At 46.7% G+C, this 71,227-nt stretch overlaps 1 protein-coding gene across 1 annotated transcript; it reads left to right on the top strand.

Annotated features, from left to right (window-relative positions):
- The first annotated feature begins 2,893 nt into the window (after positions 1-2,893).
- On the top strand, positions 2,894-42,935 carry DISP3 (dispatched RND transporter family member 3). The gene is made up of 21 exons (XM_041419435.1): positions 2,894-3,040; positions 22,553-23,483; positions 25,308-25,527; positions 27,570-27,706; positions 28,126-28,260; positions 28,490-28,650; positions 29,721-29,860; positions 30,540-30,685; positions 32,135-32,296; positions 32,679-32,840; positions 33,279-33,401; positions 33,995-34,131; positions 34,639-34,820; positions 35,266-35,396; positions 35,484-35,659; positions 36,807-36,933; positions 37,757-37,902; positions 38,252-38,411; positions 38,790-38,903; positions 39,931-40,097; positions 41,535-42,935. Exons 2-21 carry the CDS (start codon positions 22,562-22,564, stop codon positions 41,895-41,897), a joined length of 4,011 nt encoding a protein of 1,336 aa, XP_041275369.1. The 5' UTR covers positions 2,894-3,040; positions 22,553-22,561; the 3' UTR covers positions 41,898-42,935.
- Positions 42,936-71,227: the final 28,292 nt, after the last annotated feature.

The following is a 71,227-nucleotide window of genomic DNA, read 5'->3' on the forward strand; positions in this document are numbered from 1 at the left end:
ATTTGTGCAGTGTGAAAAATGCATATTTTATTGTTGGCTTTTCACAAATATTGAAGTGAATATTATATGTGTTATGTTAGAAAGTTATGCTGTATTCATTTTCTTAACTAGTGTGTTAAATATAGTTTTAGGTTATAACAATGTTAAAATAGAAACTATGTATGTGGGATATTTTTTAAAGAAAGGAATGAGGTGCTCGTATCAGATAGCAGCCACAGGACACCTAAATCTTTCAGAGAAAGAGAATTTATTGCTCCCTTATCAAAACAAACTAACTTCTTCCTACCTCCCTCAGCCATGAAGATGCCATCAGGATTCAGAGGAAGAAGCTGACACTGACCAGACAGAATCTTTTATTTGAATGGATTTATGCATCATGGATGAGCTGTATGAATATGCAACAGGCTGTTGCTTTTAAGGGTTAATCCTCTGTTAACGTGGGTCCTTTTTCGGGCTTATTTTGCCCACAAAGAGGTACCTGGACTGTCCCTAACTCTTTGTTTTTATTAGCTCATATTGTCCTAAATCCTAATTGTCCAAATTTTTATTACTCTAATTATATTACTATTTTTATAACCATTTCGTTACTAATAAGCTTTTAAAATTTTAAAAACAAGTGGTTGGCATTTTTCACACTGAGTGCTCAGAAGCAGTGCTGGCTGATAACTCCTGCAGCCTGCTGGGCTCTGCTGAGTGATGGATTGACCACTGTCCCTCACATCAGTGTGGGCTGTGCTTGCAACACCAGCAAAGTTAGAAAAAACAAATTTTCCCTTTATTGTACACTTGCAGTTTTCAACAAAATTGCTAACCCCACACTGTAACCTTCTCTGCAGACATCTTTATCACTGGCAGAAGTGTACAAAGCTGGTGGATTGCATTTTTACTTCAGAAGCCTCATTAAATTTGCATTCCTTGGAGCCTCACAAGGAAGATGATGGTCTGGGTTTATCTGCCTCACTTCCTGTTCACTTTGGGTGATGCACCAGAAAGAGCTTTTGACACAGCCTGCTTGGAGACAGACTCAAGTGATGGGTTTGTTTTATTGTGCTGCTTTCTATTTCTTATTGACTTAACAAATCTGTCTGAAAATAGATATTTTCCCTAAGCACCATCAACACTCAAATAAGTGAGAATATAGGGCAAAACAAGCTTAGGCTACATGACAGTGGTAATGGTTAAGGGCCATTACTCTTGGGTAGTTGTTGAGCAATTTACTAACATAATCCTGCTCTTGCAGGACTCCACATTACAGTAACAGGTCACTCTGGTAAACAGGCCAAGGATGGGGGGACTACTGTTCTCTCTGCCTCCAAAGCCAGAAGAGCACAAAATAAATAAATGCAAAACCACTGTGTCCAGCACAGTAGTTAGAGACCGTCCATCAACACTACACAGAGCCCCTGTACTCAAAGATGGCTTTATCATAGATGGTGTGAGAAATAGTTACTCACTTTTTATAGTTTTAGAAAGGTTTATTAAACCTTATCAAAAATACAACAGAAGACTGAATAGAGAAAAGGTAACGAACAGGGAGCAAAGGATTTTCCCCACCATGGGCTCACCCACACAATCGAGGTTTTGCCTTTTAACCCTTTAACCCCTCCCAAAGTTCTGTCCATCAACTCCTTCTTTGCTGACCAGTGGTGGAGATCTCTTCCTCAAATCCTGGTTGGAGGTCAGATGTTGCTATAGTGACAAGCCAGCCTTCCTTCCCAGATGTCCCAACCCCAGCATAACTATAAATCTATAAAACTTTTCTTAATTTATATACATGATATTTGTCTGTTAATTATGAAAGTTAATCATTGCATTACTCATCTATCACAATGGAGTCCATCTCCTGAAAGCCAAGGCAAGGGCAGAGCAAGCTAGATGACCAGCTGTGCAGAATGCCTGGCTCCATGAGAGTATGATTGTATAAAAGATTTTCTCTACCACCTTAATGAATAAGTCTTGCTGGCTCACATTTAATGACTTCTCCTTAATTCGGGGATTGTTGCTGCTTATTTCTGCCACTTAATGCAGATAGCTACCTCCTGTATAGAGCATTTATCTAGCAGTGAGGCACCAGCGAGTACTCATGACGAGTCCTTCCCCAAGCCCTGGCTCTAAGACGGGCTGGACCTGCAGCACCGGCCAGGTGCTGCAAAAGTTTCTGGTCGTTTCCATCCCAAGACGGGCCCAGTCTCGGGGTGGTGGCAGTGCCAGAGACTGAGCCGGACAGAGCCGGACTCCCATCCCCAGTCCGCAATCAGTCACAGGAGGCATTGGCATCCCTCTCCAAAGGGCAGCCTGTAAACCAAGGGCTCTGTGCGGGCGGGCAGGGCGGTCCCGCATGCCGGAGGGGACACAGGAACCCGCAGCTCCTCACTTCGGGCATCGCTCCATTCCTGCGCTCTCCGCCGCGGAGTTACGCGGGGCGGGCTCTCACGGGGGGACGTTCCTGAGCGCCGTGTGCGCGTCCGTGTCCGTGCCCGTGTCCGTGTCCGTGCCCGTGTCCGTGTCCGTGTCCGTGTCCGTGTCCGTGCCCGCGCCGCCCTCCCGGCGGTGCCGGCCCTGCGCTGATGCTGCCTTCCTGCCGGGGCTGCCTGTCCGGCTCCACGGCAGCGGGGCGGGGGCGGCGCACGGGGCACGGGTCCATGGTTTATATCCGCGCTTTGTAGCGCGGCCACAGCGCCGCCCGCAGCCCGGCGGGGCGCGGCAGCCCCGCAGCTCCGCACTCAGCTCCGCTCCGCTCCGATCCGCTCCGCACGGCACGGCACGGCACGGCTCCGCTCCGCACTGCACTGCACTGCACTGCACTGTACCGCACCGCACCGCACCGCACCGCTCCGCTCCGCACAACTCCGCGGCACAGCGGCGGGTGCTGCCGCCCGCCCGCCCTTCCGCCCACGGCGGCCGCGGCGCTCGGCGGAGCGGCATCGAAAGGCGGCGGCGGGGCCGGGGCAGGGCTGCGGGACCGGCACGGCCGCCACCGCCGCAGCGATCGTCGGTGGAGCGGGAGCCGGCGCTGCCGCTGCCGCCCGGCGCGGCGGAGGTGAGGGATGCGCTCCGCGGGGTCTGGGCAGTCTGAGCGCAGCCGTCTGTCGTGGTGCTCTTTCCTCCCCCGGCGGCCCGCAGCGTTCGGTTCTGCCCGGGGGTGGCCTGGGGTGTCGGTCGGGCTCCCGGGTCCCGCAATGCTTAGAGACAACCGCTTGCAATAATGTCCTTTTTGCCTTTTTCCTTTTTTTCCCCCTCTTTTTATTTTTTTTTTTACTCCCCCTCCCCTTCCCCTTTCTCTTTTTTCTTCCCCCTGGGAATCTAGCAGCTAAACCCCTCAGTTGTGTGTTTAGCCAACTCTCCCTGGAAGCTCTGGATAGTTCATGAATATGCACAGGGAGATCGTTTCCCGGGAGGCTGCCTCTATAATGAGCTGATTGAGCTGCGCCTGCAGCAAGGCTGCTCTCCTGGGGGAAAAGTTGGGTGCCAGAACTGAGGAGCTTTGTGTCCCTGGCTCCACGGAGGCTTGGCCGGTCTCCCTGAGGAGGAGCAGAGTCGGGGGGTATTGGCCGTACTCGGTGGTGTTAGCAGGTCCAGCCAGGCAGGATCCTCATCTGCTGTGTGTCCAAAAGATATAAAGAGCATCGTGTAACTCGTACATGTAAGGTAACCTTCCTGTTTTATGCCAGCTCATGCAGAAATGGACTTTTCCTGTCTAAAAACACTGCACCACTTAATAAGGACATTTCATTGCTTAGCAACAGTCCCAACTTAGCTTGGTCCTTATGGCTCTTGCCATTCAGGTGGTCTCCAAAGATGTGCCAGTAAAACAGCCACTGTCCTGCAGGAAATAATCTCTTCTGTTTTTTCCTTGGCGATGTGATGACCAAGCCAAACGAGCTTGCTGCTGCCCAAGTATTTAAGAGCACTTGAGAGACTGGGAGCTGAATGGAACTGATAAATTCCAGGCCAGACAGAGGAAGCTGGAAGTGGCTGGTCCCTCAGGCATGTTGGGACCTTGCAGCTGCCTTGTTGGTGCATCCTGTGTCACTTGCACCTTTGTTTTGTGCACAGGCATAGCAGCATGCTGATTAACAGCCTTCACTTATGCAATTATTAGAATAGTATTTTGACAGCTGTCAGAGTCTGCTGTCTGCTGTTTGTGTAATACACAAACGAATAAGTTCCTTTAAAACGAGGCTGATGCATGTCCTCGTTAAGTGGGGTGAGGACTTGTGCTTTGGAAGAGCAATTCAAATGACAAATCAACACACAGACCTTTTGCTCACAAAGCCACATCCTGATGCACATAAAAATTGCTACCTTAGAAACTCAGGCTTTGAAGAAAAATTTCCCCATGAAAATTTGTGTAAGATTTTGGAACTAGCTGTCTGTTCTCATCAGAACAACTTTGCTTGGGGACACTATTTTTCCTTCTTTCTCACCAGTAACCTTGTGAAGTGTTGATAAAGATAGAATCCACAGCACCGGCTTCCTTTAATTGCTCTTTTAGACTGTGTATCTAGATGGAAACCTAGCAACACAACAACTGTATTGAAGGAAGATGTTTCACTTCTTTTATCACCCTGGATGCATCTTTAGAGGTTAGACTCATCAAGCTAGTATCTTTATCCCTTGGAGCCTTATATCTTGATTCTCTAAGCCTGGAATAAAACAGAACTGAGCTAGTGAAAAAGACAACAGAGATGGAATGGAAATGCTTAATATGATAAAAGATCCATTCTTCCTTTCTTCCTGCTGCCCCTGTGAATACCTGCAGTATTCCCGTGGGGAAGATACTCCTCTGCAGAGAGAGAATGCTTGTTTAATAGGAAAGTGATTTAAGGTGAAACTACCCATCAGTGTTTGTGTCCCTTTCACTAGAGGCACAAGGGGAAAGCTGAGGGACCAATGGACAGAGCAGTGTGTAACAGTGTAATGTGTGAGAACTGGACTGGCATCTGGGGAGAAGCATCAGCATCATCCAACCTCCAATTGCCCACAGTGGTGATGACTGTGATTCAGTTTCTGCAATGTGCAGGGCAAATTCATGCTCAGGGGTAGAAAAAAACCTCAAACCACAACCCTGAACATGAGCTGAAGTCACTTTTACTCTATCCAGATTTCCCTCACTGGCTGTAGTGTAGTGTTTTTAGCTATACTGACAAGCACCCTTGTTGTGCATGCTGTTCCTTAGCACAGAATAGGCCATTTACAGGGAGTCAAGGTGGCCATATCTGACTGGCTCTTTGTAATTTGGGGGCACATAAATGAGGGATTTCACACTGTTGAAATCACTGTTAGTTTTTAGATGTCTGGGGGAAATGTGTTTGCTAGGTGCTAAAAATTCTTTCAATATCTAGCGTGTCCTTGGCTGTGCCTCCCAAGATCTTGTATTTTTTCAGCATTAATGAATTAAACATCACAAATGCTTTTGTCACACCGACAGAAGAATCAGTTAAGTTACAGGGAAACTCTGACCCCTTCTGTATCTGTAATTTCTGAACTGCAAATGAAGTGTTGTTGACAAGCTGTATTTTCAGGAGTTTATGGGGTGGCTGTGATGTGTGTATGTAATCAAATCACATGAGAGTGATAGGATGGGTGCATTTCAGTGTGGCACAGGGAGTGGGTATGCACATTTTGCATCCAAAAACGCCACAGCACATCTGTAATCCTCTTGTGATGCCAGTGCTTCAAGATAAGTGCTGCTTATACAAAGACTTGCCTGTTGGGTATGAGTACTTAATAAATAAGCTTGAGTGAAACTGGAGTGGGATAGAAGTTCATACCCGGGTGCATACTGAAAATCTGGATAAGCTGTGATTTTTATTTCTGAAGTTTGAACAGGTCCTCCTGTGAGTCCCAGGGTCTCTGGGTAATGCTGCTGTGGTTTCTGTGCATGCCAACGTGCAGTAAATCCTGGCAGAAACTCTCTTCAGCACAAAGTATTTAGCATACAATTGGTTTAATCCTCTAATCTTATCAAGCACTAACATAAATGAGAACTGAACAAATTCATTCATTCTAAAAAATCAAATCCCATTGTATTTCTCAGTGTAGTGTAAACTATTTTTCCTTTTACTTACCTGATTGGCTTATTTTTTTAATCCATTGTTTGTTTAGAGGTATCAGACTATACGTTTGGGTTTAGTGGTGAAATATACAGGTAATCAGCTCTCCCGGGATGAGGGTTTATCAGTGATTTGAGCAGCTGGAGGGGATTTCAGGATCAGAGCAAGGAGTGTGGCCTGAGGGTCTGGTTACTGGGACGTGTGAGCTTGGCAGAGGAAGGAGTTTCTACTGAGTGAGTGCACTTTTTATTTCTCTTGCGACAGTCAGGAAGAGCAGAAGATGTCCTTTGCCTTCTTCCTTTCCACACACCTCACTTGTGAAAAATGCATATTTTATGATTGGCTTTTTGCAAATATTAAAATGAATATTGTATGTGTTATGTTAGAAAGTTATGCTGTATTCATTTTCTTAAAAGAAAATTAATACAGCATAACTGTATTTACTCACTTTTAGTGTGGTAAATATAGTTTGAGGTTATAACATGATGTTAAAGTAGAAACTATGCTATGTAAGATACTTTTTTTTAAAGAGAGGACTCACACAAAGAGATAGCAGCCACAGGACACCTAAATCTTTCAAAGAAAAAGAATTTATTGCTCCCTTATCAGAAGAACCTAACTTCTTCCTGCCTCACTCAGCCATGAAGATGCCATCAGGATTCAGAGGAAGAAGTTGACACTGACCAGACAGAATCCTCTCTTTGAATGGATTTATGCATCATGGATGAGCTGTATGAATATGCAACAGGCTATTGCTTTTAATAGTTAATCCTCTGTTAACGTGGGTCCATTTTCAGGCTTATTTTGCCCACAAAGAGGTGCCCAGACTGTCCATAACTCTTTGTTTTTATTGTCTCATATTGTCCTGATCCTAATTGTCCAAATGTTTATTACTCTAATCATGTTACTGTTTTTATAACCATTTTATTGCTATTAAACTTTTAAAATTTTAAAAACCAGTGGTTGGCATTTTTCACCTCACTGTTTCTCTCTCTTTAGAGAGGAAAGCAGTCCTCATGAGGTGTGTGTGAAAATTGTGTTCAGCTCTGTGAATGTGTGGCCAGGGGCCCGGGAATGAGTTTTCAGACCTCGTGATGAAGTTGAGCAATGAAATATTAGTTTCCAGAACTCACTTAATCTCCCCCCGTTGATATAAAATTTCAATAGCCAAATCGAATTTCATTTTTATGTCTTTTATTTTAAAGCAAGCAAGCAGCACTGGGTGGCTGTGGAGTCACCGCTCCACTCATGGCACACACCACTACAAGCTCACCAAAGTATATATACTGCTTTTAAGCCTACAAAGCATTTTCCTATCATTTGTGTCAGTCCAGTGCTTGTGTTAGTCCAAATCAGCAAATATCACTAAGCTGGGATCAGCAATGTCATAATCTTTCCGCGTGGTCATTGGCTTCCTTTCCTTCTTGTGGTCGTCTGGAGGGAGGCCTTACTGGTGTCTGCTGTGTGATTTTTGTCAAGTGCATCAAGCTTTTTATTATACAAAATTGTGAGAAATAGCTACTCACTCTTCATAGTTTAGGAAGGTTTATTAAACCTTATCAAAAGTACAACAGAAGACTGAATAAAGAGAAAAGGTTACAGCGCTGGCCCGCCACCGTGTGCTCAGCCGCCCTCACAATGGAGGTTTTTTCCCTTTTTAACCCTTTAACCCCTCCCAGAGTTCCATCAATCCCTTTGTTGTCCAGTGGTGGAGATCTCTTCCTCAAATCCTGGCTGGAGGTCAGATGTCACCACAGGGACAAGCCAGCCCTCCTTGTCTCTTGATAACCACGCAAGGAGATACAACATAACTATAAATCTATAAACTTTCCTTAATACATGATATTTGTCCATTAATTGTGAGAGTCAATCATCGCATTACTCATCTAGCACAATAAGCATTTAGTCACTTTGTTGCTATATCCCTTTAGCTTTACCACAGCTTCCTCTCTTTTATTCTAAGCATCAGCTTTCTTGCTACCTCATCTCTTTATTATACTTCTTATATTTTGGTGCTTTATTTGGCTATTTGGAGAGAAAGTTTCAAAACCATTCTTTGTAGAATACATCCACTTTTGCCACAGCAGATACAAGCATTTGCTGATTCCATTGCCAATTGACACAAATCACAAAAAGGTTTTTCACACCCGTGATACCGCAGAACAGGCTATCTCTTTACATTATTGATTTTAACACAGATTTTCCCTGAGTTCATTCATCTTGTGCCTTTACCAGGGTGAATTTTCTCTCAGTTCTGTCCTCAGCGATGCCTTTGCTAAGGGCTGGATCCTGCCTGGTCTCCTCTGTGAATAGCTCTGCTGCCTTCAGTGAGACTGTTAAAGAGAAAGGCTGTGGTGCCTGTGACTCAGACTAATGCGAGTCAATTTAAAGGACAGATTAAGTGCAGTGTGAATATGGATTGCAGTGTCTGGCCCGTAATGAATAATTCAGGAGTATGGAGGAGACAGCACAAGTGCTTAATCCAGTTCTAAGTGAAGTCAGCAAAAGACTTTCCATTGACCCAGGATACGTTTCAGCAAAGCTGAACTAGGTGTGAGTTTGTGAATGGTGCCATTGATAGCAGTGTGCTTCAGGCTGGGCTGTCTGCATTAGCACCCAGCTGTGTTATTTATGACTCTCTCCTCTGCGATGCCGTCATTGACCGTCCTCTGCAGCCCCTAAGGGAAGCTTTCTGAGGTCTGAGCACGGCTATTGAGTCATGCTTTTACAGCATTGAAAACCAGAAAAGATTAATAACGAGTGCTACGCCATTAACAGAAGGAAACGCAGACACAAAAAGGTTGGAAAAACAAGCTTCAAAGGTTTAATTTTGGTTGCTTAGAGCTAGGGATGGTGCCCTCCTTCCGCAAGAAGAAGGCAATTGTGTGTGACAGGGATCCCACCACAACTGGACGCTCTGCCTTTCACAGCTCAGGAGTCCTGAGCTGCCAGCAACTGAGTGTGATCCACCTCAATTCAATTCCCGGGGTGAATTGAACACCCAGGTGTTATAAATAAAAAGTTATCTATTTTTTGTTTAAGGTTGCAGAGTTAAAACTGGTTGGACCAGTTGCTGTTAAATTAGCTTCATTGTAAAGAGTTCTTCAATTGCCCGTCGATGGTTGGTGATTTAGCCATTGTCCTCCCAATGCTTGCCCTGGAGCGACACCTGGACACGACACCTGGACACGGCAGCGCCAGGAGAATGGGAGTGGCATCAGACCTTGTATGCAGATGAGAAATGCACTGCTCCAAATCTTCCAGTTTTCCAGGAAAACCCCTAAAAACAACGAGCCAACATAGAATGTGGGGACCTAGGTGATGTCTAAGGATGGGCGCGTAGCCCAGGGCCTGCTTGGATCCTTTTTGCTTCTCACCCTGACCTAAGGATGTTCACTAAGGAGGGCACCCGAAGTGTTGGACCGAAAAGCAGGAATCTGCGAATCTCCCGTGAGGACGCAGTCCCCAGCTCTGCCTGCAGACCAGCGGACAGAGCTGCATCACCCTCCTCTTCCTCCTCCGTGCCACTCTTGGGAGCAGCGGCGGCGTGGGCGCGACCCGTCGATTTCTCCCCACCTGAGCTGAATCTCTTTAATAAAGGCATTAAAAAGGAGAAAGATCTCCTGCCCATTTATTTCGCCAGGGACTGCAACTGCCCCTGGAAGGCCTGATGTGGGAATGGCAGAGCAGTTCTGCTGGTGGGAACCAAAGGATGCTCCGCACCTGCAGCTCTTGTTTTCAGGTGTGGGTCTGTAGCACCTGGGAATTCTGTCCTTCCAGCTGCTCCATAGGGATTCACTTTCCCATAAGAGTTCAGTTCAGCACAGCCACTAGCAGTGATGATTTTTTTTCATGGTGGCAGCATTATTGACTTGAAGGGTGTTAAAAATGTGTATTTTATGATTGGATTTTTGTAAATATTAAAATTAATATTATATGTGTTATGTTAGAAAGTTATACTGTATCCATTATCTTAACTAGTGTGTTAAATATAGTTTCAAGTTATAACATAATGTTAAAGTAGAAATGTGCTATGTAAGCTACTTTTTTAAAGACAGGACTCACACCAGATAGCAGCCACAGGACACCTAAATCTTTCAGAGACAAAGAATTTATTGCTCCCTTATCAGAAGAAACTAACTTCTTCCTGCCTCACTCAGCCCTGAAGACACCATCAGGATTCAGAGGAAAAAATTGGCACTGATCAGACAGAATCCTCTCTTTGAATGGAATTTATGCATCATGGATGAGCTGTATGAATATGCAACAGGCTATTGCTTTTAAGGGTTAATCCTCTGTTAATGTGAGTCTTTTTTCGGGCTTATTTTGCCCACAAAGAGGTACCTGGACTGTCCCTAACTCTTTGTTTTTATTGTCTCGTGTTGTTCTGATCCTAATTGTTCAAATTTTTATTACTCTAATTATATTACTATTTTAATAACTATTTGATTACTATTACATTTTTAAAATTCTGAAAACAAGTGATTGGTGTTTTTCACAGGCTTCAGGAAATCCTGTCTGAGGCTGCCACAGGCTTTCTTCCTATCTTACTTTTTCATAGCAGACATCTCTTTGACTTAAACAAAGAGGAGTGTTCTGTGAGATCTCTAGTTTTGCTGTGAGCTCACTGGGCTGATGTTGGCCTAGCAAGTCACAGGGTCTCTGTGTCACTGTTAAATGGAGTTGTAGGTACCACTGCTGCTCCTTGTTTGGCAGCTAAAGTTGAATGATGTTAGCTGGTAACTTGCTTGGTCTGTATTTAGCTTCTGGGAAAGTCAGCAAAATAATAGATGAATTCCATCAGAGATGAAGCTCAGCTGTGGAACCTTGCTTAATTCATTTGTGAACTTGCATACAATCCTGTCTATTTCCCTAGAGGAATAAGGAATTGAATCTGATAGGTGTTTGCAAAGGGTTTATGCAGTCTCTGATATATGATGCACAAAGTACTCTTTGCTCCTAGGGGGATGTTGACTTGTTTCTTGGCTCTGTGTTGCACCTAGGAGCCGAGAATGAACTACTTTTAAGCTGTATTAAAATCTTTGGAGACAATTTGAAAAAAAAAAAACCCACAAAACAACACCTAATCATTCCACTGCTTGGGGTACTGCTACACATGCAGCACACTTGATTCCCTGAATCCAACAAGTTCTCTCTGTTCCTCCTTTTAACAAGGGAAGTGAATTAGAAGAAGATGGGCTGCAGACTCAGGTTTGAACTAGAGCCCAACAGGGCATTTTAAACATGTTTGAGAAATGCCCAAAGCAACCCTGACTCCTGCTTATAAATCAAATCTGGCCAAATCCTCTGTATTTCCACCACCATGCTTTCCCTCCACCTCCCCCCTTGCACACCCTCCCACTTGCTCTCCAGCTAAAGCTCAAGCACTAGGTTTAATGTCCAAGCCAGTTTTGGTAGCTGAGTTGACATGGGGAGGTGGACAGGCCCACAAGTGCATGAAAGTGACTCAGTAACACAATGGGCTCCAGTTAAACTGGGAGTCAGGACAATATGGACACCAGCTTGTATTTAAAGCTAAATTTATTTTGCCTGAAAGCTCATACTAGTTCTTGGACCATGCTGAAAGCTTCTCCTTCCAGTGCTTCCTGCCAGCAGCTGCAATTTCCAACCTCTGGGCATGGCAGGCTGGGCTTCTTCAGGCTGGCCCCCACCCCTGTCAGTGCCTTGGACTGGACATCCAGGGTGTCCAGCCTCTGGATGTGTTTCTCAGTGGAGTGTCTCACAGTCTAACATATATGCTGCAAGCCCTTTCTTTCCACATACAAACTGAATTTATTTCCAAGGCCACCCCTTCTTTTTCTCCCCATCCTAACCCTTGCATCTCAGCTCTGCCCCTTCACACAGGGCTGAGAGATGGGCAGCTGAACTATGGTCTGGGGTGGTCTTTGGTCCATTGCATGCTTGTCTCTTTTATCAATCTTGTGCACAGAGTGTGGCAGAAAAGCTGCAGCATGGTAGGGAGCTATAAAACACCAGTCTATGACAACTGGAAACAAGATATATCAGCAGGTAAATGTTTCGTCCCCTGTGGCAGTGCTTATGCCAAAAAAGCAAAGCTTCATTCCTGTAAATCTGCTGTCTGGAGCCAATTCCTTGATGCATGTTTCCTCACAGTAACTGCAGAGTTCATAGCATGGGTTTGTGTGTAAGTGGCACAGGAAAGCATCTGGCCTTGTTTAGGTTCCAATAACAGAGAGCTCTGCTGTAACTAGCAGACAAATAAGTTTCTTATGACATTTTCTTTACAGACCTCTTGCAGTCCCTGTAATTCTGATGTGTTGTGAGGGAGATAATTCCTTCTGGATCCAAATCTTGGCTTCTATGCAGCTAAATTAGCTCCTGCATGTACACCAACCTGCCTAGATGCTCATTTATTTGGTTATGTTGCAGATCCTGGTACTGTTTGCATTTCCATTTCTTTGGCTGATTTGGGAAGTGCCTTCAGTTACTTTGCTCTTGTACTCAGCCAACAGCCTGCTTTCCAGAGGGCCAGACACAGTTCCACATCCACACAGGGCTGTGGAGTGTGTCCCTTTGAAAATCAATTTGCAAATCTCTTTTCAAAAGTAATCTGTGTTTCCTTGTGAAGGGGAATCCCAGGAGTCTTTTGAACAAGGCATGTTGTGAAAGGATAGAAGTGTCAAACTCCAAAATATGAGAGCAATTCAGAGCAGATGATGTGCTTTGCCTCAGGAAAGCTGGAAAAACTAACAGTAGAGCCACAAATATTTCTTTCATTTTTGTGTTTTAACTGCAGGACTTAGTCCTTAGAGATAGCACAAGCAGCATCTCAGCCTGTGAACATCTGTCTGAAAGTGTGGGATGCAGTAAGAAATGGGAACAATTGGCTGAAATGCTTTGGTCCTTCCAGGTGGCAGTTCTTGTCCCTTTGGGATGGCTGGCTGCCACTGACGAGCAGCTCCTGGGGCTGTGAATCTCTGCATCTTTGGTAGCCAAAGGGGAATAAGGACAATGGTGATGTTTGCCTCTTTCTGAACCGCTTCAGATCCCAGACTTCCAGGTCTGTGCTGGGAGGGAGGAGAAGAGAGCAGAGAGGAGGGACACTCCTGCTGTCTCAGCTCGGTTCTGGTGGCTAAATCTGTATCCTAGAGACCTGGCCTCACTGGCAGCTTCTGGGAGCTGTTGCAAGCAACATTTCCCTCCCTTGAGCAGTGACTAACAGGAACCTGCTCGTGGTGTCTCTTGTTTGTATCAGGAAGCATCCTGGACTTTCTCTGAGATGAATGTGTCATTAAAGCCTGTTTGCTTATTCTGATTCCCTGCCTGCTCCTGTGCTAATGGTCTGCAGGACTGTGCTTATTGAGCTGTTGTAATATTTAATGTGAGTTTCTGCATGGCTGGTGCAGCTGGCAGTAAGCTTTAACTCATTGTACTGGCAGGGGATCTGCCAACCTGCTGCTCAGGCACTGAGGCAGTTTGTCTTGTCTTCACATCTTCCCCTCAAGAAGTTTTCCTTCTGTTCTGAAAAACCTTGTGCTTGCCCAGGTCCTGCTCTGGACCAGTGAGCTGTGTGCCACTAGAGGCTCTTCAGCCTCTGGATATTGCACATCTGCTTCCAGATTTCTCACTGATTCCTGGAAGATGAAATAGCAGCGCAAATTAATGTAATTCCACAAGCTCTGGGTTTTCATGGGAGGAGAGCAGGCAGCTGCATCTGTTTGGGAGAGAGAGAGGAAGCGTGGCAGGTAAGAAGGACATACCTGCTCAGATCCCACTTTTCAGGCTGCTGGAAGCCAGCCAGCTGCAAGCTGCTTTGAGAGTCCCTCCTGATGCAGCAGTAAGTTTTCCATGGGTCACTGTACCACATGCTTTGCTGCAGTCATTCTCACCCAGTTGTACTGACTGTCAGGATAAATTCCCCCCAGAATCCACCCTCACATTCGGAGGAGACTGTGTCTGTGCCACAGATGGCATCAGCTCAGTGCTTGGAGCAAGAATGATGCACAAATATTTCAGTATTCCTGCTGCTCCCTCGTTTGGGAGAGTGCTGCAGATCCCCCACTCCTCTCATGCTGGTGTGTGGAAAGCCCTGCTGAAAAAGTGGATGTGGGTAAAATATCATGGGAGCATGATACAGATTGCAGCCTTACAGCCTTCCTCTTCCAAATCTGGCATTTTCTGGTGTCAGTAAATTGTAGCAGTGAAAAATAAGACCTTTAGATACATTAGATCAAAATGGGCAGCCCCTGGAGTGAGCCACTGTGACCTGCATGGTGTGACACCTGCAAGTGGGACTTTGTGCCTGTTCCTCCTTTCTGGAAGGTCAGAGCACAGTGAGCAGAGCTGGCCAAGTACAGTCTTCAGGTGGAGCATTGGTAACATTTTCTTTTAACCTCGTTGTACTTTTTAAGTTGGAGTGGGAAGAACTGGAGCTGAAACAGCTGCCTGTGCTGTGGTTGGCAAGAAGGTCTGGCAGGGCAGGCTGGAATTCCTGTCTTACCTCTCACATTGCTGCCCACAGAACCACAACCAGCAAAGCCTCCTCTGCACAAACTGCTGCTTCAGCTGCTGAGAGAAGCGGCTCAGATGGAGGGTGAGGGAGTTTTCCTGCTCCTTCCCAGTGATGAACTAGCAGCTGATGTGAATTATGTGGAGAGGAGCCTTTAGGAGAGGGCATTTTGATCAGTCCCAGAAGTGGTATGAACATGTTGGGGCTTAGGCTTCTTTTTGTTCCTTTTTACTTACAGAATTTTTTTCCTTTAAGTTGCTAGGAAACATGAACAACTGGGTACTTAAGAAAACAAAAAATGGCCAAGCCTCAGGGGAGGAGGGCATCTGACTGCACGATGGGGCTGGGGCAGCTGCTAGCGCTCTCTCTCTCTCTCTCTCTTTATTCCATTGGCTTGGGAATTGATGAATCTTTGGTCTGACGTTCCTTCCAGGAGAGATACTTCATGGGATAGTAATGCAAGGCTCTGGTTTGTGGCAGCCATGTATATTTAATGATCTGTAAAGGCTTTGCTCTGAGCACAGGTGCTTAGGGGTGGGTGCTGGAGTGTGGGAATCCACATCCCTTTGACGAGCTTGTTCCTTTGGGCCCTGGCAGGTGGGATCCAGGCTGCTTCTGAAATCTGTCAAGGCACCAAAGGCACCTGGCTGAGCCAGAAGTGATCCCTTTACTCAGCAGCAGCAACCTGCTGGGCTTCAGACAAAATCTAAGTAATTTTTGTAGTGATTAGGTAAGTAATTTCTGAAGCATATCAGAGCCTCAGCTTGCTTGGTACCTGTTTGCAGAAACCTGGAAGTGCCACGTACTTGAGTGACAGCAGAGCTTATCACCAGTAAAAGCAAATAACTTAAGCAGTAAACATGGCACAGGGCTGCGAGGCATGTTTTGTGAGATTACAACCAAGACGCTGCTTCTGACACCTACAATCATTAGTTACAATAACCAGAAGCAAATTATTTTATCAGGAAATTAATTTTCTTTGGCAGTGACAAGCATGTTAGCAAAGTGCTCATGCAGGTATACCTCTGCAGCAATCCCAGGAAGTCAGGGCACTAAACATGCATGGTTTAATATCAGCAAATCTTGGTGACCTTTGTCTTTCAAAAGTGCCAGTTCCAGTACTTTGAAGCATGTGTTTTGGGGCAATTTACTGGGTTGTTTTAATAATGTATATCATGTGAATTTGGCTGTTATTGTGGAGGTTGGATATCCCTCACCAGCACAAAGGTTACATTGCATAGTGATGGTTATGTTTGATGATACATCTCAAATTATACTTGCAGAACACAGGTTTGTTCCACACAGCCCCCGTTTTTGCCCTCAAAAAGATTTGGTATCTTTTGTGTCAAACAAGGCACCCAAAATAAACGTCTACTTCTTCCTTCATCTCCTGAGCTCCAGCATCTGTCAGATGCAGACTACACCACCCCCTCCTTCTTGAGATGCTGGAGAAGATTCAGTTCAGCCCTGTTTCTTCAGCCCTCAGACTCTGTCATGACAGGCAGTGTTAAAAAGCTCACAAGGAAATTAATAATTCTGCCTGTGAGCCAGGCATGAGCGGCATGCAGGAAATGAGGCATGAGGCCACACACTGAATGATGAGGAGAGAACAGGGGAGTGAATAACTGCTGGGTTTGGGGAGCATCATCCATCTCATGCCCTGGTGGAAGCCAGAGCCTTGCCTTGGACAGCGAGCTGGGAAGCAAAACCACACTGCAGAGCATTTACAAAAGAGGGACAAATTAAGGATGCTGTGTTGGGCCTGAATTTGGCATTTCCTGACTGGTGAGTGCTTGACTTTGCAGCTAATCTTTCCACACTGTTTTTGGCATGCAGTTATGAGTAGATTTAATCAGTGTTTGTCAGAGCATGGAATAGCAGGTGGGTGCATGCAGAAGACCCTCAGCATAGTAGGCTGAGAGTGCTCTAAGCAGCCTTTGTCCAGTCTGAAAGCTGGTTGAGAGATGGTAGAATCATTTAGTTTGGAAAAGATCGTTGGACCTAATCACTTAATATCATTAATCCTTCTGTTTCCAGCTGCTCTTATGTTAGCAAGGGTGTAAAAGTTGCTGTAAGGTGGAAGAGGGGGGGAACAGTCAGCAGTGGAAGGGAACACCTCAGTAAGAGACGAGGGTGCATGTGCCTGTGCTTGGTTTCATGAAAGCTTGAGATCAGATAATCCTCTTTCCTATATACAGCCCTGCCCATTGTCTTGCTTTTTGTGAGCAAATGGAATTACTGTAGAGCTTATAGATATATATATGTATGTATATTTGAAATAATTTTGTTGGACTTTCTTCCCAGCAAACACATATTTATATAATTACACTGTAATTCCAACAGCTCTGTGCTGCTGGAGCATTCTGATATCATTCTGATCTGCAAAGTGCCTGGGGTCTGGCAGTGTTTTTCTGCATCTTACTAAAGGATTTAAAGCAAGTGGAAAGGGAAATCCAAAGCACTCAGAAAGAAAATAGATTAAAGCCTTGTTGTTGTGCTGTGCTTGCAACTGGGAAAGTGAACCTGCTTATCTAATAATGGTGGAGCCAGCTCAGACAGCAGATCAAACTCGTGCTTTTGAGCAGCATGTGCATCTCTGGGCTCGTATCCCACTGAAACAGGTTCTCTCTGTGTTGTATCCTCAGGCACAGCTTCTGGTCTGTGGCTGAATTAAGTCATGTTTTGAGAAGTATTACAGGAGATTTAGGGTGAGCTGTCCATGGCCTGCTTGACTTTTCCAGGAGTACAAGACTTATGAAAGTCAGACCTCCAACTGGACAAAAATCATATCTAATTCTCCCTATTATTTTGTTTAACAGTTCATGAAGTCTGCACTGGGAAAGGGACTCCATGCACTCGGTGACAGCTGTATTGATAAGGGAGAACAGTATTGTATTGCCATTGCCCCCAGACAAAGGCAGGAATGATGCATCTGACTCCACGTTCTCAGAAGGCCAATTTATTATTTTATAATACTATATTATATTAAAGAATGCTATGCTATCCTAAAGACTACAGAAAGGATACTTACACAATGCTAAAAAGATAATAATGAAACTTGTGACTCTCTCCAGAGTACTGACACAGCTTGGCCCTGACTGGCCAAAGAGTGAAAACAACTCACAGCAGAATGCAGTGAAACAATCACCTGTGGGTGAACAATCTCCAAACACATTCCACATGAGCACAGCACAGGAGAAGCAAATGAGATAAGAATTGTTTTTCTTTTCTCTGAGGTTTCTCAGCTTTTCAGGAGAAAAATGCTGGGCGAAGGGATTTTTTCAGAGAATGTGAATGCCACAGAACAGGGACCTGAGAAAGCCCTTCTTGGCTGTGTTTTAAAATTAGACTTCTGGATTAGTCTCAGTGATTCAAGTGTAGAGCAAGACTGTGGTGCTGTGTCCTGGTGTCCCTGTGGAGCTCTGCTTTAGTGTGGCACATTAATGATGCCCTCCAGTTGTTCTACATGGCCAGAGCTGTGTGCAGCTCTGTGTCACAGAGATGTGGCTTTTGCCAGGATAATTTGGGAGCACGAAGGCTGTTTCTTTCCCTCTTGTAGGAACTTCATGTAGCTATCAAAGGGGCCTAAAGCTGCCTTGGGTAGAAACTCCAGAAGATTTCAGGAGCACAAAACTGCTAGCTCTGCTGTGAAAGCTCTGCACATGGGAGAAACCAGTGTGAAATTTGATTATTTTGTCAATGAGAATCTCCTATATTACAGAAATTGTCTTTCCCTCCCTTCTAGTCTTGAGCTTTGTTTCCTTTTTTCTTTCTAGCTCGGTGTTGCACAAGGCTTCCTTTTTCCTGTAGGAAGGAACAACTGGGTAATTGAAATGGAACACTAGTGAGGATTTTTTAATGTGAAAGTCAGCATTAATTAGTCAGGTCGGGTGTAATTAGCTTCCTCATCTGTCACTGCTTCTCGCCAACTTGCCAATGTCTTTCTTCTAGATGTCACTGAACAAGAACTGTCTTGTGGGAGCTGCATGGGTGTTTTTCCTGGTTGAGGTGCAAGTGAATGACAATCCCTGTGGGGCTGTTGGGGCTCGAGCTGGATCTCGCTTGCAGGAAGCCTGTTTGCTTTGGAAATAGCAGGGGGAAGCCCAACAAATCTATATGACTACCCAAACCAGCTGAATCAGTGCCTCTTCTCTAAAGAAACAGACCCAGGGCTCCAAGGAGTACTCTAATCCTCTGCCTCTTTCAACCTGGCTCAGGCTAAGCTTGCGCAGAAGTGAGGCAGAGTTTAATGAAGGCTGCAGGATTAAGTTCTCTGTGTGTATCCTGGAGCTGAAAAAGTAATTGGGCCATGATTCAGTGCTGAGAGTCTCTGGATAGCATGAGAAGTGATGGAGAGAAAACAGGCCAGCCCTCAAGTAAAATTCAAGCAGAAAAAAATGCATTTCAATCCCCTTCTGGATGATTTGAGGGTTTATCTCCCTCACCAATTCAATTTGCCATGTTCTGGGTTGGGTAGGCTGTCATCCTGACCCAGGCGGGATCTGAGGAAGGTGGCAAAGCCAGATGAGTCCCGAGGGCAATGCTAAGTGTGCCATGTCTGGCTTTGGAGTGAGCCAGCTCTCCTGCAGGGGGTTCAGAGATTCGCTCACCCTGTGAGCAGAGGGAGGCTGGCACTGCTGGGGACACTCCAGGTGCCACCCACCCTGCCCATGCCTCTGTCCCAGACCAAATCTTGATCCTTCCCTGACTCAGTTCTCATCTGAGTGTATACAGGGGCTTCTCCAGAAATGTCTGTGCTGGCGTTCACACCCGTGCCAGAACTGGTGCCAGTCTGCAGCTAGAGTGTACCACATGTTGGTCACCAGACATTATAGGTGCCCATCTGTTACAAACTGAGGTTTGCAGTCCAGACCATGACAATTGATGGACAAGTCAGAGGGAGATACTTTAGAACTGATCCCATCCTTGACTTGAGGATTTAGCTCTTGGTTAAGAAAGAAGATGGTGTAATCCCTTTTCTGCTGCCTTATTATTATGTCCTCTCTCATTTCCCTTTCTTGTCACATGCAGGCTCTTCTGTCTCAGGATAAGAATCTTTTCCCTCCTTCTCCTCAGTAACTCAATAAAATGGGAAATTATTATGGCTCTTTACCCCGTTCTAAAGAGAGAATACATACACAGAGAGAATACAGATCTCACAGTAACTCCATTCCCCAGGCCAGTGGGAGAAAAGTCAGAGGCAGAGGGGAGGTAACTGCAGGTACCCACCAACCTGCCCAAGTGGGATCAGTGAGGTTTACACCTGAGCTCCTGCAGCATCAATCCACACTAATGTGAGCTGGAGTTGCATCTTGGCTGTCCCTTAGAGGCTGAAGGGAAACAGCAGAGTCATGGATGGGGGTCACACACCAGCCAAGGGTGTGCTGAGCATGCCTGGCACAGGCCAGCAGTGTGGGGTGACCTGTGAGCTGGGGCTGACAAGGTGCTGTGTTGAGAGGGCTGGTATGCCAGCAGGATTTGGACACATATTTTGTCAGTTTGGATGGGATTATGGCTGTGTTTGGGAGTGTAGAGTGTGAGAGAGGCAAGACTGTGGTAAGAGTCCTCCAGGGGAGGATCAATTTGCAGATTCAGAGACTTGGGAAAGCCTCCTCCCTGTCATGACAGAAATAAGGCTCTGCAAGCAACACAAGAGTAGGGTGGGTCTGTGTTCCCATGAAGCTGAGTATCATTTTTATGCTCTTGCTTTGCCCCAGTGCCAAGGGCTCACATGATCCATGTGTATTCAGGGAAACTTCCAGGCACTCCTTGGTTGTTTAGGATTATGCATCCTGAATATTAAAGAAATCTCAATGGAGTCTGAAACCAACTAGATTACTCCTAACCTTTCTAGAGGATTGAAGATACATCCCCCTCTCCAACTCCCCCCATTGTTTCCTCTTGCTGTCTCAGTCCTTTATGAGAAGGGGGCAGCAACACAGAAGAGTTTTATGCACTGTCCTCTCTTCACCCTATTTCTCAGGCTGTGAGGGTTGAAGGTCTGGCAGGAGAGGGACTGTGGCCACCTGCCAGCCGTGGTACCTGTCTTTGTGCTGAGCTGGCAGAGCAGGAGGCTCAGATCTGCCCTCCTGCCCAGTCTCCAGAGTGCAGCTGCAGGTGAGTGAGGCACTGTAGGAGCCCAGCCAGGCTGAGGGCTGGGAGAGCTGCTGCTCTCACAATGACAGGAAGGGTGGGATGCTTTGAGACAAGATCACTTGCAGGTTAAAGGCACTGATGAACATTCCTGCTTTCCTTGGTGTGGGCTGGAGCAGGGGGCTGGAGCTGGGAGGTTCCCTGCTCTCCACAGGCTCTGTGATGAGGGGAACACTGCCCAGACACGCACAGATGCTGTCCAGACCTGAATCCCATGGGAGCTGCTGTGGATCCCATTCTGTCTGAGTGAGCAAAGGCACTGGCATTGCTCAGCCTGGCCAGAGGCAGAGAGGGTGCTGTGATCCTTGCAGCTTTGCACCAGTGCTCCTCTGCCAGGGAGCGTTTCTGTCCCATTGCTTTTCCTCTCGGTCCAAGTTCATGCAGCTCCTGGGCCTTCTGAGGATATAGAGGTAAGAGGTACAGGCAATTTATCTTCCTGCTGATATAAGGCCTGATAAAGTAGAAGCACTGGTTAGGAGCAAAGCTTGTAAGTTTTTTCTGGCCTGTGTGTAAATTGATTTCAGCTCTCAGGGTCAGGTAACAAAGGGAACCTGTTGGTTCATTCATTCAGTGACAGGGGCTGCTGGCTTTGCTGCCTGGGGCCAGAAAAGGGAGTGACACTTACAAGGTCAGGGCTTTGCTCTGAGGGACCACCACGTGTGGATCCCTGGCTTGGGAAGTCACTGTGAGACACCCAGGGTCAGTCTGGGAACCTGGGAAACCCCTGCTAAGGAGAGCACCTCCCAGGGATTATCCCTTTCTTTCCTGGCCAAGCCTGGGCCGATCAGGGAGGGTTTCCTCCTTCATTCCATGAAAGCAGTAATTGCTTTTTCTTCCTGGTTGTTCTGTAGAATGGGGAAAATGCATTCCACGAACAATATTCTGCAGGAGTGGAAGGAAGGCAGGTTGTTCAGTCCTTTCCCTTCCCACGCTGTCAGTGGATATCCCTTTGTCACAACAGGACACGAAATGAACAACACTCTCACACTGAAATGTCCAAGGCAAAAAAAGGCAGGTTTATTTCCAGACTTCGATATTTATAGAATTCCAAAAGTGACCATGGATTGGAGGATGAAACTGCCCCCTCTCCAGCCACACTGGTCAAACCAACAGTCCATCAGTTCTCTCCTCCTCCAGAAAGGAATGCAAAACAATCATTATTTACATGAAAAGTGCGTGAGAAACTCCATTAAAAAATGTAAACATCAGAAGGCTTAGAAGAACTTCAGAAGAACAGGGTGACATCCCTTCAGGAACTAGAGCAGGGTCACAGTGAGTTCTCAGAGGGGTTGATATGTGCAAGTGTGCATCTGCAGGTAGGGGTGTGTGCACTTCTGGCTCTGTGTGCACACACATGCACACTTCATGGGAGAGATGGATACTGCTATAAATAGCTGGGGGAAATCTATTGTCAGTTCTAAGGAGAGGAAGATAGCACTCCCTTGCATTTTGTATCTGGTAGCATGAACCATTCCTGGATGTGAGAACCAGGTTAGCTAATGAAGTGTTCATGCTGCTGCAGTGTGAGAACATACTGTGAATCCCTGCAGTCTCCCTGCCTGGTGCTCCCGGAGCCATGCAGAGCCTTCCTCTGCCACAGCACTGGGCTCTGCCTCTGTCACTTCTCCCTCTCTGCTTCCTCTGCCAGGCAGAGTGTGGTTTGCCCCATGACAAGGCTGTTGTTTCAGTGGCTGTAGCAGATCTGTGGGGTTTGGAAGGAGTGGTGCTTTCCTCCTGAGGGAAATGGAGTGTGCCTCTGTCCTGGCTCTGCTGCTGCGAGTCTGTGGATTCACGGCTGTGCCTGTGACACCTCTGCTGCTCCTGCTGACTGCTCTTCTCTACCTGTGTGCAGGTGCTGGACATGGACACAGAGGATGACCCGTTGTTACAGGATGCCTGGCTAGAGGAGGAAGATGAAGAGGTGGCCTTCAGCTCCCAGAAGAGGCGAGAGGGTGCTCTGTGGTGTGGGAAAAGCCCGTGCAGAGTCAGGCCCCTGTGTGTCACGCTGCCTCTGTCTGGCTTCTGGAATATTGTTGGCTGGGTGTTTACCAACCCATACTGTGCTGGCTTCATACTTTTCCTGGGCTGTGCCATCCCTGCTGTGCTTGCTGTCGTCATGTTCCTCCACTACCCTGCCCTAGACATTGACATCTCCTACAACGCTTTTGAGATCCGCAACCACGAGTCCTCGCAGCGCTTTGACGCCCTTGCCTTGGCCCTCAAATCCCAGTTTGGGTCATGGGGGAGGAACCGCCGGGACCTGGCTGACTTTACCTCAGAAACCCTGCAGAGGCTCATCTTCGAGCAGCTGCGGCAGCTTCACCTCAACGCTTCCCGTGGCGGGGTCAGAGCGCGGGCGAAGCGCAGCCCCGCCGCGGGCAGGGTGGGCTCCCTGCAGCCCCAGCCAAGCACAGCAAACCAGAGTGCCCGAGTCGGGAGAGGAGCCCCACGCTGGGAGTACTCCAGCACGTACATCAGTGCTAACACACAGACTCACGCTCACTGGCGCATTGAGCTCGTTTTTCTGGCTCGGGGAGACTCTGAGAACAACATCTTCACCACTGAGCGCCTGGTCACCATCCATGAGGTTGAGCGCAAGATCATGGACCACCCTCGCTTCCGTGAATTCTGCTGGAAGCCCCATGAGGTCTTGAAGGACCTGCCCCTGGGTTCCTACTCCTACTGTTCCCCTCCCAGCTCCCTTATGACCTACTTCTTCCCCACTGAGAGAGGAGGGAAGATTTACTATGATGGCATGGGACAAGACCTTGCTGACATCCAAGGTGAGCTGAGGGCCGTGGGCAAGGGCTGGCATGCTCAAGGAATGCCTCTCCTCAGGTTCAGGCAGTCAGTGGTGTGCAGCTAGGAGGAGTGACTGGAGCTGTGCCTTGAGGAATTGTCCTTTCTGCACCAGGGCCCCTTTTCAACCCTGCAACTCCAGTCACAGGTCACACAGACCCCCACAGGCAAGTGAAAGAGACAAGTGAGGGGGTGTCCTGCATGGTACAGATGTCTTCTACTGACTCTTGTCCCCTGTAGATGGCTGTGGTTCACTAGAGCAATGCCAGGGGCTTGAAAAGACAAATAGGAATGAGCTTCCCTGCAGTACAGAGCAGATTAAAGAGCTCCGTGGGCTGCTCTGGCAGCTTGTGAGTCACCAACTAGAAAGGTTCCTATAAGCAGAGGAGGAAAAAGGCCCTGCCTCCTCCTCCTCCCAGCTTTGTACCTTGCTCTGTGCACCTCTAGTAGAACAGAGGCTCTGGGTGGTGACAAAGAGGTGACTCATGAGGAGTCTGTGGGTGTGATGTGGCTGTGGGATGCACCCTCCATCTGTCTCCCAAGCCAGGCTGCAGAGGGTAGCTGTCCAGGAGCCGTGCAGGCAACAAGCAAAGGATTAAGTCCATCTGCTCCAGTAATAGTTCTGCTACCAGAACAGGAAAGAGCATCGTTTCTGGTCTTTCTGGTACAAACTCTAGGGAACTGGATTTTGGGAATAGATAGGCAGTGTCTCTTAGTCAGAACTAGCTGAGTGCCTCCATCTCTGCATCCCTCACACGTCAGATGGCAGAGGTACCAGGTCACAGCAGAGCCAGGACTCCTTTTCCATGGGCATTGTTTAGTTCTTGTGCTTCCAAGAGCAATGGAGAAAATATTGTCCCAGTGTAAGAGAAGGAAGAGCATCCAGCAGTGGGAGTATTGATCAGGATGTTGTTGGCTGGGGGTGCTGTAGTTCAGGTCACTCAGGTGGAAGATGTGTCCCTGATGAGGAAGTGCATGAGGGCAGTAACACAAGCAGTCACAGAACAGAAGTGGGATGTGAGTCTTTGCAATCCAGGTTTCCCTGGCCCTCCTTGCTCTCTGGAAGGCAGTAGGGTCAGCATTGCTCCGATCAATGTGGCATTCACATTCTTTGAACATGATTCCTTTGCCCAGGATTCCTCTCCTGGGAAGCTGAGAAGCCTCAGAGAAAAGAAAAACAATTCTTATCTCATTTGCTTCTCCTGTGTTGTGCTTATGTGGAATGTGTTTGGAGATTGTTCACCCACAGGTGATTGTTTCATTGGACTCTGCTGTGAGTTGTTTTGACTCAATGGTCAATTGGGGGCCAAGATGTGTCAGGACTCTGGAAAGAGTTACAAGTTTTCATTATTATCTTTTTAGCCTTCTGTAAGTATCCTTTCTGTATTCTTTAGTATAGTATAGTAGTCTTTAATATAGTATAATAATATAGTATAATAATATAGTATAATAATATAGTATATAATATAGTAATATGGTATAATAATATAGTATAATAATATAGTATAATAAAGTAATAAATAGTATAATCATAAATAAATAGTATAATAATAAATAATATAATCATATAATAATAAATAATGAATATAAATAGTATAATAATAAATAATAAATAGTATAATAAAGTAATAAATTATCCTTCTGATAAGATGGAGTCAGATGCATCCTTTCCCCCCTCATTAGTGGCCCTGCATTTACAACAGATGAAGGAGAGGATGACTCCCATTTTCCCCATGGCAGACCTTTCCTGTGCCTTGCCAAGACAATTAAGCAGGACCTAACAAAAGTGGCACTGCTTTCTCTTGCAGGGTCCCTGGAGCTGGCCATGACCCACCCCGAATTCTACTGGTACGTGGATGAGGGCTTGTCTGCTGAGAACAGGAAGAGCTCCCTGCTGCGCAGTGAGATCCTCTTCGGGGCGCCGCTGCCCAACTACTACTCGGTGGAGGATCGCTGGGAGGAGCAGCGCCGCAAGTTCCAGAACTTCGTCATCACCTACGTGGCCATGCTGGCCAAGCAGTCCACGAGGTGAGGGGGTGTGTGGGCAGGGCAGGTGGGAGTGCAGCAGGGCAGGGAAGGGCACAGGATGGAATAGACCTTTCAGGGCAAAAGCTCAGCCTTGAAGTTCACACCAGGGCAGAAGTGCCTATTCTGCTCTAGCCATGTTCCATTTGGCTTCACTGGGTGTGGAAACCCAGGGCACTGGGAATATTTCTCTGTCTGCTCTGGGGTGCCCTGACTCCCAGGGCAGCGCTGACTCTGATCCTCATTCATGGAGAAAGTTTCCTAGACTTCAAGATAGACTGGAATCTACAAAAGTGTGAAATAGATTATAGAGAGTAGTGTAGCTGTGACACTTGGTGACAAATTTAGCTTTTGAGATTTTTAGTATGTTGTGGATGGGAGCAAGATGGAGGGCACAGGGTGTTGTCCTGGGTTTCTTCTTCATGCTTCTTCTTCCTTCTTCTTCATGGGTTTGGGTGGCATTTTGTAATTGGGCAGAAAAGTCCTCATTGCAGCTCTGTGGGATCAGTGATTGGTTAAAAGGGAAAATAATCTAGGTGTCAGTTCTTAATGGGATAGTTTAGTCTTAAAAGACCTTGTAACAAGAGACTGTTGGCTATTTTGTGCCTTCTAATGAAAAGCTGCTGAACTCACATTAATGAGACTGTTTTACTGACAAGAAATAATAAACACCTGAGTCCCAACATGAATTACTGTCTCAAGTGCCTTCAATCCAGACCCAGAGAAACCCACAACTGGGATCCCCACAATTGGGAAGGCACAGAAGGCTTGACATGCTAGCTTGGACTACTGGTCAGACTTGAACAGTGGCCAAGGCACAATGTTCCAGATGAAAAAGCATCTCCATTGAAACTGGGCTCAGCCACAGAGCTGTGAATGATGGTGGGGAGTATATGGCAGAAAACTACTCATATGCTCCCTTTTGCTGCCACTTCCACGTGTAGCAACATGCCAGAGACACCAACAGAGACAATGAAAAGGGGACAAAGTTTGAATTTACTCTCTGTCTTTCCACTGAGTCTTTGTCTGGCATAGGATCTTTTTGCTTCTGTCTTACAAACCCAGTTCCACTAGCTCAAACAGAACTGTCTTCCTCCTCTGAATTTGGCCACTACTGGTCTGATGCAGGGGATGAAAGTCTTTACTCAAGGCTGCTCAACCTGTGGATCCAATTCTGCTTTTTGTACAGAGCAGTGGGGAAGGGAGTTTCAGAGCAGAATAAGTTTCAGGAAGTGCAGGCTTTTTTTACTACCAGGTCTTGGCTGAGCAGAGCTTTGCTCAGTGCTTGTGAGAGAGAGATGATAAAATAGAGCTAAAAGGGCTAAAAGAGCATTCCAGTACTCAGGCAGTTGACAGAAGGCTATGCATCCCAGTCTCTGTACCTTCTTAGACTCCAGCTTTCTCCTGCCCTGAGTCTTAGTACTTCCCAGAATGAACAGATACTAGTCTTCAAAAGCAGGTTGGAATGCAGGCAGCCACGGAGCATTCTCAGCAATGGGATGGGAAAGCAGATTGTGATTCTGACAAGCCAAAGGGGAATTGAGGCCAAGGCTCAGTTCCAAAGCTCAGATCCCTGATAGCCTCCTGTGCTGCAGCATTATTGTAGTCCTGGTTAAATTATGTTGGATTATTTTTGCTCTGAGCCTGCTTCCAGAGGCAGAACCTGGTAAATCATATAGTTTCTGATTAAGCTCTCCCTCTGCCTGCATCCACAGTGCTAATATAATAAGCAATGATTAGGATTCCAGATGGAATTGGTTTTGAAGGCTCCAGGAACTGTCTATTAGTGCCTAAGACCCACCATGCAGTGGAGGAATTTAAAAAATATTAGACCTGCTCTTTATTTTTCTCTTTCCCTGTATGAATTTCACCTCCAGCAGCAATTTTGTTCAACCTGCTCTCATTGCTCTGTTTTCTCAGAGAACTGCCAGGTTATTAGAGCAGTGACCTCCTTTGGCTCTGGAGGAGATACTGTGCTTTAAACCACCTGGCTCTGCTCCTTTTGTGCTCAACTATTCCTCTTCTTTCATATCTCCCCACCCTAGCAAAGTCCAGGTGCTGTATGGAGGGACAGATTTGTTTGACTATGAAGTGAGGAGGACTTTCAACAATGACATGTTGCTGGCCTTCATCAGCAGTAGCTGCATAGCTGTCTTGGTCTACATCCTCACCTCCTGCTCAGGTATGCTGGAGTCACAGCTACCCTGCTCTAACACGAATCCACATGTGCCCTGTCTCTCTGTGTCAAGGCAAGGAGAGACTCTGATGCCCTGGCACCTGTGTGGCACAGCAGCATGCAGAAGGGCAAGCCAGTCTGGGTATCCAGAGCAGAGATTTATGGGCAGGGTGAGGGAAAGACTCACAGGAGATCAACAAAAAGATGCAAATGCCCGTCTTGGTAACACTGGCATAAATTTGATGTAATTTTTTGCATGAGCCTCATGGGAAGGAGTCTGCAAGCAGTACTCCTGCAGCCCTGAACTGTTCTCTGTCACCAACACACTCATGGGAACCACTATCCCAAGAGGGAAAATGGGAGGTGTTTGTTCTGCTGGGGGTGGCCAGAGATATTATTTTTTCCGTGTTTCTTTTCTGCTGTAGTGTTTCTGTCATTCTTTGGCATTGCCAGCATTGGGCTAAGCTGCCTGGTGGCTCTGTTCCTGTACCATGTCGTATTTGGGATCCAGTATCTGGGTATACTCAATGGTGTGGCTGCCTTTGTCATCGTGGGGATTGGTAAGCTCATCTTTACTCAAAGCCTCTGCTTTACCTGTGCTGCCTTGCCCTGCCTTCTGTCTGCAGGAGAGAAGAAGGTGATGGTGGCAAATGCAGACTGAATTTTCAGGCCCTTTTCTGTTACCTATAAGTTTAATATTTGCAGTTCAAATGTCAAGGGGGAAATCAGATTTTTAGCAGGTGTCACTTCTGTGAGCAGAGTATCAATATCTCTGCTGTCTTTTTCCAGGAGTTGATGATGTCTTTGTTTTCATCAACACCTACCGCCAAGCCACCCACCTCAAGGACCTGCGTCTGCGCATGATCCACACGATCCAGACAGCAGGGAAAGCCACCTTCTTCACCTCCCTGACCACAGCTGCAGCATATGCTGCCAACATCTTCTCTCAGGTACCCTGTACCTTTGGAATTTGGGGTTTCAATGTCTGCCAAAGGGCCTAATAGATCAGGAACCTGCCAACACCATCTGTCCTCTCCTGCAGCACAGCGGGCTGCCAGACCTGCTTCTTACAGGGCTGTCTCTTACTTGCTGTAAGGGAGTGGATTATCCAAGGAAATACTTCTGTGCTGTCACAGTACAGCTGGTCTGTAGCTGGACAAGATAAATCTGGCCATAACAGAAATCCAATTAGGTTAGCCTGGTTCATTCTAGAAAATAAGTAAAACAAGTACCTGGGTAAACAATCATTGGTTAGATTCGAACTCCAACAGAGACCTCATCCAATCATGTTCCTTCTGGAATGCAGATATACCAGTGGTCAAGGAGCTGGGGCAGTGTTAAGACCCAAACCAATCATTTGTCTAACCTTGGGAGATTTAAACCCCCTGTATAAGGAGGCATCCATAATAAACCATTGCTGTTGTCACATGGATCTCTGAGAGTTTGTGTTGCCTGTCTCCAGCCAACGGCCCCACGTAACACTGTGCCACTGATCAAACAGACTCTGTTTCAGTGCTTTACCTAGCAGCTTTGCTCATTTTCATGCCTGAGGTCAGCGTGTGTTATTCTCAGGTTCCTGCAGACATCTCTTCCTTGCCTGCTATCTCTTCAGCAATCCTGCCCCAGCTGACCCCTGTCACTGATGGTGGAGACAGGAATGTGACGTACACACATTGCAAAGTTCATGTGGCAGCAGCCAGCCTTTGTTGAAGTGCACCCTCTTTTATAGAGGCTTTGAATTTCCTGTGCTTAGAGAGAGGATTGGACAAAGGTCTTAACTCTGCCCAGCTAACTGGGCAATGATATGGGTGCATTCCCTGATTCAAAGGGATTGGCTGGGGTCCCCTTGTTTAAACTTAAATTCAGCCTATCAGTATTGTGTCCAGGGGCTTGTTTACTTCATTTCTCTAACAAGCTAAGCTGGTCGAGTACGTGTCTGTCATGGCCAAATTATTTGTGTATCCATAGGCCAGCTATAGCCTTTACAGATCCCAATTCTGTGTTCTCTCTCTTCATGTAGATCCCAGCCGTGCATGACTTTGGACTCTTCATGTCACTGATTGTGTCCTGCTGCTGGGTAGCTGTGCTCTTCACCATGCCAGCTGCTCTTGGAATATGGACCCTTTATGTGTCCCCATTAGAGAGCTCCTGCCAAGCCAGGTGAGCCCTGGAGCCTGGGGGTGGGGAGTTGTGGAATTTACAGTCGAGGAGGTTTGCAAATTCCTTCCCTATCATCTTAGTTTATCCTCATTCCCCTCAGGCAGCTTGGCTTTGGCTCTGACAGAAGGGAAATTTAACTTCTGCTATTCCAGATTCAAGCAAAATGGAAGGGTCAAGTTCCAGTCTCATTCTCTCTCAGTCAATTCTCTTGGTTGAATCCCATGGAGTACTGGACCATTTGTTTCCACTTAATGCACAGCTAAACCTTCAAAAGGTGGAGATGCAAGCCCTGCAAGGCAGACAGGTCCCCACTGCTCCTGCCTGTGAGCAGGATGTGGAGATTTGTGTTTGAAAGTCAGGACATTTCCTTTTCCCCTGCTCTTTAGCACTGCAGGTGACCTGGAATGATTTTATTCATTAGCAGGGAGAGGAACTGCTGAAACTCCCATCACTCAGCACCCAGTGCCCCCAGCTCAGCCCTGCTCTGTGGATCCAGCCCAGCCCCTGCCCTCTCAGCACTTAGCAGTGGAATTTGCTCCTGGCAGCTCCTGCTGTCTTTCCAAGCAACTGGAGCAGGTTGTTCCAGCTCTCCTTGCCACTGAAGGAGCCCACTGGTAACTCTTCACAGGGTATGTGGCTTTAAACTCTCGCCTTTTTCTCCTCTCCTGCTTCAATCCAGCTGCAGTCAGAAGTGCACCAAAAAGAGTGCCCTGCACCTGGCTGAAGATCTCTTCATTGCCTCAGCAGCCACCTCCAGAGCAGGCAGAGAGAGCCTTCCTTACCTTGACGATGACATCCCACTGCTCAGCGTGGAGGAGGAGCCTGGTATGTGTCTGCTGTCTGGGGCCTTTAGGGGGATGACTCTGCCCTCTTCATCCTGCAGTTCTCCCTACCCCTGACATGGTCCTTGCCTCAGTTCCCTGAATTGTGAGCTGGAGATGGTGTCATCATGGGAAGTTGTAGGACTCAATATTCTTTGTAAGTTTGCTTTGAGATCTTCAGTGGATGTCAATGCATGCTTTCTCAGCTTGTTTGCTAATTCTCTTGGGTCCACTGTGGTCTGCTTTCTGTCACTGATTGTGACATGGAAGTAGCCATGAAACATCTAATCCATAACACCAGGACAGCTCACTCCTGGAGTAAAGTTTTCCCCTCCTCCCTGCCATTTGGAGCACTGTATTTGGGAAGCAGGAGAAAGAACACTGTTGTTTTCCAGCATTGGCCCCCTAGAGCAGCTCCTTCATCATGGTATGAAGAGGGCAGTGACTTGCTTGAGATCACATAAGCAATCTAGAAAAAAAACCCGCAGAAATTCCTTATCTGTTGTTAGCAGGAGATAATCCTTCCAGCCCTGATCCCAAGAAAAAGGTGCTTACAGGGTCGTGCTCTCTTGTACTTGGCTTTTAAAACTTGCTGGAATCTCTTCCTTTTAAACCCCCCAACAGCAGTGGTCAGGGCAGTGAGTAACCTTCAGGCCTAGAAGCAAACTGGAACTGGAGATAACTGAATCAATGCCATGGCATGTGCAGAGCCCCTGCTGCAGAGTAGGCTCTGAGATGCCTTTGACAGGCAGGCAGAGCTCTGGCTCTGTGCTGAAAGAGTTCTCCTCAGTATGCCAGAGCCACATGCAGTGGTGATGTATGGAAATAATCCCTCTCTTCCCTGCAAACAGCAGAAGGTTTTCCTCCAGGGCCCTGGGCATGAGGGAACTGTGAAGAAGCAAAGCAGCTTGTTCCAGTCCCTGACCAAGCGTGGTTTGTAGGTTGGGTGAGCAGTGTGCCAGGCATGCTTCATCCCTCCTCAGCAAGTGCCCACTTCTCACACATAGAGAAGGGGGCATTTCCCTTGGCATCCCTGATTTGAAGATGAGAGAATCAGGGAGGAGCCAGGCTGCAGTCAGGAAGAAGTCAGCTGTGTGTAATTAGCAGTAAGACATATTTAGTGGGACAGGGACAAATTCTGCTGGCCCAAGAAACATGCAGTATCCCTGTGACCTTATGGACAGTGTTTGTGGGGTTTGGGAGAGCAAGGAATAGCCTGAAGCATAGATTTGGACTGAGCTGTGGATTTACATGTGTAGCTGTTGCACGGCAGTGACTTGACAAAGATGCTTCTTAAAACACCCTGGAGCCACAGCCTCTGCCAGGGTCTTACTCCATCTCTTCAGCTTGAGTGAGTTGTACAGCACCTTGCAGAAGATTTGATAAAGGAGAGCAGAGAGCTCTGAGAGACAGTCATGACACTGAGACTACTTTTGATTTCTCTCTATCCTAGTCTCCCTGGAAATGGGGGATGTCCCCTTGGTGTCTGTGATGCCAGAAAATCTGCAGCTCTCTGCAGAGAAGAGCAGCCAGGGTCACTTGATAACTCATCTGCAGGAGCTGCTGGAACACTGGGTGCTGTGGTCTGCAGTGAAGAGCAGAGGGGTGATTGTGGGTAAGCAAGGAGGCGGGTTGCATCTGCATGGATTTTAGAGGGTTTGACATTTCAATCAGTCTTCAAGCCTTGATTATTAGTTACAAGAGCTGGGAAAAGGGACATGGTAAATGTCTTCTAACACAGAGGGCGAGTGCTCCCCAAACAGTCAGTCCCTGAGGTACTTTTCTGTCCCTTTCTTCTCAGATCTAAAGTGGCAATTCCTGATGGATTTTTTTCCAGGCATGGGGCCTATTACAAGAAAGCCCAGCTGCCAGTGTGCTTTAGTGGCTTTTCTTTTTCCAGCTGAAAATACCATCTTTCTTCCACCTGCCTGCTTTCTGAGCATGTCTGACTGTGAAGTGCATGTAGTGTCCCATGCTTACCCAGTTTCTCCTTGCAGGGCTCTTTCTCCTTGTTTTGCTGCTGTCCATATTCTTTGCGAGCCGCCTCCATCCAGCTAGCCGTGCTCCCGTCCTGTTCCGGCCAGACACAAACATCCAGGTGCTACTGGATCTGAAATACAACCTGAGTGCTGAAGGTATCTCCTGCATTACCTGCTCAGGTGAGAGCACTGGCTCCCAAACCGTGGTGGGTGCAGTTCAGCCTGGCCTAAGCCCTGGACTGGAGGAGCTGAAATGTGAGGCAGACACCTACAATGTTCAAATATCTCACTGGACATTGGATGGACCCCGTGGAAAGGAGGCACACCTTGGGAATAGGATGGTTGAGTTGCCTGTAGGAGTGGAGTATTTAGAAAAGTATTTCCTGCTTTAGTCATGAACTGCCTGAGTATTTCTTCTGGAGCAATCCCTTCACAGACCATGAAAACTGACTATTTTTACTCATAAAATCATGAGTCAGTGCCCAGCCGAGAGACTGTGGCACTGTGTTGCCTGCTCAGGGTTTGGTATTCAGCAGCTGAGTCTGTGGTGTGCACAGGCCTGGTACATCTTTTCTCATGCCATTCATCCTTTCCTCCCTGACTAACCTTGTGGGACAGGTTTGTTTCAGGAAAAGCCCCACAGTTTGCAGAACAACATCCGAACTTCCTTGGAAAAAAAGAAGAGGGGCTCAGGTTCACCTTGGGGAAGCAAAGGCAGCATGAGTGATGCAGGGCAGCAAGGTGAGTGGAGCATGATGACTCTGGCCACGTTTGCAGCCAGGGCCCAAGGATCCACTGTGGTACAAACCAAACCACATGCTCTCTGAATATCTGATGGGGAGTAATTCTCTTCAGAGCCTGCCCCACTGAGCCCTAGGTTGGTGCTGGATGTATGGGACATCTCGAGAATCCCCCTTTCCCTAAATGCCTACTGCTCTCTAGGACATGGTCCTATAACCCAGGTGGCAGTATCATCTGGTGTCATATCCCTCTGATCTGAGTACAGGGCTAGGAACTCCAAGCTTTCACATCCCAGTCCTGTTCACAACCTTGCTGGCAGGTCACAAGGAGGGTAAATTCAGTTTGCAGGGGATTTTGAGGATAAAACAGTTATTGGGCCAGGTCCCAAGATGACATGACTCAATAAGCCATCAGGAATTACTGCAGCTCAGGATGTATTTGTATTGATGTACTTTGAAAGGTGTACTGTGAGACTGTGCCTGGAGTCTCTGAGCAGACAGCAGACCGTAAGAGCCCTCCTTTGCTCTGGCTGCATCTGCAGGATTTGCTGGCTGTGAAGTACCCCCAAACCTCATGCCTTCTGTTTTCTTCAGAGCTCCAGGGGACTGTGTATATCTCCAAGTCCAGGAGCAAGGGAAGACCAGCTATCTACAGATTCTCACTCAATGCCAGTGTCCCTGCGCCCTGGCAGATGGTGTCACCGGGAGACGGGGAGGTGCCTTCATTCCAGGTAAGTCAGTCCAGGATGCTGGACCCCTCTAGCAAGAGGGCAGCACTCAGCAGGTGAGCACAAGAGCCTCCTCCTGTCTCTCCATGGGGTCCTAGGTAGCTTTGGGTGACATTTTCAGAGCACTGCAGTAGGGTAGTTAACACAGAGGCATTGTGCTTGGCATCATCCAAGATGATACCTTTGAATGCCACGAGACTTCACCTGTTGCTGTTGAGAGGTGACTGTCAGTGATGGGAGCAAAACTGTGGGTGTCCCTAGGGCAGATGTCCCTCACCCTGGGCAGAGCAGCCACCATTCAGCCTAGGGCACTGGGAATGAGGGTATTAAGGGGCCTGTCACACACTGGCCATTGCTGGGAAGGGGCAGGCTGGGGGCTGACTGTGCCTGCAGTGCTCATTCTGTGTGGCTGTGCCAGTGCTCAGGGAGGAAGGGAGAGTGTGATGCTGATGTGCAACAGGCTGCAACCCTGTGGAGTTAAGTGTCTGTTTTCATTAATCCATTGCTTAGGTGTATAGAGTGCCTTTCGGTAACTTCACCAGGAAGCTGACAGCTTGTGTGTCCACAGTAGGGCTGCTTAAGCAGATGAGCCCCAGGAAGTGGATGATGACCACCTTGTCCTGTGACACCAAGAAGGGCTGGAAGTTCGATTTCAGTTTCTACGTGGCCTCCAAGGAGCAGCAGCGAACACGGTAACCTTCCAAAACCCCCCGCGGGACAAGGCAGCAGGAACAGCACAGCTGAGAGGCTGATGTGAGAGGCCTCGTGGCCAGTGCTAGTCCTGCTCTCAATCAGTGTCATCCACGACTCTAGAATTTGCTTTGCTGCATATACGCCCCATCTCTGCAGTCACTTTGCAGGCCCATAGCATCATTAACATGCAAAAGGCTTGAGACTGTGGCTGGGAGCTTCTTTGAGTCCCAAAAAGATATTGCTGATCTGGTTCTTGCCCTTACCCACCTGAACTCTTGGGCTGAACAGGCAGCACAGAATATACAATGGCTAGGGATACAGATGTGTAGCTGTTCACCCTTCCTGTTGCTTCTGTCCCTGAGAATGTCTGTTTCCATGTAATACTTTGGATGCTTCATCTTCTCCACCTCTGTTGCCCCATAACAAACTTTCTTTGCTGCACAGGAAACTGTATTTTGCCCAGTCACACAAGCCCCCTTACCACGGCCGAGTGTGTGTGGCACCTCCAGGCTGTCTGCTCAGCTCTAGCCCAGATGGACCCACCAAAGGCATCCTCTATGTTCCCAGTGAAAAAGGTAAGCTGATGAGGCCCTGCCAAGATCCAGAGAACCAGACCTTTTCTTGCCATCCAGTATAACCAACCTTTACTCTGTATTTGACAGCAGCGCCCAAAGCAAAGCTGTCAGCCACATCTGGATTTAACCCATGCATGAACACAGGCTGTGGGAAGCCAGCGGTGCGGCCGCTGGTGGACACGGGAGCCATGGTGTTTGTGGTGTTTGGAATCAGAGGCGTGAACCGCACCAGGCGCCAGGACAACCACGTCATCGGAGACATGGTACTCGTGGGGTTGTGTTTGTGGGGTTTCCCGGTGAAGGAAGGAAGGATGAATCTGACTCCATGTTCTCAGAAGGCTAATTTATTACTTTATTATCCTATATTATATTAAAGAACACTATACTATACTAAAGAATACAGAAAGGATACAGAATGCTAAAAAGATAATAATGAAACTTGTGACTCTCTCCAGAGTCCTGACACAGCTTGGCCCTGACTGGCCAAAGAGTGAAAACAACTCACAGCAGAATGCAGTGAAACAATCACCTGTGGGTGAACAATCTCCAAACACATTCCACACGAGCACAACACAGGAGAAGCAAATGAGATAAGAATTGTTTTCCTTTTTCTCTGAGGCTTCTCAGCTTCCCAGGAGAAAAATGCTGGGCGAAGGGATTTTTCAGAGAATGTGAATGCCACAGTCATGGTCTGGGCGCTGGGCAGGCCATGCTGGTCTGGCATGCAAGGGGCTGGCAAGCGAGGGGCAGGCTCGCTGGATGGTGTTTAGTTAATACCCACAGCCCAGGGTGGTCCAGAAGTCTGGATGGATGGAAGGGCAAGGGTTGTAGCATTGTGATGAGCCAGGACAGTTCTGGTTTAGCAAATTGACAAAATAATGGAGATCAGGAAGTCCTTATTGAAAAAACACTTCAGACATTTCAGAAAATCCCTCTGAATGCAAAATATAACCTTCTAATTTTGAGTCTAAACCTGGCTTTATTGAGGATTTTTGAATCAAACCCATCTTGAGTGCAGTATAAAGTCTCACTACACATTCAAGACTGAGGGAACTGATATTTTTCTATAATATACATCTTGTTATGAAGTATTAACAAAAAAATCAATTACTCTAGGGAAAGTCACTAAATGTGACTTTTCTAGAATCAACTTAGCTGTGAGATCTCATACCTTGACACATGACAGTCATTCCCTAGAAAAATTATGCTTAGCTTGGCTGCTGCACTTCAGCTTTCTGCTGTTCTTGCTGCTCTGTAATTTGGGGGCACTGTGCAGAATCAGCCTTTGCCTGTTTCCTCCAGAGGGGCACTGACAAATGCAGGCAGAGGAGCAGGCAGGAAGCTGGAGTGCCAGTTGCTGTGTGTATGTCTCACGTGTGGTGCTCTTGTCATTGTGTCTCCTTGTGAAAGGGCAGTGTTATCTACGATGACAGCTTTGACCTCTTCAAAGAGATTGGCAACCTGTGCCGCCTCTGCAAAGCCATTGCCAGCAACTCTGAGCTGGTGAAGCCCGGAGGGGCTCAGTGCCTGCCCTCGGGTAGGTTAGACTAACTCCTCTGCAGCCCTACCTGTGCTTGCTTGAGCTGGGGTCCTCAACAGCAAACCAGAAAGGGGGACTGCTTCTTGCTGTCTCCTTTTCTTCCCAAGGCAGCTTGACCCTTCTAGAACATGTCATTGGTTGTGCTTTTTGGGACAGAAAGAAAGAAGGATGGTCTCTTTAATGCCAAAGACACTGGGTATATTTGGGATTTAATCCAGAAAGATAAGAACAGAATTGCATTTGTTCTTTCTAGTCATAGGTATTGCTTGAGATACAGTCTTTTGATGCATTAAGGATCCTCTTAGTAGCTCCTGAATAACAATGAACTCACACCTGATGTCATTGCAGTGGGGCTACTCACTGCCTCTGTGGCTTTGCATACCTGACCAGTGACCATCTCTCCCAGCTGCAGAGGTCACAAGCTTGTGGAGCTGAGCCTAGGAAGTGCATATTGGCTTCAGGCTAAAAGCCAATTTCATGCCTGCAGCAAATCCCTGCCAGGCCAGGCAGAGAGCCCCTCAGCACTTGCTCTTTGTGCTGCTACCTGACAGCTGGGGACAAACTGCAGTGGCACTGTCCTGTCCCATGCTGATGACAGTGTCCTTTCAAGCTACAGCAGCTGAGAGCTGTGATGCCAAGACCCCAAAGGTTTTGGCAAACCAGAGTGGCAAGGGGAAGCAGCTGTGGACAAATGGGTCCTGTGATTCTCTTGGGGCTCTCATTTTGGGTTGTTGGTTGGGGTTTTTTTCATCTCTTTGCTCCAATGTGTGCTTCCTTTCCCTGTTCTGCCCTCCATCTCTTGCTCTTTCTTTCTCTCCAGGTTACAGCATCTCCTCCTTTCTGCAGATGTTGCACCCAGAGTGCAAGAATATCCCTGAGCCAAACCTGCTGCCTGGACAGCTCTCTCATGGGGCAGTGGGGGTGAAGGACGGGAAGGTGCAGTGGATCTCCATGGCATTCGAATCGGTGAGCACAGGGCATCACCTGGTAACACTGTCATCCGGGTCACAGTTTCATCCTGTGACTTCTGGGGGTTTAGTTCTGCTCTTTCTGCACTGGCCACTTCCATTTGCAGACATAATTTAGCATTTATTAGCATTTGTTGTGGACAGATGGCTGCACTCACTCACAAGCTGGTAGAAGAGGCTGCTTACACCACAATTAGCTCAGGCAAAAAGCTGGTGGCAGATTTGCCCAAATGCCACTGCCACTTCTGCCTGGTGCTGCCACTTGAGCTGGTTGTCCTGCCCTTTCCCTTGCCATGCATACCCTGCCCAAAGAGCAGGACATGAGTGATGTGTTTATCTTGCTACAGACAACCTACAAGGGGAAATCCTCCTTCCAGACATATGCTGACTATCTGAAATGGGAGACATTCCTGCAGCAGCAACTCCAGCTCTTCCCAGAGGGCTCTGCTCTCCGGCATGGTTTCCAGACCTGTGAGCACTGGAAGCAGATTTTCATGGAGATTATAGGCAAGTGACTGCCATGTTTCTCTCCCTGGGGAAGCCGTGCTCTCTGACACATCCTCACAGCACGCTCCATCCCATATGGTGGGCATGGGTTATATCTGCACAGTCCTTTGCCATTGCTGTGCAATCTCCTAAAGCCTGTTCCTGCCCTAAGTAATGTGTATTGTCTAAATTAGGCTAAAGCCCAAGGAAATAGGTAAGGGAAGGGACTCAGCCCTGCGAGATTCAAGAAACCAATCGCCTTCCTTCCACTTTCATTCTCCCCCTCCTGTCTTCCCCAGTGTGAGTCCCTGCCTGCCTTGTTGCCAGCAGGAACATGGTGCCTTTCTCATCGCAGCTGTCACCTTCCAGGATTCATATCAGCTGGCTGTTTCCTTCCAGGAGTGCAGAGTGCCCTGTATGGCCTTGTCCTCTCGCTGGTCATCTGTGTGGCTGCTGTGGCAGTGTTCACCACACACATCCTCCTCCTGCTGCCAGTGCTGCTCAGCATTTTAGGTAAAAACACCAATTCCAATGGGTCAGGCTCTCACTTTTCCTGAAATTGATGGGTTGTGGCACTGCTGATTCTCTGGTGATTCAAACTGAATTGCTTGTATTCTGTGTAAACCCTTTTGGCTTTCCAGGAGCCAGTCCTAGAGAACAGACTGGCTAAGTGAACAGAAGAAACTCTCAACAAATGCACAGGAACCTCATTGGGAAAGTAGATTTGTGTGCCTAATTCCCAGTGTGTTTTATCTACACAATCCCTTCTATTTGTTTAAATAAGGGTTTTAGCTATACAAATACCATCCCTACCTGTACCTGTTATGTATAATAATGTGATTAAGTCCCACAAGCTCTGAATAACAATTGCACTACTTTCCAAGAACCTGCACCATGGCTGCTGTTTCCAAGCAGTGGAAAAGGTTAAAACTGAGTATTTTAGCAATGTTTTAGTACTTGAAGCAAAATTGTAAATAGTTTCCTCTCCCGGGCTGGTGATATGATAATACTGTGGTCTGAATGTGTTGCTAAACCTCTTAGTTTAAAAATAAAATCTAACATTTTGAAACCACTTAGTCTCCCACATGTGACACGATCTAACAGTACTCTTTGCCTTCAAAAAGTGTGCTCAGCCTCTGTGTGACTGCAGCGAGCAAAACAACAGGCTCACTTCCCTGTGGGCCTTGTGTGCCCATGTGGACACTTGTCTGGGCTTGGATTCATTTAGCAAGAATCCAAGTTAGTCTAGACTGGCATCAGTCTGTCAGTTTGCCTGATGTTTAGCTAGGTGTTCCACGAGACCCAGCAGGTCTGGTCACCTAAGGAAATGGCCCCTGTGCTAAGGGAAGGTGAGGGAAGTGTTTTTGTCTCTGTGGAGGTGCAGGAAGTGTTTGTCTCTGTGGCAGGGTGACTGTGTGTACCAGGTTCAGACTGGGTGGCACACAGATCTGTGGGGTATGATCCCAAACTCCCCAGGGACTGACTTGTGCAGCAGTCCCAGAGTCCTTTACGTTTGCCTCACAACACCTTTCTCCCACAGGGGTTGTGTGCCTCGTGGTGACCATCATGTACTGGTCTGGCTGGGAGATGGGAGCTGTGGAAGCCATTTCCCTCTCCATCCTCGTTGGCTCCTCTGTGGATTACTGCGTGCACTTGGTGGAGGGCTACCTGCTGGCAGGGGAGAACCTGCCACTCCACCAGGCAGAGGTGAGCTCTGTTCTTCCTACAGCCTTGCATTCCTTCCTCTGGTGCCTCCATGCCATCCAGCTGTGATGCAGGACGCACGATAGGCAAGGGGGGATGTGTCCTGGCACCCTCAGAGCATCCTTGGGGTATGGTGTTGGCTGCTTGTCCAGCTGGCTGCTCCAGACTGTCAGCCTGTGTACCTGAGTACAGCAAATTCAATTGAGGGTTTCCAGCCCACATGGTTGTCCCTTTCTTGCTGGCCACAGCTGTGTCCGAAGCACCCTGTTTTCATGTCCAGGTGAAGACAGTCTGTGCTGAAACAGCTCTACACTAATTCTGTAACCTCGGAAAATTGCTCTGCTGGACTGACCACCAGCTCACCTCTGGCTTTGTTAACGCCTTTTGTCTCATTGGGAAGATGGGATCTGTGATGCCAAGTGCAGTATCTGCATGCAGTGCCTGTGTGGTGTAGGCCCAGCAGTCAGTCTGATGTGGTGGAAAGGAGGCACAAAATCCAGCAGCCTTTGTTTCTGCTGAGTTCCAACCCTGTGGCTCTTTGCATAGCACTGCACCAAATGTCTGAGCTGCACTCAAGCAATCTCTTTGTCCTGGGCTGGTGTGGTTGTGTTTGAGGGTCCCCAGGATGAGGGAAGAGATGATAATCTTGACTCCATGTTTCAGAAGGCTGATTTATTATATTATGATATAAAAATGCTATACTAAAACTATACTAAAAAGAATAGAGAGAAAGGATCCATCAGAAAGCTGGGAATGGAATGGAATGGAATGGAATGGAATGGAATGGAATGGAATGAATAATAAAAACCCGTGACTCTCAAGAGAGTCTGACACAGCTGGACCATGCTGGTCATTAAGTAGAAACAACTCAGATGGACCAATCAAAGATGCACCTGTTGGTAAACAATCTCCAGACCACATTCCACATCCATCAGGTAGTTAATTGTTTACATTTCTTTTCTGAGGCTCTCAGCAGAAAATCCTAGCAAAGGATTTTTCATAAAATATCACAGTGACAGACTGGGATTCTATCAGCTAGGCCACCCTCTCAAAGCCTAAAATACCAGTGAACCCCATTGTCACCATGACATATTTTATGAAAATCCTTATGCCAGGTTTTTTCTCCTGAGAAGCTGAGAAGCCTCAGGAAAGAAATGCAAACAATAACTATCTGCTGCTGTGGAATGCAACAGGTGCATCTTTGATTGGTCCATGTGAGATGTTTCTACTTCATGACCAATCATGGTCCAGCTGTGTGGACTCTCTGACAGTCACAAGTTTTTCCTTTCCTTTTCCTTTCCTAACATAATACCACAATATAATAAATCAGCCTTCTGAAACACGGAGTCACGATTCTCCTCTCTTCCCTGGCCCTGTTTCCCTGGAACACAGCCACCCCCGTGCTGTGCCCGTGAGGCTGAGCCTGCTGTCCCTCCGCAGGACGCCGCGGCGTGCCGGCAGTGGAGGACGATGGAAGCGGTCCGGCACGTGGGCGTAGCCATCGTCTCCAGCGCCGCCACCACCCTGATCGCCACCGTGCCCCTGTTCTTCTGCATCATTGCCCCCTTTGCCAAGTTTGGGAAGATCGTGGCCCTCAACACGGGCGTGTCCATCGTGTACACGCTGACTGTGAGCACGGCCCTGCTGAGCACCATGGCGCCCGGCACCTTCACGCGCAGCAGCACCTCCTGCCTCAAGGCTCTGCTGGCCGTGCTCCTGGCTGGCCTGCTGGCTCTCTGCATCTGCCTTGCCCTGCTCAAGAGTGGATTTAAGATCCCCCTCCCCAACGGGACAGCCCTGTAGGCCTCAGGCCAAGAGCTACATGGTCTGTCCTCTTGCTCCTTTTCTTTTTTCTTTTCTTTTTAAAGAATATTTTTTGTAAGGAAAAAAAAAAGACCCTTTTTTCATGAAGTTTTTCAATTCCAGATGCACTTTATTTTCTAATGAGTTTTGCTCTAAACTTGTATTTATTTTAGGTAGTGATGGATGGATGATGGAAAGTGAGGGCTGCCCAGGGAATATCTCAGCCTGCGAATAGGAGAGGAGGAGGTTTCCTTCTCTCTGTTTTCTTTCTGCTTTATTTTTTTCTTTTCTTGTTCTTTGAATTTATTTTTAACAAACAGGGCTTTCTGGACCCACAAGGCTAAAACGGGAGAATTTGGGAAGGTCATCTGCTCCTTTCAAAAACCCTTCCCTCTGTCCTTCCCCTCCACTTGTCCAGGGTCAGAATTGCAACGATGACTCTTAGGTGATGTTCTCCTCCCACACCAAGCCTGTGTCTCATTACTTGAGCCTTCAAGAGCAGCAGTGAGCTGTTGGACAAGCCTGGGGAACAGCATTGTCTGCATCCCTTTGCCAGGCCCTGTACCCACGCCAGACCAGCAGTGAACTTGCTGCACAGGAGCTCTTGTGAGTGTCACTTTGGGACCCAAACTAGAGCTCTTGGGTGGCACCACCTGCAGTGGACCTGCTTTCGTGGTTCTGAGAGGGTGTTGGGACACAAGGCATTCCCCCTCCTTCTGGAGGGACAGTGCACTTTGTGCTGGATCTCATGTGTCTGTCAGCATGGTGCCCCCAGCAGCCTGCCCTCCTCTCCCTCATCCCAGTAGTGAGGTCAAGGCAGTTTCAATGCCCAGTCCCCCCAGCTCACCTCACCAGTCACTGCCTCTGCTCTTCCTGGTGGAGAGAAAAGAGAGCCCTGAGGTCTCTGCAGAGCTCTTTGGCCACAGCAGTCAGCTCTTATCCTGAGGACAAGGTAACCCTGGGGCCAGGTCGAGCCCATACCTGGTGGTAGGCACAGCATCCTCTGTGGCAGCTCAGACACACCCTCCTTATTGGAGACCCGAGGGCACCAGAGCTGCAGCTGCTGTCTGCTCTGAGCAGATGGTTTATATTAAAGTAAAATTAAATCACAAACTGGTGCCATTAACAAGTACATTTTAAGCATCACTGATTAGATCATATTTTTAAAATTGAAATAGCTCAGTGTGCATTCATATACAGTACATCTGATCCTTGGCAGAAGGGGAGGGTCAGGCCCACTGGGAGATGCATTAACCAGTATTTACAAGGGTGCCAATAGAATAATGTGGTCAGGAAGCAGCCTGACTCAATTTCTTTGCAGATTTCATGTACTGGTGGCTTTGTGTTCTCTGTCTGGATCAAGCCCTCTTTTTAAGATTAAACTTCCAGGAAGTCCAATCCCATTGCCAGCCAATTTGTGAGGCCTGCACTGCTGAGAGACTGAGCTGCTTCTCCTTGGCTCAGTGCAGCCCTGCTTTGATCCCTGCCAGTCTTACACCTTCACATTGTGTCATCCCCGTGAAACTGGATCAAATACTTGTTTCTCAAGTGGGCTCCCCAAGGTGTCCCCAAGGTTCCCCAAGCTGGAGAGAGGAGTTCTTAATGTTTCCAGGACTCCAGAGTAATCCTGCTACAGGCAGTGAGGGATGTGAGAACATGAGTAGAGCAGAACGTGAGTAGCCTGGTTTCTCCTTGATCTCCCATGACGCTTCTGAGTTACCCCTTTCTGCAAAGTGTTAAATGTTTCTTGGCACCTACCTCTAATCTGCACCAGCTCCTTCATAATGAACCCTGTGCCCGTGAACAAATGGTTCTGGAAAGGATGTTTGACAGTCCTCAAGCTGTGCTGCTTCGATGGCTGCTGTGCAGAGCTTAGCCCCATCCTGGCCTGTAAGCCATGCTGTTCCCTGTGTCTGCTCCGGATGCTCCGGATTTAACTCTTGGCGGTGCCCTGAGCACTCCTAAGTGGCACTGACTGGAGAGGGCAAGAGTGTTTATGGTACATATACAGCCTCTGTAAGCCATGCTGCTCCCTGTGTCTGCTCCGGATTTAACTCTTGGCAGTGCCCTGAGCACTCCTAAGTGGCACTGACTGGAGAGGGCAAGAGTGTTTATGGTACACATACAGCCCCGTGGCCCCTGTGTGGCTGTGCAGGTGCTGCAGGGGATGGCAAGGTGTCCTTAGCACTGTGGCCAAGGATTTTCTGGATAGTGGCCTGACTTGAACTTAGCAAACACTTCAAACCTCCTTTGGGTGATTAAAGCTGATGGATATTTCCAGGTCAGCAGACAAGAGAGTAAGGTGCTGAGGGCACCCTTAGAGGAAGTTCCTCCTTCTGTAAGTATGAAGAAACCTTTAAAAGCCTTTTAGAAAAGGCACAGATGTGCTTTGAATCCTGTGAAGGTGAAAGCCTATGTAAGCCCCTGATGTGCTATGTGTGTGCTCACTACAAAGAGGCTACATAAACACCCCACCTCCAGTGTGATTCTGGACATGCCATGCTGGGAACATTCATTCAGCCACTGTAGGGAAGCAAAGATTCATTTTAAAGTAGAGGGACACCTTGTATGTTTCTTGGGTCTGATCTGGCAGTGTCTCTGATCTGCAGACAAAAATAACAAGAGTTCTTGGCACCTGACAGGATCCATCCTGTTTTCTGAAGCAGGTAGGGGAAAGGACAAGCTATCATTTTCTCTCCTCCTTTCCAGCCAGCCCAAGCTCTCTCTGTGCAGAAGGACTGGTGGGCACAAGCAGGAGCAGGGCATCAGCTTGGCTTTTGTTGCCCAAAGTGATACTGGGAATGGAATGGCTAGAAGATTCAGAAGGAATAAGGGAGACCAAGATAAGTGCAAATTATTCACAAAGGCATGCTGAGGAGATTGTGTCCCTCCAGGAGGGAAACTGAGGTAAGGAGAGGAGGAGGAACTTGCACCAGATGTAGCAGGATGGCAAAAGAGCCAGTAGAGGATCCTAGGTGATTTATGCTGCAAGGACTCGCTGAATGTTGTAACCTGAGACCCTGATTAAACACAGTCATGACCCTTGTCTTAAGATCTAACATTTGCCCCATCACTGCTTCACCCTGCACAGCTCTGTGGTCAGGGTGGCTGGTGCTTTCTCTACATGCAGTGGAGTGACAGAGACTTAAAATTGGAGCCCAGCCTTCTGCAAAACACTGAAAACATCCTGATCTCCCCAGGCATCTGTGGAGACAGCAAATGAGTAGCAGATGTATACATGTCCACATAGGCCATGTCATCTTTGTGATTACAGAACACTCATAAAACTGTAGAGGTAAGAAAAGGGATGGCTTTATCTGAGCAACTGTGGAGGTGTAGCTGACAGCCCTGCTGGGAATTGGTGCTCCAAGGCAGATGCTCATAGCAATAAAAAGCAAGGCTTCACCTATTTGGTGCTGTTCCAGGAGCAGATGTTCACCTTAAAAGATTCCTCCCACATCTTTGCCTATCTTCTTTCCCTGGTGACTCCTCTGTTTCACGGGACATCTCCTGGGCCCCATTGTCTTGCTAAACAAGGTTCAGCCTTCTCCATGGTAGGTGTTCATGGCGAAGCTGCTCAGAGTCTGGACTGAAAGTGGCTGGAAAAGTCTTGAGAATTTCTTTAGGCAGAGGAAGCCAGGGAGTTAAACAGCTTCACACAAAGCTTTCAGTTTTGATGTTTCTAAACAGAACACATCAGATCAGCCTTACTTGGAAGAAAATGCTCTAATTTTCCATTTTAAAATTTTAATGTGCAATTAAAAAGCATACAGGAATTTTCAGTTAGCACATGGCAATGGAGTGTGCCTATTAACTGCCCACTCCTTTATTTCTAGACAATCCTGGTTTGAAGCTTAGCCTCTGAAAAGTTAGGTTAGTGTTTCAGGAGGGGCTCATTCTGGAAATATGCCATCTCCTACAAAACAGAGTGGGTCTTGTCCTGCCCAGAAGTTCTCTCCCTTGCAGTGCAGGGCAGTAGCAGAAGGACACTGCTCCTTGGTGCTGAAGCTCTGAGATTCATGCACAGAGCTGCTGTGACTGCTCTTTGCTTTCAGCTGCTGAGTGAGTCCAGGGCTCCCCATCACTGTGGACACTCAGAGAAAGAGTCCCTGCTCACAACAGCCCTGTCCACATCAGCTCTGGAGTCGGGAGGAACAGAGCTGATGTGCTGTGCAGAGATCAGCATCAGAAGAAGGAAAAGATTCATGATTCCTTACCCTGTTTGTTTCTTTATGTTGTGGTGCCTCTTGAGGTGCTGGGTTTGGGCAGCTGGGGCATCAGATTTGGCTGCTGACCTCAGCAGTTTCCAAGGCTGCACATTCTGAAAGGAATCAGAGGCTGAGCTGGACAGTGTTTTTCAATTCCTGCTGTATCTGAAAATATGCCAAAGCAAAGGTAGCCTGAGAAATATCCGCAAGGAGAAGGACATGTTGACACTTGGAGAGCTACTGGGACCATTGATACAGTAGTCTGGAGGCAGTGGTCTCCAGAGACCCTGGCTTTGTCTCCACTGGAGCAAACTGGGATGTTGCAGTGTCTTAAGTCTTTTCGCTTGTCCTGCACTGAATTTCTGCAGCAGAGCAGTCTGCCTTTAGTAGCCTTTATAACCTTCTGGAAGGTTATAAAAGGCTTTTTGTTTAAGCCCATGACACAAATATATCCTCCCACACTGTCCACCAAGAAAGCTGTGCAGGCTGATTTGGAGCCAGGCAGGACAAATTCAGTGTCTTGGTTCTTCCAAAATCACTCCTCACCCCAGACAGCATCTAAGCCATAGTTTACAGATATTTCAAAGGCTTCTGCTAACTACTCTGTCCTGGGTTAATACCCAGGGTCCCAGAGGTAGACATCTTTCAATGCCTGTCTCCATCCTGAGGGCAGAGGTTTTTGGCTTTTTTTCTCTGCTCCTCCTTTGGGCAATTGCTGAAGGGAGGTGGAGGGCAGTGACCATGGCTAGGGGCAGAGCAACAAGCAGATGAGCAGAAAGGTTTGGAGGCAGAAGCAGAACAAATGGGAGGAAGGATGGTTCAAAACACAAGGGGGAAGAGGTGTGAGCACCCCATGGACAGTGGGAGGGAGGGCACTGCCATTCCACCACGTTGTGTGCAGACCTTAGAGTGTCAGTTCTCAGAGTGATGTAGCACAATTCCTGATGTATGCGTGTCACTTTTGTAAGTTGTCTCCTACCCTCACTATTTTCAGTGTTCCTTGATTTTTGGAGACTGTTGTAAATAAAAAGATTTTGACATTCGCACGTTTGGATCCCTCACTCATCGCCACATGACTGTTCTTGTACGCATGCTGACAACCAGAGTGGCACTGACAGGATCTGTGTTGTGTAAGGAATGTGGTGGGGATGAAGCCACAGAACCAGTTCCTGAAGTGCACAGGATTGTCTGCTCCTGCTGCTGAAGTTGGGCCTCTTGAAGCCAGCTTGCCACACCCAGGAGAGCTGGCAATCTGGAAAAAACAGCGCAGGAACCTACAGGTTCTGCAGAGGACTGCAAGAGGAATTACTACAAATCAAGGGCGACTCCAGCGAGGGGAGAGAGAATGATACATCTGACTCCATCATCAGAAGGCTAAATCATTACTTTATTATACTATATTATATACATTTCATCTAAACTGAATGTGCCTTGCACTTACCCTTGCCCACAACTGCACAGAACTGCACTCATCTCTGATTGTCCCGTGACTGTCTCGTGACAGTCTGGACACACACACATTTTTGGCCCTGATAGGCCAAGGGAACAAAACATCCTCACTTTGGGTAAACAATCTCCATATTGCATTCTACTTTGGCACAACACAGGCACAGCAAATGAGATAAGAACTGTGTTTTCTTTCTTGGATGTTCAGAGAATGTGAAACCCAGAAATATTCTTGGGAAGAATTGTGCCTTGCTTTTCTCTGTGAAGAGAAATGTTGCAACATGGACTGACTAGAGCAAGAGCTTCAGCCATGGTTTGTGGAAGTTTTTTACTCCTCAATTTCACGCTGTGCTTCTTCCAGTGTGTGAAGATTGCCCTGAGCTGACTCCCTCAGGATGGGGTTCACCTGCCTGCTCCTGCAGCACTGCAGTTTCCCATGGTTGTGTTTGAGGGTTCCAGGACGAGGGAAGAGATGAGAATCTTGACTCTATGTTTCAGAAGGCTGATTTATTATATTATGATATTATACTATATTAAAATGTTATACTAAAACTATACAAAAAAGAATAGAGAGAAAGGATCCATCAGAAAGTTAGAAAAGAAAGGAAGGAATGAATAACAGAATCTTGTGACTGCTCACAGCCTCGACACAGGCGGCTGTCATTGGTCATCAAGTAAAAACAATTCCACATGCTGGGTAAACAATTTTCCAAATCACGTTCCAAAGCAGCAAAACATAGAGAGGCTGAAGCTTCCCAGCTTCTCAGGAGAAAATATCCTAGCAAAAGGATTTTTCATAAAATATGTCTGTGACAGTTTCCCACATCACACAACACCTGGTTGAGGTAGAGTAGGTAGGTAGGTTCACAACATCTGAACTTCTGGTGGAGGTTTTGTCTCCCTGTCCTGTGCTGCAGCACCAAAGGGTTTTCCTGCACCTCCCAGGACCCCACTGAGCTGATGCAGAGAGCAGTGGGGCAGCAGGAAGAGCCCCCAGCCCTCATCTGGGTGTGCTCACACTGCACCCAGGCACAGCACTTCTGGGAAGGGCAGCACTGCAGCACATCACAGCAAGAGCCTCCTGTGGTCTCCAGCCCTCATCTCTATGATGAGGCCAAAATTTCTGGTGAAACCTGTTGTTATTAAGTACCAGGAAGGCTCTGGGTCACTGCCTGACACGTACAAAAAATCCAGTATCCACAGGAAGGAGGAAGGTGTTTCTTTAATGAGGAGTTGGGCATGGCAGGTAGGAGAGGGTTTATGCTTGACCTTGCTGCTGGGAAATTGCCAATGCTGGAAATGGGTTGGTTTTGGTTACAAATTCAGTCCCTTACCCCAAGAGCAGGTGTGATGGGCACTCCCTAACACACAAGCAGGGAGTTGTGTGAGAGCTGTGGACCGCTGAGGAGACGCAGGTTGCCTTTCCTGGGCTCTGAACTGTGGGACCACCTGGCAGTGGTGAGTGCCCAGGGCTGCCAAACATGAGAATGAGGGCACAGGAACAGGGTAGGACAACTGCCAGAGATGGACAGGGTTTCCACAGCTCTTCAGAAAACAGCTGCTGGACTGAGGAAGGGTTTGGGACAGGGGAAGGGGCTTGGAGGAGGGATGGCACAGGGTGACAGCTGCTTGGTATTCATTTCAAGCTCGTAGAGGAGGGAAGAAATTGTGTTTCCATCTGGGGGAGCCTGTCCACATGGGCTACTGGCTCAGCCTGAGCTCATGCTGACAGTCCACACTAAAATACCTGCTGCCTACCATTAGCAGAGCCCCATCTCTCCTTCCAGGTGAGTGAGTCTGGTGTGAAATCTTCATCACACACAGGGAATTCCCCTATGTCTCCTGTCAGCCTCTGGCACAGGAAGGTCTCCAGTACTTCCACACCAGCATTTGGGGCTCTGCCTGTGCCTCCTGTGTACCTTCTCCCACTGCAAAACCACCCCAAAAGCACCTCCCCACCCCAAAACCACCCCCCAGTTCTGGGGCTTTAAAAGGGAAAAGCCCCCAGTTCTGGAGCTTTAAAAGCCTCCTTCTCTCTGCAAAACTGTCAGATGATGATGGTGCTGTATCTGTGTCACCTGCCTGTCCCAGGGAGCTTTTTGAGGAGCTAGAGAGGTAGGCTGGGCTCATTAGTGGCTCTTACTTCAAGGGGAAACTGCTAAAGGAGCTGAAGTGGGTCTGGGGTAGGGAGTGGCTTCCTGTATTTTCATAAGGGGGATGGGGGCTGTGTGTTCCCACCTCTTCATGAGCGGGCAGGTGGGTGCATATGCCGCTGGTGCCTCATCAGGATGCATGGAAGGCTTGGCTGAGGGAAGCTGGCTGCTTCTGACAGGACAGGACTTGGTGCCAGCCCGAATTCTGGTTCCCTGTGTCAGGGTCTGTGCCCTCAGGACCATCCCTTGGCTCTCAGTGCCAGCCTGGGTGACTTTCCTGTCCCCTCCTCTCCCTTAGCACTGTTCTCCCCTCTGCTGCAGGTCGCTTAAGCACAGAAATAGGGAGCTTTTAAACCTTTCCCTTGTTTGACTTAGTCATGCTAATGGGGGAAAAAAGTAGTATTTTGGGTTTCTTTTTTATTAGCTTTTACTCCTTGGTGTTTTCCTCCCCCATGCTGTGCTCTCTGAGACAGTGCCTACGGGGGCATTGCCCACCACTGATTTTGGTCCCCTCCTGAGAGCCCCACATGGCTCATTATTGTGAAAAACACATTCACTCTCCTGTAAAATTTAAAAATTTATTAAAGGACAATGGGAGACAAGGACCACAGAACAAAGGTTATTATGGCCAGGTGCATCTTGACACTCAGCCAAGAGCACACTGTTACCTTTGGGGATACCCATTAAATAATTTTTTTCCTTACATCAGCCTGTTGCATATTCATAGACCCTTATGCATAAACTAGTTTACATTTTTCAGGAACTATTTTACATGGCCCTTTCTCGGGTCTGCCTTTTTAGAGCATATGTGTTTCTTGGCTGTGGTTTTGGCTCCTTCTCCTTATCACTTCCAGTTTGAGCCTTGCCTTGCTTTGGTCCACACTTTCTTCAGACACTTCAGGTGAGTGCTGATAGTTGGCAGATCTGTACAGGTGTCCTCATCCTGTGTTCATTGGATGTTATCCCATCCAAGCAGGCATTTTAACACAAGCATAGGTATTTCACTACTATGTCTAAGAGGGAACCAGATCAGAGACACTCAACTAAGCATTCATTTTGTCCTCCACAGGTTTTCATTATGTGCTAGTGGAGAAGTCTGCCAGTGCTCTCTCAGAAAATTTTCTCTCTGCTGTCTGTTTTGCTGAGGCCATTTCTAATAAAGCTAACTACAGAAAACCAGATTCAGCTTGCTCCCAATGCATGGAGGCAAGTAAATTGTTTTTTTCTCCAGCTCTGCTAATCTCAGCCCATTCTTGTGAGCTGAAAAAAAAGCCTTACCCACCTGGCTCTGATAATAAACTTTATCTGCTCATATGGCAACTGGATTTTGGGGATGCTCTGGGATGATAACTGTGTTGTGGCAGGTTAACTAGGTTAACCAGCAGGGTTAACCCCAGCAGGGTTAACTGGGTGTGGAGACACACATGGAACAGAGCTGGAAGGGCTTGGCAGGCAGAACCACACTCCCTGCACTGTGTTTGAAGGGCATCAGTGGTTGCAGCACTGGCCGGGAGCTGCTCCAGGAACCTGGCTGGGGAAGGCTGGTGGTGACCAGCTGCTAACCCCCTGTGCACTTGTAGCCTGCTGTCCCATTTATTAGCAGTTAAACCATGCTGTCTCTCCTCCAAATGGAATATTTGCAGCATTGACATGAACAGCTGTCCCAGTCAGCCAGATCATAACAAATGGGAGCTGTGGCTGGAGTGTTATTTTGCTGCAAGGGGACAATACATTGTATTACTAAACAGTGAAGGTTGTGATGGATGGTGATGAGTCAGTGTGCTGTCTTGTTTGATGATCACACTGAAAAAAACCATAAAACCAAAGATGTTTCCAGGGAGCTAGGCAAGGCCTCGCATTGTACCTGGGAAGAAACAACACTGAGGTTCTCTGGTGTCTTATCTGCCACAGCCTTTGCATCAGGCTATTGGTTATGCTACTGCCTCTCAAGGAAGCTGGGAAAGAAAATTTGGGGAGAGGAGGAGTTGCTAGTCAAGAGCTTCTTCTTCCATGGGAACACTGCAGAAGTCTTGTCCTGGGTAATGTTGTCTGATTATAAGACAGTGTGGGCTGAACTGTGCTATTTTGATCTAGCCTGAAGCAGGGCTGTGTTATTGTGGGAGCTTACAGCTCAAATTCAGGGCAAGGGAGGAGTGAGAGCAAGGTACTACAGGAGGACATGGAGGGAAATAATTATTTCTGTGGGGACAAGGTCCTCCTGAGGGTCTGGCATATCATCCTGCTGCTTCAAGTGCCTTGTGTGGAGGACTGTGAACCACAGCCTCTCTGAGCAGTAAGCTAGAGCAAATGAAATACTTGTTTAATGCCAGCACAAAATTGGAGGAAACATGTTTGATGGAAAGGAGGTGAGTTAGTCTGACCAGCCACCTCTGCATCTGTACAGCTGCAGTAGCAAAGCTCAACCCCAGCTATGTTCTGTGTTACGTGCACATGTTAGGTACAACTCAATCACTGCTGCGACACCGGTGGGTTCTTGGTCCAGCTCTGAAGGAGCTGCAGATGAAGGAGTGTGGGCTGGCTAACGATGGTGTGTGACTCACTCATCTCTGCAGTGCCTTCACTCATGCACCCTTCCCTGTGACAGCTACAGCTGGCTTGTAGCTGCACAGATAAATTAACCCCAACAGACACCAACTGGACCAGCCTAAGCTCATTAGAGAACAGAAGTAAACAATGGTATGATAATGATGGGTCAGATTCAAACTCAAACAGGGGGCTGTGGCAAATCCCCTTGAATCAGGCATGCAGACACATCATGGGCCCATGAGCTGGGCAGTGCTAAGACTAACCAATCACATGTATGGGCTTGGGAAATTTGAAGCCCCTATAAAAGGGGGCTCTCAGCAGTAAACTTCAGCTGTTGCTACATGAACTTCAGTGTGTTCTGTTGCGTGTGTGCCTGTCTCCAGCATCAGCGACGATTGGTGACCCCGACGTGATACAACAAGCTGCTGCGGGCACTGCAGGGAGACAAAGGGCAGCGGCGATTGCTGCCTGCAGCCTGTAGGGTGGCAGAGAGGGGCAGGGAAAGCTGCAAGGCAGCGGAAATTGCTGCAGAGTCCCCGTAGAGCAGTGGGTGTAGCTGTGGGCAGTGTGGAAAGCTGTGCAAGGTGGCAGAGAGTGCCCTGTGGGTCTGGACTGCTTTGTGAATAGAAGACGCAGCTGGGAAAAATGGGAGCATGGACTTCAGTGGAGGAAGACTCTGTTCTCCAAGTATAGACTTTTTTTTTTTAAAGAAAAGAGGGATGAAATATGATGAGCAGGCTTTGCTAGCCTTGCTGGCATGGTGTGAGAGCCATGGACTCTACGTGACAGTAGGGGCTGTCCTGGACTTAAAAACTTGGGAGCCAACTGGCAGATTTATACTCACAGCACCCTCCATAGGTGACAAGACTGCCATTAATGTAATAAAGCCCTGGATACTTGTTGTGGACTTGCTAGAACAATTAAAGACTGAGGGGCATGCGAAGACAGTGGAGGAGATGCTGTGGGCACCGCCCACCAAGGCACACGGCGAGGACAGGGCACCGGGAGAAGTGGTGGAAAGTGTGGATCCCACACTGGGCATGCAGGGGAAGTGTCGGAACCAGGACATTCCTCTGACTGCCCTGGATGGCTTGAGACCCTGGCAGGGGGCTCAAAGACCTTGGCACAGAGTCAAAGACACCTGTGCCTTTGATTTTAACCCATGGAAAAAATTACTAGCTTTGTATGAAGATGTACAAGCCACAAGAGTTTAAGTAGAATGATAATTTGTCACAGGGTGAAAAAGTAGAATTTTGGGGGTTTTAGAATGAGAGTTCAAGAGGCAAGATGGAGGAATCTGGGTGTGTTCTGCCCTTCTTCTCCTTCTTGTCTTCCATCTTTTGCTGTGATGATGACACTTTTGGATAGTAGAGACAGACTGTCTAACATAGGCGATAGGTATTGGAAACTTATTGTAAATAAAGTACACATAGTTGTGAGTATAAAATGTTAACACCACCCCAAGGGTGCTCAGTGTGCCACTAACTGACCTGCCAGACAGACCTCAGCAGGTCAGAAAAAGAATGTTACAGATAAGGAAAAATAAACAACCTTGAAAAGCAGAACCGATGCATCTCGGCTTCTTTGGTGGCGAGGCTGGGAAAAAGAATCTTTAATACCTCAGGAACCATTCCAGCAGTGCAAAACCCGAGAGGGAGGAGGATGTGAAACCGTACCCCAAAGCTGCCCTGTGCGGGGATGCCTCGCCTGGAGTAGATGTTATTGTACATATTTAATTAAGCCAGCATTGTGCTCACCAACTCTACAAATCACAAGGATTATGTTAAATTAACATCAATTCCTCTGACTTCTGGACAACCTGCAGTGTATCAACTCTTATAGTCGATGACTCAGTATAATAGCTATGCAAGTGAGTAACTTAATCCCCTCTGACCTCAAGAAACAACTTCATAGGTGTCCTTAGATAACAAAATGATCCAATTTTGATAATTCTGATATGTAGTGCTGCAAATTATTGAGAGGAATAGCAGATTTGTCTTTACAAACAAGCTGCGGGTCTGCTGGTAGATAAAACTAGCACTGGTAGATAAAAAAAAACAATGGGAAGGATTCCACGGAATGATGAATGGAAAAAGATATTTGCTTTTACAAATAAACTTTGGGTTTGCTGATAAATGAAATCAGACATTGAAAGATGAAAGAAACAATGGGGAAGAAAAACCCCTAAAATTCTATATAAATTAAAAATTAAAAGGGAGGGTGATACATTAGAGGGAAATCTTCGGTATCAGGCATTCCAGGAAATCTGTACCTCTCAAGTACCTCAGCCAATGGGGAAAGAGAGAAGGGAAATGTGGCTGGGAAACTGGGATAAAAAGGAGGCTGGGTCCTCCAAAAATGTGAGACATCCCAGGGGAATGCCCCATCGCCTCTCCCTTTATTCTAATAAAGTAAAAGGACTCTGTCTCCCTTTTGGACATAAACCTCTGATGTTTGTGGATTAATTTTCCTAACACTATCTATATTTATAGATATAAATATATCCTATTTTTGTATTATAACTATACAAACAGATTCTACAAATACAACTAAATAACGTTGTTAACATTGTATCTATCCATCAAATAATAAGATCATGACCAAGTGAAGAAGCCTTCAGACAGGACAGTTTACTTATGGCTTTACCCAAGGACCTCAAGAATCAAATACTTTCAAGACATTAGAAACACAAGGATGTGTCATTTTTAATCATATATGAAGATGTGACCTGTAAAACCTAACTGAGACATGGGATTTTTCTTTTAATAGTTTTGAATTGGTTTATGACAAAAAGGTAAATAGTCTTTTCAAATAGGTTGTATACTTCACTAAATGCAAAATGATTCCTACAGCTCTAAGGTGTGTTACACCACACTAGCATTCCCCACTCACCAAGAAGACAAGCTCATTGCAGGTGATAATGGTACCACTGTGTGCCCTGTATCACTGTGAAGGTGGTGGCAGTTCTCTTCCATGAAGAACAACAGCCTCTCATTTTTCCAGCAATCCCAAAAGTCAGCAGTGTGCCTCATTCAGGCTCCTTCACAGCAATGCAATTGCATGAAAGCCACAGCTGCCCATGCTTTAACAGCATTGCAAATTACAGTCATAAATTCAGAGTGCAGCTAATTGTTGTTTTATGGAGTAGATGTTCTTTTGGGAAAAAAAAAAAAATCTGTAAACACTCTGATGCCCTGCTGAGCAGAGGGCTATTTATCCTGGGTGAGAAATAGCCTTCCAGAGCAATGTAAGATGGGTCAGACTTTTCAAGGGCACTCTCATTCCCTTGATGTGGTTCTGGGCAAGTGTGATCTGCAAAAGGTTTTTTTTTTAATGTGGGATTTCACCTGCTGATAGAGTAATGTGCCTTGTGATTACAGTGTTATTACTTTTTCTGGAGACTCATCTGGCCTGGCTGAGATCAGGGCTCCCCTGTGCCACCCACTGCCCTTGTGAAGGGGAAGGGTGCAGTTGGTTTGAAGGATTACACTCAAAGTGGATGTGACTGGCAGGGGACAGAGGCACCCAGATCGTTCTGCAGGGGAAGTGAGATGCTGGGCAGACTCTGCTTTGTTTACCAAGATACTGTTGTGCTGCATTTGTCACCATTAGGAGGTGCCATGAGAAGGTTTCTGCTCTTCATCTATCTTGAGCTTGTCCTGAAGATTGATGGGAGAGCCAGAAATGAGCTGCTCTGACTTGGCCCCGAGCCCTTCTTCAGTGGCCTCATCCTGCACACGGGAAAATCAGTGGTGAAGCACCAACCCCATTTGCTTGGGACTTGTCAAAGATTCCACTGCTGGAATGACCCTAGTTAGGTTCCAGCTCCCTACATTCAGACCCCAACACTTGTGGGTCAGCCAAAACCTGCCAGTCCTTGTGGTGACAGTCCCATTCTCAGACACTGCCCTGTCACAATACAACATGAAATGAATGACACTCACATGTCCAAGGCAAAGAAGAGCACATTTATTTCCCAGCCTCAATATTTCTAGAATTCCAAAAGTGACCATGGGTTGGAAGATGAAATTGCCACCTCTCCAGCCACACTGGTCAAACCAACAGTCCATCAGTTCACTCCTCCTCCAGAAAGGAATGCAAAACAATCATTATTTACATGAAAAGTGGGTGAGAAACTCCATTACAAAAATGTAAACATCAGAAGGCTTAGAAGAACTTTAGAAGAACAGGGCGACACTGCTCCCCTATCCTGCCAGTACCACATTGTGCATGCAAATGTAGCCTTTTAAAAAGGCCAATTGCTGAGCCCTTCTCTCTATTCCTAATTGGATCTTCTATACTCAACTGTCTTCATCTGTGGAAATGTTATGTGGGTGAGTTTTCAGCCCTTTTTTCTTATGATAGTTTATTGTATTTTAATTTTGGTTTCAGTGTGTACTGACTTGGCAGGATATATGATTTGCCAGGAGGCAGAGAGTGGGAGGCTTTATAAATAAAAACCCTGCATCTGTTCCATCTCTCTTCACACCCAGGAGCTGATCTTCATTGCACCAGGCCAAACCTGGAAAGCTTTTCACTAAAATTTAGGGTAGCAACAGCGAGGTGTGGGTTTAGCAGAGATGAGAATGAGTGCATGTAAATTGTCAAGGCTGTAGTTCTTGGGGCTCTAAAGAGCCAATGTTTGTGTATTATAATAACTAGCCTTTACAGCAAACACAGTTTTTGCTGAAAGCGCAGAATGTAAACCTGCCATATAATAGGTGGAAAGGTTGTTTGTGGTACATCTTGACACACTGTTTGCTTTGCTCCAGGAGGCTGTAAGGAGACTTTGAAAGATGATGTGCTAATGCAGAATCAGCAAATAACAGCTTTTTAAAGGCCCTTATTTGGTAAGGAAAGAGATATCTCTAAAAACAACACTTTCACTGGTTAGACCTACTTAAGACGATGTCCTTACGCTGCACTGGGGCACTGTAATTACAAGTAATAACTGTGCTTTCAGCTTTGCAAATGCTCTTTATAATCAAAATGCTTTTGTCTCTTCCTTGTAGTGCTGAAGTGAAGCATGTAAGGACAGGGAAGTTGTTCCTTCCAGTGCCTGGAGACAGCACTGGGAGCTGTACTGAAAGTGCTGTCTTTTGCCCAAGTCCAGCTCCAGAAAAGGACTTGGATGCTGTGAGGAGCTTTGGATGTCCTTACGCCGCACTGGGCCACTGTAATTACTGTGCTTTCAGCTTTGCAAATGCTCTTTATAATCAAAATGCTTTTGTCTCTTCCTTGTAGTGCTGAAGTGAAGCATGTAAGGACAGGGAAGTTGTTCCTTCCAGTGCCTGGAGACAGCACTGGGAGCTGTACTGAAAGTGCTGTCTTTTGCCCAAGTCCAGCTCCAGAAAAGGACTTGGATGCTGTGAGGAGCTTTGGTGTAACTGCCAAGGTTGGCATATGTCTAGAGCTACACTGAATGTTGCTGTACACTGGTCTAAGATCTGATACCATGCCAAGTGGGAGTCAGACTTTAAGCACATAATCTGCTTTATCAGGCTCTGTCACCAGGGGGATTCCTATTGTAACACTACTTGTTTAAAGGGAGAAGTGAGCACAAGCATTTTAAATGCAAGGGTTGAGCCAGGCTTTCATGTAAACAATGTGCCTTTTCCCTTCAGTGTGTGGAGGCTTTTATGGAATACCCATTTGGCTGACAGCCCTGGAAGAGCTTGTGAAAAATGTGTATTTTATGGCTGGCTTTTTGCAAATATTAAAATTAATATTATATGTGTTATGTTAGAAAGTTATGCTGTATTCATTTTCTTAACTAGTGTGGTAAATATAGTTTTAGGTTATAACATAATGTTAAAATATAAACTGTGATTATGTAAGGTACTTTTTTTTTTTTCAAGAGAGGACTCACACCGAGATAGCAGCTGCAGGACACCTAAATCTTTCAGAGAAAAAGAATTGCTTATTGCTCCATTATCAGAAGAAACTAACTTCTTCCCACCTCCTTCAGCCCTGAAGTTGCCGTTAAGATTTAGAGGAAGAAGTTGATACTGACCTGACAGAATCCTCTCTTTGAATGGAGTTTATGCATCATGGATGAGCTGTATGAATATGCAACAGGCTATTGCTTTTAAGGGTTAATTCTCTGTTAACGTGGGTCCTTTTTTGGGCTTATTTTGCCCACAAAGAGGTACCTGGACTGTCCCTAACTCTTTGTTTTTATTGTCTCATATTGTCCTAATCCTAATTGTCCAAATTTTTATTACTCTAATTATATTACTATTTTAATAATCATTTTATTACTATTAAACTTTTAAAATTTTAAAAACAAGTGACTGGCATTTTTCACAAGCTGATAGTGGGGAGGTCTCCCCAGGAGGTGTAGTCCTGTCTCGCTGCTGCTGCTGGAGTCTGATCCAGCTTCAGGAGAAGCAGGAGCAAAGAGGGATGAGAGCAACAGTGGAGCACAGGGGTGCGTGCCAGGAAGGTGTTCAAATAATCCTTTCCAAAATATTCCCCTGCCAAAACTTCTTCTCACAAACCTTCTTTTCCCAAATCCTCCCTTCCCAAAGCATTTCTTCTGAGATCATCCCCTCCCAAATAATTCCTTCCCAGATCTTCCTTTCCCAAACCATCCCCACCCAAACCACACCTACCCAAATCAGCCCTTCCCAAATTATCCCCACCCAAATCAGCCCTTCCCAAACCTTCCTTTCCTAAAACCTCCCTACCTTAACAATCCCCACCCAAATATCCCTGTCCCAAATCAGCCCTTCCTAAACCTTCCATTCCCAAAACCTCCCTACCCAAACCATTCCTTCCCAGATCATCCCCACCCAAATCATCCCTTCCCACACCCTCCCTACCAAAACCTTCCATTCCCAAATCCTCCCCACTCAAATCATCCCTTCCACACCTCCCTACTGAAGTGTTCCATTCCCAAAACTTCCCTTTCCAAATCATTCCCACCCAAATCATCCCTTTCCCAAACCCCCCACTACCCAAATTACCCCCTTTCAAATTATCCCTTTCCAAACATTCCCTTCTTATCTCAAGGAGAGATATTCTTTGTCAGGGTTCTTAATCCCTAAGTCTGTGCAGATAAAACTACAGACTTGGAAAAATGAGCAATGTAAGGGGGAAACAGGGAGGGAGAGAGAGGTTAGGAGAGGGTAAATTGTGTCACATTTTTCATTTGTGTTACTTGTCCTATTCTTCCAAGATATTGTGAATTGGAACAGAGTCTGCAGAAATTTGGTCTCTCAGCAGAAGCATCAGGAGCATCAGATCAATTCTCACAACCTTAGATAATCACTTCTCTTTCATATGCTTCTACCCTCATGCTGCAGAATTTTGTTAGAAGGCAGGTTCTTCAAATTTACTCTGAGGTAGATTTGTTAGGACTTTAGCCACATGATGTTTTTATTATTTTATTTTACAGTACACTGTGAATGGGCTTAGCTTGGAATAGTTTTTCTGAGACACGTACAAGGCAACAGTTGTAGTGTTACCCAGAGTGCACAGGAGCTGTGCTGGGATCAGCTGTATGACTCTTCCAAGCTTTTCAAGTATATTGCAGGGATTTTGCTTTGTGAAGAGCTGTGTAGTTAAATCCTCTTCAGCTGTTTTATGACTGCTGCTGCTCACGTAAGTTATTGTCTTTTCTGATAGTCTGGTCCTTGTGTCACAGGAGAGGAATGCCCACAGCTTCACAGGGTGCTGAGAGCTGGGGCAGCTGCCTTTGCTGGTTATTCTGAAGGCATTTGGCCTGCAGGATGAAACGGGCTGTGGACACACTTGCCAGTGTGCCAACAGCAGTGGTGGTGGTCTGGATCTGAGCTGGGAGAGCTGATCTCCAGTTCCTGGCAGGTCCAGAGGCTGTGTGCTACATAGGTGTGTGAAAAAATACCTTTTGAGGCTCCTCCACCATTCTGACTCCTTCCTGATCCAAGGTGAAGGGTAATTGAGAGCAGCACTTCTTCCCAGTGACTCTTAGCAGGGCATGTGTGGGACTCTGTGACTTTCCATGGGAAAGGTTTAGAGGTTGAGATGTGTAGCAAGAATTAAATGCAATTTATGAAGGCATAGATTTAAATGAATTGGTTAATTTATAAAATCAACTTCTTCAGGCTACTTAGCTTTTTGATGTCTCACCAGTATTGAATTGTCTTAACTTGGTCTTAATAGAATTATTAGGTTTTATATCTCTGTAGGTCTTGATTTATTTTTCTATTCTCAATCTATTGGCCTGTGGCAACACTTCTCCTTAGCTTTGATTTGTAGGGGGGAAAAGTTATTAGACCAGGAAGTTTGTTCTGCATTAGTAAAGGGAACTGTTCTTAACTAAATTGTGTATGTTTTGTGATGTAGGTTAAGAAAAACTATGGCAATACTTAACCACACTGGATGCACTGGTGTTACCTTGATGAGTTAATTATTCCCCTTTCCCCTCTTGGGATGACCTCTGTCCCTCAATATTGCATATCTGAGTCTGAGGAAAAAGACCTTTTTCAAGCATACCTGCAAAATTAAGTTCCGAGCCAAAGTTGATGACAGGAGGGCGAAGTGAGACAGAAAGATAAATATTTTACGTTTCAGAACTTGTATTTTTCTGAAATGTTTAAGTATGTTCTGAAACAAAGTCTTCATTTTTGTTCTGTTTGATTAAAGCCAGGATTTTCTAGACTTGAACCAAGGGGAATTTTCACTTTTCACCTCTTTCTTGGTCAATTACTAAGTTAAAGAAAACAAAGACATGAACTCACTGAATCAAGTCCTTCCCCAGGCTGCCAAGGTTTTGGCTGAGAAAGGAGAGATTGGCTCTGTATCCTTGGGGATCCTGGAGTTTTTAGAGAAGAGGGTGGCCAGCAGCAGATTGGGGAAGGAATCTTGGCACGCCAATGAATTTTGCTCAAAATAAGAGCTGGGGTCAGTGACAGCTCAAGAGACCAAGCTCAGAACTGCAGGTCAAGGAACAGCAGCTGACATTAGCATAGAAGCCCTGATAACATAATCCTCTAATAATACCAACATAACACCAGCAGCTGAGGGGAGGGGAGGGAGGGGAAAGCTGGGAAACCTGGCCCTGCATTTGATGTGGATTGGCATGAGAGAGGACAGCGTGTGCCCAGGTGGCTGGGCCACAGTAAATGTGAGGGTAGGTCTCTGAGCACAGAAGGTGGCTTTGCTAGGAAGCCATACCTCAATGATTTTTTAATTACTGCTGGTTTTAACTTTTTCCCCACTCCAAAGGAAGCAATAAGATTTGTGCTGCTATTCATGTCCCGAACTAACACTGCAGATGCCTGCTGGGAGAGGAGGAATCCCCTTTGAAGCTGGGGATCTCCAGACTTGAAGACCTTGGGATGAGAAGGCTGTGGTGAGCCTTTGCAGAGGAGGGCTGAGTCCTCAGGCATTGCAGCTTTTCAGAAGTGGGGAGTTTGTGCAGAGCATTGAAAATAATGCAAAAAGTGTAGCTTGGCTCTTACTGGATGTGCTGTTCCTCTGCCCCCACTTAAGAAAATATTACCCTCGAAATTCAATCCTGTAGCCCATTATTCATGAGGTCATTACTCTTTAATTTAATCACCAAATGTCAGCTGAATCCCATTTATTCTGCCAGCTCACTAGAGATTTACCTATTTATTTTACATTTCAAATGAATTGCTCATTATTTTGTCATTCTGGGATTTTATTCTGTAATTTATTTTGTGAACCCTGACAAGTTGAAAATGAACCCTGGTTCTCCCCTGTCTTGCATGTTAATGGTCAGGTCCATGGCTCAACTGTTTGCTTACAGGACCAAGGGACCTGACCCTATATTCAGGGAGGGAGGGGAGCCAGGCTTTGTAACCCCAGAGCTGCTGGTGGTGATTCAACTGTGAAGAAGGAAATACTTTTTCTCTTTCCTCCCTACCATACCTCTTGGGTCAATGTCAAAGGACAAGTTACCCTGTGCTCCTGAAATACATCACAGCAAATCAGAGGTGTGTAGTGCCCCTTATGGTGTGTGGGTGTGTGGCTGAAGTCCTGAGAGAAAGGCTGTAAAAATAAATGTTGGAGAGAAAACAAAATTTGGGTTTATTATAAATACCAGTCCTCTTTTAATGAGGTTAGAGTGAAATGGTCCTCAGTGAGAGTTAGTCCTTACATCAGCTATTTCTAGCTGCAGCTTTTTCTTCTTTGCTCTTGTTTTTGGCTAGTGTAGGTGCTGGAGAAGACAGACCAGTGCTCTGATCCAGCCAGCCAGGTCCCAGGGTCCCGTGGTGTCCCTTCACCTGGATGAGGTCTGGCTGTCTCTAGTAGGTCCAGGGATCCCGTAGGCCAAGCTCACAGGTCAGCTCCTTGCAGACAAGTTGTGCTTGTGTGTTTGATGGTACACCATGATTGCTGTGTACACTCTGAGCCCCACCCAGCCTCTTTCGTTCTCCTTTTGCAGAATGCACAATATTAAAGAAAACCGATTTTCTGTCAGGACTGGTTCTTTACCTGCCAGTTGAGTGATCTGTGCTTTTTCTCAGTTGCCCTGCAAGCTGCTGGGACCTATGGGCCCTGCAATTCGCCCTGTTACTATCCAGTTGAAGAGCAGCTCTTCTGTGCTGGAGAGGAGACTTGTTAAGGAAATTCATAAAAGGCCAGACACTGGCATGCACTAGAAAGAGCAGGAGGAGGAATTTGGAGGATATGAAGGGGTACTTCAATCTTCAGGCTCATTCCTTGGTGGGATATAAACAGAGCATCGTCTCAGCTCAATTTGAGCAAAGAGCTGAAAAAAAGTAAAAATCCATTGTGTTTGTCTTTGATGCTTTTCCTGTCACTGACACAAATCCCAAGCATCTCATTGATTTTCTGCTTCACCCAGCCTGAGATCAGCACTGTGACATTGCTCTTGTTTACTGGGATGAGTTACTGCCTGCTGCTTCTAGTGAACTTCCCTGGCAGGTTGTGAGAGCTGTATGACATAAACCTGTTTGATTCTTCTTCTGAGATATGAAAAACTCCAATAATTTGTTTTTATATTTTTTGAAGTTTAATATTAATAAAATGGTTATAAAAATAAGAATATAATTAGAGTAATAAACATTTGGACAATTAGGATTAGGACAATACGAGACAATAAAAACAAAGAGTTAGGGACAGTCCAGGTACCTCTTTGTGGGCAAAATAAGCCCAAAAAAGGACCCACGTTAACAGAGGATTAACCCTTAAAAGCCTGTTGCATATTCATACACCTCATAAATTCCATTCAAAGAGAGGATTCTGTCAGGTCAGTGTCAGCTTCTTCCTCTGAATCCTGATGGCATCTTCAGGGTTGAGTGAGGCAGGAAGAAGTTAGGTTCTTCTGATAAGGGAGCAATAAATCCTTTTTCTCTGAAAGATTTAGGTGTCCTGTGGCTGCTATCTGGTGCGAGTCCTCTCTTTAACAAAAAAGTATCCTACATAGCATAGTTTCTATTTTAACATTACCTTTAAACCTAAAATTATATTTACCACACTAGTTAAGAAAATGAATACAGCATAACTTTCTAACATAACACATAAAACATTAATTTTAATATTTACAAAAGGCCAATCATAAAACACACATTTTTCACATGATATGTTCTTGGACACAGTATTTTGCCACCCTACTCAGGCTGGGCAATCAAGGGCATGTTTTGGAAGTCAGTGTATACAGGACTGGGAAAAGTTTTCTTGCATCTGCCTGATTGTCTCGGTGCAGTAAGGCAGTACTCCTGCATTGTATTTGATGGGAAATGTCCCAACGAAGGCAGGAATGATGCATCTGACTCCATATTCTCAGAAGGCTATTTTATTACTTTATAATATTATATTATATTAAAGAATACTGTACTAAACTATAGTAAAGAATACAGAAAGGATACTTACACAATGCTAAAAAGATAATAATGAAAACTCATGACTCTTTCCAGCCTCCCAACACAGCTTGGCCTTGATTGGCCAAAGAGTGAAAACAACTCACAGCAGAATGCAATGAAACAATCACCTGTGGGTGAACAATCTCCAAACACATTCCACATGAGCACAACACAGGAGAAGCAAATGAGATAAGAATTGTTTTCGTTTTCTCTAAGGCTTCTCAGCTTTTCAGGAGCAAAATGCTGGGCGAAGAGATTTTTCAGAGAATGTGAATGCCACACTCCTGTAGCTCTGCTAGGGAACCTGAGGGACTGTTAGTAGCTCAGAGTGACTGTGGTCAGACTGTGCCTCCTTGTTTACACATCTCCACTGCTCAGTCTGTCTCTTCTGCTGTACTGGTATCCAGGGCAGTGCCTAATGGATGTGTTGGGGCAGGTGTCTCTGCAGGCCAGGCTGATCCAGCTGGGTCTCCCACGGTTCCATGTGCTCTGTGCAGATCCGTGCCAGCTGTGGGATGGGTGGGTGATGAGAACAAGCTCTCTGTCTCCTGGTGTGTACTAATGGTCTACGTTGCTTCAAGCAAGGAGCACTTTTCAGTCCCACTCTGCCAGAGCAGGGGCTGAAACAGGGCCTTTAAGGCATTGTTGGGGTATGAGCAATTGCAAAAGCACCTCAATATGTGTGACACAAATATGTGTGACTTGCTCGGGTGCTGTTGCCCAGGTTTCCTCCCTCTTCCTGTGGTCTGGTTTGACCTTCTGGTGTCTTCACAGGGGAGGAAGCATCCCAGCTGATGGGTAGGGGATTTCCTGGCTTGCACTTGCTCAGTGCAGGGAGGAATGGGGTGGCCAAGTCTCAGTACTCACTCTTGTGAACAATGGCTCAGAAAGCATAATTGTCTATCCAGATGTCAGCATGTTTATTTCTGGATACTTAACTACTCTTGACTTGGCCCTAACTGAATTTGTGTCCTAGCATTTTTCTTAATTGGGTTCTCTGATTCCTCTATGTCAGTGTTTAATTGGAGTTTAGTTGGGCAAAACAGTGGTACATATCCTGCTAGGGTAAGTGGATCATCTGCCTGTCTCCTCCATGCTCCTGGTAGGCTCAGGGTAGGAGCCTAGTTAAGTTTTGGCCTGTCCTCCCCTTTCACGGTTATGGTCTCCTCTGCTTCCTCCTCTGCTGCCTTGCTGATGCCAGGGAGGATTTCTGAGTCTCTGGACTGGTACCAGTCCTGGGCAGTGCTGAGAAATGTGATGGGCTGAGTAGGCTCTCCCTTAGGCCCCTGCAGCCTGGCTCTCGGGGGTGTCATGGGGAGGGGTGTTAGATCATCAACAGTGTTTGGTGGAGGCTCTGCCTGGTTGGATCCTGGCAGAAGAAAGACTCTAGAGTGCTGCTGAGCATTCCTGGCTCTGCCTTCAGTTGAGCATGAGATGACGAATAGAGGTTATTGCTGCAAATGCTCCTTCCACCCATTAACAAGCAGTTAATGGTACAGAGATTCAATAACAATCCCTCAGACTGGCTCCAGAGCTTGTATGGCAGTGTCCCTGCCAAACAGCATCTCTTCATTTGTTCTGTGTCTGGGAGAGCAGTGAAGGGGATGAGGAAACCATGAGAAGCTTGAGCTCCTCAGTGTCCTCCAAAAGGTGAATGTAGCAGTGACTGACACAGGTGATGGGGCTGGTGTGTCTCTGGTAGCCAAGGAATGCAGGTCTCTGTCACTGACAGTGCTACAGGCAAGCATTTGTGTCCGGCCCATTTTCCCCAGAGCCCAGTGCTCCCAGACAGTTCAGGGAAGGCAAGGAGTAAACTTTGCTCAATTCAGTAGGCTGTGCAGGTAGGGTTGGGGTGGCTGTGTGTTGTTGCAGAGCTCCATGTACCTCTTAACTGTAAAAACTCTGCTCCTTTAAGCTCCATAAGCAGTCCTATTACTGAGAGTACTAAGGAGAAAATAAGAGCCCCTCCAGTACCTTCCCTGCTGGTAACACATTGTGAAACCTTTTTTTCCTTGAAAAAGGAGAAAAGAGCCTTGCTTTGCTGTCAATAGAACATGCATTTCTCTGGCAAGTGGCATAAAATAAATCTATTTGAATACAGGTAATTTGGTGCAAAGGAATTGATTTTTCTATCATGGTATGTTGGAAAGCAGTAATTTATTTTCTTTATTTTTTAATCTTTTTAAACAAAAGACTGTGGGGCGGGTCCATAGTTTGTTCCTGTGCACAGCTGTATAGCTGTTTCCCTCCATGTTTTTGCAGACTGCCTCAGAAGGTTGTTGCTATGTGTCCCTCCTGAGAGGTTTTGTTTTTCTGTCCCATTTAGCATGAGAAATGCCTGGCTAGTTAGTCCAGCTCCATACTCCAGAAATGCTCATTTTGAGTGATCCCATTTCTAGAGGAGGAGGATGGTGGCATGGAAATGGCAGTAGAAAGCCTTTAGATACCTCTTAGCCCTTGTCAGAAGATGCAGGGGCTTTGAGCATGTGGTAATTGCTCCATTGGTTACCTGCAGCTGGGTGCTAAATACCATGTCTAAGGAAAATGGATATTTGCTCAGTTTAGGCTGTTGAGCTGTGTAGTTGGCTCATTTTTATTGTATTTGCAGGGTGCCTCGACAAAGGAAGGAATGATGAATTTGACTCTATGTTTTTAGAAGGTTAATTTATTATTTTATGATACTATATTATATTAAAGAATACTATACCAAAGAATACAGAAAGGATACTTATAGAATATTAAAAAGATAATTAAAAAAACTCGTGACTCTCTCCAGAGACCCGACACAGCTTGGCCCTGACTGGCCAAAGAGACAAAACCACACACCAGAATCCAATGAAAAAATCACTTGTGGGTAAACAATCTCTAAACACATTCTAGACGTGTAAAACACCAGAGAAGCAAGTGAGATAATAATTGCGGTTGTTTTGTTTTTTTTTTTTTCTCTGAGGCTTCTCAGCCTCCCAGGAGAAAAATCCTAGGTGATGGGATTTTTTCCAGAGAATGTGAATGCCACACATTTTGTCTCAGCTCTTTCCCTCTTTATCAAGAGGGTGCTGCCATGGTTTAACCCCAGCTGGCACCTAAGCACCACACAGCCATTCCCTGTGGCATCATCCCCTCAGTGGGATGGGGGAAGAATCGGAAAAGGCAAAACCCGTACATTGAGATAAGAACAGTTTCATAATTGAAATAAGAAAAAATACCACAATAATTGAAGTGAAAAGAAACAGAAAATACTAAAAGAGAGAGAAATAAACCCCAGGAAAACCAATACACAATACAGTTGCTATATTCCCAGCCCTTCCCTACTTGGGCAAGAGGCTTTGTTTTTTGCCCCAGTGGACACTGTCTGGAGTGAGGGTGCAGAGAGCAGAGTCCTGGCAGGGGTTGAGTGGTGACAGTGGGGATAGTGGGCAGGGATGGAGCTGCTCAATGTGTCTCCTTTCCTTGGTGCCTGTCAGTCAGAGCATCCATCAGACTTTTGAGGCTAGGGGTAAGATGTGAAGGGTAGGATTGAATTATGGCAGGAAAACCACCAGATTTCTTGGTTTTTATTTGGAATCTTATGTTCAGATTTGCCTTTGTGGCCTGGCTAGACTAATAATGAATTGATTTCTCTGTGCCTTGGCATGGTTTACAGAAACTCTGTCAATATAATGCACTTGATTTAATCAGTAAAAAATGGGCCAGGGACTTCAGACTGGAATTTAATCATTGCAACATCACTGGTGACATTTCAAGTGACAGATTCCCCATTAACCTGGGATACCCTGTTCAGCTTGTTCCTGCAGTGCCCTCTGATCAGCTGATTTGGAGAGAAAGCCTGCTCTGACAGTGCTGTTTGTGAGGGAGCTGAGCAGTGATGGGGAAGAGAAGAGTGAGACTCCAGATTGGGATGGTGCTGCTGCCTCAGCAGATGCACTGCTGGCTCCGCACCTATATCCCACTGTCATGCTGCACACTTAATAATGTTTGGCAGCAATTAATTAACACTGTAACAACTGTTTTCTGCCAGGAAATTGCACAGAGACTGCAGACTGGGATGCTCTGCCCTGCTGGTGGGAGGCTGGGGTGAAGATGGGCCTTGGACCTCAGCCAGTATCAGCAGTGCTGCCATGCACCCCCAAAGGTGAGGGAAGAACTCTCCTTGCTCCCGAGGAAATCTCACCACTTGCAGGGGGTGCAGCCTACAGGCACAATGGGGAGCTGTAAGACATGGGAGGATAAGTGAACTTTCTCCCTTGCTTACATTTTTCAGAAGCACTGTACACTGTGAGACACTTGTGTCATCTACAGGTTGGTCAGAATTTAGTGTATTCCCTGTGTGCGACCAGTGTGTCTGCATATGGGGTGGTTCTGACCTCTCCAGCTGCATCTTAGTTCTGGTGGAAATGCTGTTCAGGTTGGGGTAGATTTGTACTAGAGGCAGGACAAAGTTCTGCAGAGTTAGTAGTTATTCTGCAGTGGTGGGTCTCTATTGTATTTGCAGGGACCCTCATGGCAGGCAGGAGGGATGCATCTGACTCCATGTTCTCAGAAGGTTAATTTATTACTTTATAATCCTATATTATATTAAAGAATACAGAAAAGATACTTACTAAATGCTAAAAAGATAATAATGAAACTTGTGACTCTTTCCAGAGTCCTGACACAGCTTGGCCCTGATTGGCCAAAGAGTGAAAACAACTCACAGCAGAATGCAGTGAAACAATCACCTGTGGGTGAACAATCTCCAAACACATTCCACATGAGCACAACACAGGAGAAGCAAATGAGATAAGAATTGTTTTCCTTTTCTCTGAGGCTTCTCAGCTTCCCAGGAGAAAAATCCTGGGCAAAGGGATTTTTCAGAGAATGTGAATGCCACAGGTCTCCTGCCAAGCCAGTGAAGTCTATGGAAATCTAAGACTACAGCAGATTCCAGAGTGTGGGGGTGTCCAGGAAACCACACTTCTCCATCTCCCATCAGAGCAAAACGGGTTTGAGGCATTGAGATTCTCCCATCAAGGACATATGTTGCCCTTTTTATATCATCTTCGTAGGGAGCTGTTGCTTGTTTCTCTTCATCAGTGATATTTCCCTCTGACTTCTGCCTCTGTGCGGCTCAGTCCAGGCTATTCTCCACACTGTCACTGTGCACTGCTCCCTTGGCTGCTGGGGGAAGAGGTCTCCGTTGCTCCAGTGGAGCTGAAATGCTGCCAGTCCTGCACCTGGAGCAGCAGTTGCTGACAGTGGGTTGCTGCCAGCTCTTTCACAGGAGCCCTTTCTTCTCAGCACAGCAGATGGAAAACCCATGACCCCCTCTGCTGGCAGTCATCTCCCATTGAAATATAATTTCAAGCAAATACAAAATTCATTCACATCATCAGTGTGAAATGAAGAGGCAAGGGGTATCCTTGTTTTTCCCATTAAGAATAAACCTGCCCTCTGAGACAGCCTGCTTATAGCCTTAAATCAGCCTCCCTGTCTGAAGAGGGATCATTCCTGCTCTGCATGATGAGTCATGCTTGCTGGGCACCATCTTGTCACGCTGTTCCTCCTGCTTGTAGGGCTGCTGGCACTCCCTCCCTGGCACTGGCAGTATTTCAGCCCTGCTGCTGACACTGGGAGTTTTGTTTGACTAGGGCAGGCAGATGGTGCCAGGACAAAATGCTGAGACTAGCTGAGACTTCAGAAAGAATTTTTGTTGTTGTTGTTGTTTTAGTGAAGAAAGTTATTCTGCTAATTTAACTCAGGGGTCTGAGGGCTACAGGTCAGACTAATCTGTGAGTTAGCTGAGGCAGAGAGCTGGCAGTATGAGATCTGACAGAGGAGCACCTGCATGGCACAAGCTGCACGACAGTAAAACACTTCTCATCCCTCTCCTCTGCAATGTGACGAGTTTGGGATTGCAATGCAGGGTTCTTCTGAGAGAAACTTCTGAATCTTTGAGTTTATTTAAAATAACTTATTCCTGAGGATTATTTTTAGTGTGATATGGCGGTGAGATGAAAGCATCTTCCAAGCCTCTGTAAACAGGGATCTACTTGCTTCACCTCACTGGATCTGTTTTATAATTGAAGGAAGAGAGTAATAGGGCCTGAAATGTAATTATATAGTAATAGTATAGTATATATTATATAGTGTAATTAGTCTCTTAGCATGGGGCTGTTCCACAGCAAGACCTCTCTTCTGTGCCTAGTGGTGACGAGCAGGGCTCAGCTGCAGAATTTCCACAAAAGAAATGATGCAGCTGTTGGCTCCCTCCTCCAGCTCAGGAGGCCCTGAGCACAGAGAGTGATGCTGTGCCCCCTTCCTTGGGACAAGGTTCAGAGCTATCATGAATTGGTCTGGGCTGGCACAGGCAGCTCTGTCAGTTTGACTGTTCAGTGTTCACCATAAAATGCAGAGCCTGCTTGGGTTGACTGTGATGTTTTTCACACTGCTGCAGTCCATTTTGCCGTGCGGAGGGGCACCGGGCCCAGCTGCCCCCCGTGCCGGCAGCAGGAGCCCCTTTTTCTCTGCCCGGCCCATTCGCCACAGCCGCGTGAGGGAGACGGTGGAGCCGCCACAGCGCCCCCTGCAGGCGCGGGGGAATCATCGCAGCCGCCCTGCCCGCCGGGAGCCAGCAGCGCCCCTGCTGGCTGTGAGCGGAACTGCACCAAGGGAGCGGCGCCTGCGCCCGCGGAGCCTGGGCTGGGTCTGTGCTGGGGGTGAGGATCCACAATTTCAATATTGTCATAAATGAGCGTGATTCGTGCTAGCAATTGTAACTGTATCGCTATTTTAACAAATGCTTGTTAAAAAGTAATAGAGTGCGGGGGTACCAGTCGTCGTTTTTTCTGGGTCTGGATTGAAGGCACTGCAGACAGTAGTTTCATGTTCAGACTCAAGTGTTTATTATTATTTATCAGTAAAACAGTCTCACAACCATGAGTTCAGCAGCTTTTCATTAGAAGGCACAAAATGGCCAACAATCTCTTGTTACAAGGTCTTTTAAGACCAAACTATCCCATTAAGAACTGACACCTAGATTATTTCCCCTTTTAACCCAATCACTGATCCCAAAGAGCTGCAATGTGGACTTTTCTGCCCGATTACAAAATGCCACCCAAACTCAAAAATAAGAAGGAGGAAGAAGCAAGAAGAAGAAACCC

The sequence above is a fragment of the Onychostruthus taczanowskii genome, unplaced genomic scaffold (genome assembly GCF_017590055.1).
Source record: "Onychostruthus taczanowskii isolate IOZ18803 unplaced genomic scaffold, ASM1759005v1 scaffold61, whole genome shotgun sequence".
Lineage (NCBI taxonomy): Eukaryota > Metazoa > Chordata > Aves > Passeriformes > Passeridae > Onychostruthus > Onychostruthus taczanowskii.

Bases quoted from the DNA above. Each gene is read 5' to 3' on its own strand.
- DISP3 (XM_041419435.1), top strand. From the start codon at position 22,562: ATGGACACAGAGGATGACCCGTTGTTACAGGATGCCTGGCTAGAGGAG. The intron at 25,528-27,569 runs GTGAGGGGGTGT...TCCCCACCCTAG, and splicing joins CTGGCCAAGCAGTCCACGAG to CAAAGTCCAGGTGCTGTATG. The intron at 28,261-28,489 runs GTAAGCTCATCT...GTCTTTTTCCAG, and splicing joins CTTTGTCATCGTGGGGATTG to GAGTTGATGATGTCTTTGTT.